The sequence below is a fragment of the Thamnophis sirtalis genome, unplaced genomic scaffold, assembly GCF_051295495.1.
Source record: "Thamnophis sirtalis isolate CommonGarterSnake01/CBP01778 unplaced genomic scaffold, rThaSir2_p1.2 scaffold_4, whole genome shotgun sequence".
In the NCBI taxonomy this organism is placed as follows: Eukaryota; Metazoa; Chordata; class Lepidosauria; order Squamata; family Natricidae; genus Thamnophis; species Thamnophis sirtalis.
In genome coordinates this window covers 96336186-96408274 of record NW_028261384.1, presented here as the reverse complement: position 1 = coordinate 96408274, position 72089 = coordinate 96336186, and the positions used below count along the sequence as shown (strand labels likewise).

The following is a 72089-nucleotide window of genomic DNA, read 5'->3' as shown; positions in this document are numbered from 1 at the left end:
CTGAACCGGGAGGCTCTCACAACAGTCACTCGTGCCCTTGTGACCTCTAGGCTGTAGTACTGCATTGTGCTCTACATGGGGCTGCCCTTGAAGAGTATCCGGCGACTTCAGCTAGTTCAGACAGCGCCCGCGCGAGCGATCGTGGGTGCACCTCGTTTCACCCACATAACACCTATCCTCCGCGAGCTGCACTGGCTACCTGTCGATCTCCGGGTACACTTCAAGGTGCTACTTGTCACCTACAAATAGCAATAGCAATAGCAGTAGACTTATATACCGCTTCATAGGCCTTTCAGGCCACTCTAAGCGGTTTACAGAGAGTCAGCATATTGCCCCCAACAATCTGGGTCCTCATTTTACCCACCTCGGAAGGATGGAAGGCTGAGTCAACCCTGAGCCGGTGAGATTTGAACCGCTGACCTGCTGATCTAGCAGTAGCCTGCAGTGCTGCATTTAACCACTGCGCCACCTTGGCTCTTTTACAAAGCCCTTCATGGTAGTGGATCTGGGTACTTGAGAGACCGCCTACTGCCAATTACCTCCTCTCGACCAATCAGATCCCATAGATTAGGCCTCCTCCGAGTTCCATCAGCCGGTCAGTGTCGACTGGCAACCACGCGGAGGAGAGCCTTCTCGGTGGCAGCTCCGACCCTATGGAACGATCTCCCCATGGAGATTCATACCCTCTCCACCCTCCAGACCTTCCGTGCCGCCCTCAAAACCTGGCTGTCCTGACAGGCCTGGTACTAAAGACTTCAACCCACCCAAATTGTATGAATGTTGTGTTTTTAACGATGTACTGTCCTATGTGTTTAATTTGTATGTCCTCCCTTCCTTTTGAACTGTAAGCCGCCCTGAGTCCCCCCAGGGAAAAGGGCAGCATATAAATAAAACTACCTACCTACCTACCTACCTCTTCCATCGTCATCAAGTATAATTCATATTAACTCTAGTATTTTAACTCAAATTTTTATACATATTACCATGATCATACCTCCACTTTTATTTGACTATGTTTGTTTAAACGTCCTTCATCATAAAATATACCAAAATTTAATACATAACCACATACTGGCATTTTATTTATTTATTTATAAAATCCTCCATTAACACTAAATCCTTGACTTCCAGGGAGGGACCTTGCCATCGGCGGCGGCTTAATTGAGCTGCCCCCAGATTTCTGGTTCGTTATCTATTTAATATCCAGTAGATATCTCTTTCTTCAGGCAAGAAAAAAGCAGAGAGTGACCCAGTCAGTAAGAGCCTTCTTTGAAGTTTGCAGTTTTTTTTTTTTGGCTGCGAACGGAGGGGGAGAGACAACCAAGGCTGAGTCATTTAACTCCGGCCAGAAAACCTCAGCTGTTTTTTACAGCACAAGGCAAGGAGACCCCCCCCTCTTAGGACAATTTTTGAAACTACGTTATTGGAAATTAATACAAGCAGAGCCCGAATTTGAGAACTTTATTTGCTTTTCCTATCAAAATACTAGCTTCAACATTATAAAAAATGCCTTTGTGTAATTGCTCCCAAAATGGCGATCTTATAGCTTTCGCATTTGTATATCTCTAACTTCCTGGCACAGAATCAAAGGAATAACTTCTCACAAATTAATTAGCTCCACTCCCTTGAAGATTTCTTCTTATCAATCTCTAAAAGTTTTCAAAGACTCTTTTGCTAATATAGAGACATTCCAAACAGAGTTTTTTTTTTCTTTGTTGAACCGTTTTGATGTAATGCTAATCTTTTGAAACCTACTGTAAACTCTGCAAAAAGGGAGGAATTTTTCTTTTTTTCTTGTAAGCTGCACAGCGGGCTAGAAAAATTGGATTAAGTGCTTAAAGCAAAACATAATGGCATCAAAACCAAATCCTGCGAAATTACCGCCGAGAGCTATGTCCCCCATACCTGGCACAAAGTTGCAGCCTCCGCCCTCTGTGCCCCCTAGTGGAGATGTACCAACGAAAGAATTCTTTTTGGAAATGTTTAGAGAATCTAGAGAACAGAATTTAGAAACTTTCAGAGCATTCAGAGATGAAATAAGGAATGAGATAAAAGTCTTATATGATAACTTTGATACTAAGATTATTAAAATGAATGAGGATATGATGGGAATTGTAAATGTACTGACAGAATATGTTTCCGGAATGGAAGATAACTTAGAGGTTCTTAATGAAGCTAAAACTAACTTGACATCTAAAACTGAAGTTGTGGAACAAAAAGTTGAAAACGCTGAAAAACAAATTATCATGATACAGTATAAGCAGATGGAGCTTGCATTAAGAGTCAGGGGGCTGCGCAAAGAGAAGCAGGAGAACTTAAAGAAGATGTTTTCAGAGGCTTTTGACTGTCTGGTGGGAAGACCGGGATCCAATTTTGATTGGCAGATTGACAAAATTTATCGTGTTAATTCGTGGGCGGCAAAACAGAAGCAACTCCCCCGAGATGTGGTAATATACTTTGTTACAAGAGAGTTCAGAAACATGATATTACAAGAGTCCTATAATACCAGACTTCAAATCGGCGGACAGGACTTGATTGTCTTGAAGGAAATACCACCTCAAATGCTAAGAGCCAGGAGAGATTATGCTTTTTTGGTGGAAGAGCTCAGAAAGCGTCAGATACAGTATAGATGGGATGTCCCATTTGGTATCATAGTTACAATTGATAAGCAAAGATATCGTCTCAATTCTGTATGGAAAGCTCGAGATTTCTATCATAAGATTCTGAAGGTGGGACACCCTGAATCATCTGGATATGGAGAAAGACCACGAGAAGGACAAGGCAAACAGCAAACCACACAACTACCAGATAAAATGTACCATCTCCCCCTTCCGGAAGGGCAAGGGGTCAGGGAACAAAGACCCAACCGTGCGACTACTAGACAAATGGAAAAACAAGCCACAACACAACAATCGCAACAATCACCGGCCATCGATCAAGGAGTTACAGCGACAAGCTCAGAAGCCGTGGGAGGAGCCAGACCAAAGGTGAGACAAGCCATGCGGGAGGCTCTAAAAAAGCTTCAGGCAACCAAAAATGACAACTAAGATTTTGACATGGAATGTTAATGGACTGAACTCTCCACAGAAGAGAAAGAAAATATTTCATTATCTCAAACAGTTTAAGAATGATATAATTTGCTTGCAAGAAACTCATATCAAAACAACTGATCAAAAATACTTGTTTAACCCCAAACTTGGTCAACATTTTGTGACCTCTGCCACTGAAAAGAAAAATGGCATAGTTATATACTTAAGAAAAGACATTAAAGCCGAGCTGATTGAAGCAGATCCCTTTGGAAGATATATTGCACTAGATATAATCTTAGAAGGGAAAAAGACATTACTTTTGGGAATTTATGCTCCTAATCAAACAGCAAGATGGATTTTATAGAAATCTTCATGCCAAATTAGTACAGCGGGACTTTAAGTCTTGTATACTATTGGGTGACTGGAATGGCGTCATTGACACTAAAAGAGATAAGAAGACATCTCACCCGAACACCAAAATCCGAGCTAAGTTACCCAAATCCTTTTTTGATATGATGGACGATTTCGAATTGCGAAATGTTTGGCACGAAAGGAATGCAGAGGAATATGACTACACCTTTTTTTCTGATAGACATCAATCTCTTTCAAGGATTGATTTCATCCTAATTACTAATGATTTACTTTCTAGGGTGAAGAAGACAAAGATTGCGGCGAGGGTTCTTTCGGATCATAACCCAGTTTGGATGGAACTGGGAAGGGTAGTGGAGGCAAGAAGGTCTTGGAGGTTGAATGAAAATTTATTTAGATATGAAAAGTATATTAATGATTGTAAAAAGTTGTTATCTGAATACTTTGTTCTTAACATGAATAAGGGTACATCTATGGAATATGTATGGGATGCAAGCAAAGTGTATATGAGAGGAGTATTGATGAATATAAACAAAATACATAGACACAAACAAGGGCAAAAACGAAAAGAATTGGAAGAGGAAATTAAAGGGAAAGAGTTGGAACTAACATTAAATCCAGGTGATATAAAGGCTAAGGAAGCAATCTCCATATTAAAATCCCAATTCGATATGCTGATTTCTGACCAGGTAGCCACCAGTTTATTATATGCAAAACACAATACTTTCTGCAATGCAAATAAACCCGGCAGGTGGTTGGCTTACCAGATTAGGAAAAAAAGAAAAAATTGAAACGTACCCAAATTGCGTTATAGAGGGAAGGAGGTGTTTCAACAGGAGGAGATTCAAAAGGCATTTCGAGAATTTTATACAGAACTGTACAAGGAGGACAAAATTAGGGGTTTAGACATAGATAAATATTTAGATAAAGAGAAAATCCCCCTAGTTAGAGAAGAATACAGGCAAAAGTTGAACCAACCAATAACCTCTGGGGAAATCCTGCAGGTAATCAAACAACTAAAGTTAGGGAAAGCACCAGGTACAGATGGTTTAACAGCGGTTTATTATAAAAACTTACAGTTAGAAATGGTAGAACCTCTTAGAGAATTATTTAATAAAATTCAATCGGAAGGTAAAGTGCCCCCATCATGGAAGACAGCGTTTATATCGTTGATACCCAAAGAAGATCAAGATACTACCCAGCCAAAAAATTATAGACCTATCTCATTACTTAATGTAGATTATAAAATTTTTACTAAAGTATTAGCAAATAGGTTAATGGTGGTTATTCAACAATTGATACATACCGACCAAACAGGCTTTATACAGGGGAGGCAGATGAAGAGCAATGTTAGATTAATCATTAATGCTTTAGAATACTTGGGAAAGAATAATCAAATCCCTGCTGCACTCATATTTTTGGATGCTGAGAAGGCCTTTGATCGAGTTAATTGGCAATTCCTGTTGAAGATATTGCAAAAAATGCAGATAGGAGATAGTCTTTTACGTTCAATTGTTGCAATATATCAGCAGCAAACAGCCCAAATCATAGTCAATGGAAGTTTAACAGACTCCTTTCAAATTGGAAAAGGTACAAGACAGGGCTGTCCTTTGTCCCCATTATTGTTTATTATAACTTTGGAAGTATTGTTGAATAAAATACGGGGCCTGGATGGTTTAAAAGGGATCAAGATTAGACAGCAAGAATATAGAGTCCGCGCCTTCGGGGATGATCTGGTCATAATATTGGAACAACCGCAGGAATCCAGTACGATCTTAATGAATACAATTAATCAATATGGTCAAGTCTCTGGCTTTAAAATAAATTTAGGAAAAACTAAAATATTAGCCATAAATATGGATACTAAACAAAAGGAAGAATTAGGAGCGATGCTAGGATGTGAGGTAGTTAAGAAAGTCAAATACCTTGGAGTTAATATTCTAACTTCAAATGGGAAATTATACAAGCATAATTATGAACCACTTTGGCATAGTATACAGACGGAGATGAAAAGGTGGGAGAAATCGCATCTATCCTTGCTGGGTAGGATAGCGACAGTAAAAATGAACATCTTACCAAAATTTTTATTTCTTTTTCAAATGTTACCAATACTTAAAAGAGATGCGAATCTTTTAGAATGGCAGAAGGGTATCAACAAATTTGTATGGGCAGGAAAGAAGCCGAGGGTAAAGATGAAAATAATGCAAGATGTACGTGAAAGAGGAGGATTGAAATTACCCAATTTAAAATTATATTATGATGCAGTGGCATTATCTGCAATCAGTGACTGGACCCATTTAACCAATGATAGAATATTGAATATCGAGGGACATGATTTGGTATATGGTTGGCATGCTTATTTGTTATTCAACAAAAAATTAGATAAGAATTTTAAAAATCATATTTTAAGAAATGCTTTATTGCGGGTCTGGAAAAAATATCAATACAGACTAAACGATAAGCTGCCCATGTGGGCAATTCCTAGACATACAATTCAAAATATGAATATAGAACAAAAACACGATAGAACCACTTACAGACAACTTCTCACTTCAGAAGGGGGGGTGTTACAATTAAAATCTTTAGAGACACTTAAAGAGGAGAAGGTAGTTCAGACATGGTTTCAGTATGGCCAATTACAGGCTAGGTGGAAAATAGACCAAAAAACTGGCTTTGAAACAGTTGAGGATAATTTGTTTAAACAAATAAGAGATCAAAGCTTAATGCATATAAAGAGGATATATAATGTATTAATACAGATGGATTCCGAAACGGAACTGATTAAAGACTGTATGATAAAATGGGCACAGAATATTGAGGAACCAATAATGTTGGACACATGGGAAAGAATATGGGTAAGAAATGTGAAATTTATACAAGCACAAAACTTGAGAAAAAAATTTTATAAGATGTTTTATAGATGGCATCTAGATCCCAAAAAGCTCGCTTCTATGTATCCGAATGTTGGAGATGTGGTTCCCTTGATGCTACATATTTTCATATATGGTGGACATGTCGAAAAGTTAAGGCATTTTGGATAAAACTGTGGTGGATTATGCAAAATATTTTCAAAAGAAGGATAAAATTCACCCCTCAGTTATTTTTACTAGGTATATGTACTGATTTTACAGCGGTAGAGACTAATTTGGTTCTGTACCTAATAACTGCAGCAAGACTGTTGGTGGCGCAATACTGGAAGAAGGAAGACGTACCTACAACTCAAGAATGGACTTTGAAAGTTATAAACTTAGCCGAGATGGCAAAAATCTCAGCATATCTTAAAGACCATTCAAACGAGAGATATAAACGAGACTGGAAAAAATGGATTGACTATACACAAAGCAAATATGAAACTAAGAAATTCCAGATAGCATATGCTTAAGATTAGTAATAACTTAAACTGTTTAAAGCTTGGGTAACAGTAAGAAGCTGAGTTCAACGCAGAGATCCTTTCGATCCTTTTCTTCTGCTTTGTTTTTAAGATACCTTAGACTGTGTTTGTTAAAAAGCTATACCGTGTACGGGCTCTGGGAAGTCGGGGGGAGGGAAGGGAGGTGGGGTTTTAGGGGAAGGGGGGAGGGGGGAAATATAATATGTCTTAGATCTCAAAGCACATGATTGCACTTGTATACTGTGGCTTTTTAATGTTAGTGTAAAAATAGGACAAGCTGAATATATTGATAGACAATAGAAATACACCGAAGGGAGGAGTAGAGTGAAAGAAGAAAGAGGGGTAGCGAGGGTGGGAGAGAGGATTGGAGGTAGGAGGAGAAGGAAGGGAGGGAATGTATTGGGAGAGAGGAGCAATAGAGGGGGAGGGGAAGTAGGTAGTAGAGGGGAATGTTGGAAGGAAGAATGTAAGTTGGAGGGGGTGAAAGAGGGTGTATGGTAGGTCAAGGTGGCATATTGGGTTTGTATTTTGGGGGGTATGGTCTATGAAAGCGAGGGCTGTGTTCATTATTCAATGTTATATGCCCCGGTCAGTATACATGTGATTGTATGAAATGAAATGGAAATGGAAATAAACGTTTTTTATAAACACTAAATCCTTATATCCTATTCTAGCTAAACATCCATAATATTTAATAACAAAGTTTTCTAATCCTCCTTTCCAAATCCCTGTTTACAATTTACATCCAGTTTCCTTATATTATACATACATACATATATATATATATATACTCCTGGAGACTACTCCTGGAAACACCAAACCTGAAGTAGTCTGAAGCAGCCTGAAGATGACGAATGAGACTTCGTCGAAATGTCGCCAAGACATCTCCAATTCTACGCGGGAGAAAACCCGAACAACTAGAGACCTACATACTAACACCCGCGAAAACCTCAGAAAACATACATACATATACATATACATATACATATACATATACATATACATATACATACACATACACATACACATACACATACACATACACATACACATACACATACACATACACATACACATACACATACACATACACATACACATACACATACACATACACATACACATACACATACACATACACATACACATACACATACACATACACATACACATACACATACACATACACATACACATACACATACACATACACATACACATACACATACACATACACATACACATACACATACACATACACATACACATACACATACACATACACATACACATACACATACACATACACATACATATATATATATATATATATATATATATATATATATATATATATATATATATATAAAAGATTTTTTTACAACCCCTGGTAAGCCCCAATTATGGGAGGAAGCTAACTGCTTCCATCATCTGTCCTTCGGCTCGTCACAAGAGTCCATCACGACAGAAACCCAATATTTTTACTGTTGCCTTTGTTATATTTGTGGTTTTTTTAATTTTATTTTATTTTATCAGCTTTTTATCACCTTTATTTATTTATCAGCACAAATTTAAAAAAAACCACATATATGTATGTATGTATGTATGTATGTATGTATGTATGTATATAATCATTAGCCTTTCTTTATTTGACTATATCCTATATCATAACATTTCCCCCATAACATTTCCCCCTCAAAACAACTGTGTTTAATTTGGTTCTTTTTGATTGTTATTATTATTATTAACCTTTATATATAATCCAAAAGGATTTCTAGTCTTCCCTTCATGAGTATCATTCAATATTCATATCCAATTATTGCTTATCATAACACTACACATTGTATACATTACTATCATTATCAATTTTTTATTTAGCTGTACCTATTGTCACTAAATTTAACTAGGTTTAGCTAGTTTTAAATTATACTCTTCCATCTATCAACCTGTGTCTTTCCAGTAACAAAACAATCTCATATCTTCTGCCATTTGTGGAACCAGACCTCCAAATATCCTCTTAATCAAATCTGTATGGACTCCTCTTAGCAACTCCTTGCTTGTAAGATCTCTCATGTACTCTTGATGCCCACTTTCTGTTTCCTTGTTCAGCTTGTCTTTGATTGTCTGCAGTGTTATCAAATATTTTGCAGATAGGATTTTATAGTCCATAGATCTTTAATTTTTTCTTCTTCTTCTATATCTGCCCTTTAAAATAAATTTCCTTTCCATTTAATTCCTCTTTCAATATTCCATTCTTTCTTTTTTCAGAAATAAACCAATTGCCATGAATATCAACAAGTTTAATCTCTTTATATTCATCTTCCATTTCAGTTTTTTGAGTTTCAATCACCTCATTTTGCATTTGAAAAACATCCTGGTTTTTCATCATATTTTATTGTTAAATGCTCCAAGTATTCCAATTGTCTCCCAATTTTTTCCTCTGTATTTAATAATTTTTGCAGTTTTGAAAATATTCCTGGCAAGTTCAAAACCTCTGCATTGTCTGAAGGTGCCATATTCATGCACAGTTACTTTCACTTAGAAGGTCAACAAGATTAAAACATACATTCACAGAGACCGCTGTTTTTGGCAAAGAATACTGCCTTCAGCTCTCTGTGAATGAAAACAAACTTCAAAGGGACAACTGTGGGCTCTTATCAGATTGTAACCAAGCAACCAAACAGTAAGACCTTGCAATGCCGAAGTCAAAGCAATCCTTGAGAGGAAAAAAAAGGAATGTTCTGTCTTTGAATACACAAAAACTCCGATCAGCCTCCGGGGTGGTGATTTTTCTTTTTCTTTTTCTTTTGTATCTCTTTTGTATATCAAATTAGACAAGGAATCCAATCTTTAAACGAGTTAAAAAAAATACCCACAACAATAAAAGAGGAAAAAATTAATCTGTAGCTTACAGAAAGTCCAAAGAAAGGTTAGAAGAAGAAAACTTCATCCATCCATTTGAAAACGGTTTACTTAGATTCAATCTATGTAAATAACATTTTAAAAGTAAGATAACCATTATCCAAAACCATTCCAAAATTCAAATTTGCCGCTAAGTTCTTCTATTCTTTAATTTAAATTGGTTTTTAAGTTTTATAGGCAGTCCCTTTTTTTAGAACAATAAAAATTCCTCACCAGCTGGAAACACTTTCTTTTTCCACATCATTTCATTTTGGAGCTGTCCCGACTTTGTCAGCATTTTAACTGGATTTTTTATCACCAGCTAGAAGATCTTTTCTTGCTTCTTTCGGAGATTTTGCGACATCCCTGAGAACAGCAAGGCATAATCTTCCTATTCACCATCTCTTTGGGATGGTTTAGGTCCGTTGGGACCTCCCAGTGATAAAAGTGTCAACTGCGATCTCAGAGCATTGAGATCGCACATCATCTCATCATGGCTTTGGCCCCTCCTCTCCTGTCATCGATTCTTTATGTCCAGTCTGCTCAGAGGCCCATTAATGGAGTGAATAGACAGGGCTACAGATTCCCAGACTATGCTGTTCTGACCAAGGCTTCCCAAAAGAACAAAGCTGACACTTGTTATAAGTGTGAAACATGGTCATAAGTCACTTTTTGAAGTGCCGATGTAATTTTGAATGGTCACTAAATGAATCATTGTAAGTTGAGAACTACCTGTATGCTCTCTCTTCTCCCTCTCTCTATCTATGTACCTCTATCTCTGTCCTTATTACCTTTATAATTATAGCTGATAGTTGAAGCTTCTTTTCTCTGTTGACAATTTTTAGCAGTACTTTTAAATATTGCTGTCCAGAAGAAAAATGGAATGCAGATTTTTCACCTTCTTGACAAACTTTGAAAGAATGACTTGTTCAGCAGGTTTTCCTTGTCATGGGGAAGGACAGTATGTAGAAGTAAGAACAATCTCATTATCTGTCAAGGGACACCATTCCATATCTTTTGGATCGGGCATTTCATGGGCATGTGCAAAGCCTGGGAGGGAAGTTTCACTTCAACTGTGTTCCAAGCAGAGTCCACTTGTAAAGCAATGCAGTCTTCACTTTGAAGGCATGGATCAAAGCTGTTGTCCTGCTTTCCTTCGTGACTTTTTGTGGAAGCCCAGTAACCAGAAGACCCTTCTGTGCATGATTATTGTGCTTCTATTGAACTGTATAGAGGACCACAAAAGTAGAGTCACCTCAAAAGTCATTTGATGAACTCTCTGCCAATGTAGGAAACCTGATATAACAATCTTCCTGATGACTGGCTATCTAACCTTTGTTTAAAATGCCAATGAAAGGAATCGATCATTTACTAAGACATTCATTCATTCATTCATTCATTCATTCATTCATTCATTCATTCATTCATTCATTCATTCACAAAATGCATATGGCTAACTATCTTATATACAGTAATCTTAAGAAGCTTATAACAAAATCAGTAAAAACAGTAACAAAATCATGTGATACATGTATGGAACCGCACACTTCCCATAGCACCCATCAGTTTTATATCCATTGGCCCCATCCAATTCACTGCTTGGAGGAAGATCTTTATCACCTTCCAGAAATATAAAAGGGTCGGAGTCTTCTGAATCTCATCTCTTGTTTCTAAGGCATGGGATAATTACAGAGAAGGCCTTTTGAAGCAGTGGTGGGATTCAAAAATTTTTTACTGCCAGTTCTGTGGGCGTGGCTTGGGGGGGCATGGTGTGGCTTGGTGGGCACAGGAGGGGAAGAATACTGTAAAATCTCCATTCCCACCCCGCTCCATGGGACGGTTACTGCAAAATCCCCATTCCCTCCTGATCAGCTGGGACTTGGAAAGCAGAGAATAGATGGGGGCATGGCCAGTCAGAAGTGGTATTTACTAGTTCTCTGAACTTCTCAAAATTTCTGCTATTGATTCTTCAGAACTGGTCAGAACCTGCTGAATACCATTTCTACTTTGAGTTGTGGTTATTTATTTATAACTTTGGTATATAGTCAGAGGTGGTATTCTGATCTGGAGGAAATGGGGATTTTGCAGTGACCTTCCCCGGGAGTGGGGAGGGAATTATTTTACAGTATCATTCCCTGGAATGGGGAGGAAATTATTTTACAGTATCCTTTCCTGGAGTGGGGAAGGAATGGAGATTTTACAGTATCCTTCTCCTGCCATGCCCACCAAGCCAAGGCGCGCTCAGCAAGCCACGCTCACAGAACCGGTAGTAAAAAAAATTAAATCCCATTATTGTATATTGTCCATCGTAAAACCAAATTCTGGGTTGCTTACAACCCAATATGTACAGCTTTAAAAAAAAAGCGAGAAAGCCAAAACAAACAAATAATAATAATAGGAGAACTTGGCACTGCAGCCACAAATTCATGGTATAACTCCTTTCATTCTCATCCTGCTCGGAATTCATTCTTTCCCAGATCCCAGGGAAGAGCTAGGAAGATTGAAAGGGCGAGGTCTTCCAGGACAGGATATTTCTCAGGGCAAGACTGCAATGGAAAAGGCACATTCCTATGTATCTGCAAAGTGGCAAAATTTAAGGAAAGAGATTTGCAGTAGGATGGATAGATAACATCAGGATAATCTGTTGCTGTTGCCCTGTAGGGCTTTAAATGTGAAAATGAACACTTTGAATTGCATCCAGAAGAAAGCTGGGAGCCAATGCAGCTTGCATAATAATAGCAATATGGCATAGACAAACCAAGGGTTACCAAGAAGTGCATGAACCACCACATTCTGAATTAGTTTTAACTTCCAGGTGGCTGTAAGAGTATTCCTCTCAATCCAGGTATAGGCACAATTGTTCGAATTTGGAATATTTTCAAAATCCTTTTAATATACTAAGTCCTTCTTAGAAATCAGACCATTCATTCTATGGTCCAAAAATTATATTGAAGTGAATGAAATGTGAATCAGGTTGTACTTTACAATTTGAAGGACATTTCGAGAAATTTTCTTATGAAACAAGATCCTGCTTAAAGCATTCAAATAAAACTATAATAGAAGTATCTTCTCTATTCCAAAATTTTCCATATTGATGATAGAAACTTTAAGTGTGTTACATGGCAATTGTAACTATTTCATGTATTTGTCTCACTTCCATGTTGATCCTTACAAATGTCTAAAAATGCTAATTAGGCAAGGAAAATAATATGATTTTGTTTGCATCAGAATTATATAAGAATTCATAAAGGTAAAGATAAAGGTTTCCCTCACTGTGCTAGTCGTTCCTGACTCTAGCAGGCGGTGCTAATCTCCATTTCAAAGCCAAAGAGCCAGCGCTGCCAAAGACGTTTCCATGGTCATGTGGTTGGCATGATTAAATGCTAAAGGCGCACGGAACGCTGTTACCTTCCCACTAAAGGTGGCTCCTATTTTTCTACTTTCATTTTTACATGCTTTTGAACTGCTAGGTTGGCAGAAGCTGGGACGAGTAATGGGAGCTCACTCCGTTAGGGATTCAAACTGCTGAACTGCCAACCTTTCTGATCAACAAGTTCAGCATCTTGGTCACTGAAATTCCGTGTCCCTTAAGAATTCTTAACGGTGGCCATAATTGGAGAAGTTCAGGGAAGTCTTCTGTTTGTCAAAATTTTCAAGAAGACATCCCAGTTGCTCATCAGTCATCAAAATAGAGTAAGTTTAGAAATATTAGACAGATTTAAATGAAATAAGACAAACACAAATTTAAATGGGAGAGAGAGAAAATGTGTTAGAAGAAAGTGTCACAGGGTTTCTTTGGAAAAGAAGAATTATATACTGCTGGCTAAAATAAAGTGAAGATAATTATAAATAGGAGAAAAAAAGAGCACAATTAGCTCTTACAAAATAAGAGTTACCTAACAAAAAATACTGGGTTTCTTAGTGTTCTCTGAGCTTTTTTTCTTGTAGATGTTTCATTCCCATCAATGTACTGATGTTATTATTCAATTTGATAATGAAAGAAAACAACCAATTTCAGAGAGCACCAAAGTCCCCTCAGTTCAGCCTTGAGCCAATTCAACTCAACTAGTTCAACTTTTGAATCTTCTCCTCTATCAGAAAAATATTGGACTGCAAGGTGATATTTTCACTCATTTTTTTCATAATAATTGGAGCAGTCCTTGACTGTTCCCAAAATAAACAGAACAATCCCAAATTCCACCTAGAAACATGTTTTCCTGATATGATATGAAAGAGAGAGGAGCAAGTAAAAAATAGATATACCAATTAACTTACAGTAATTTGCACTGTCAGTAAAATTTTCTGACTTCCATGTCTTAAACAACTATTAGAAAAATTCACCTTCCAGCCTAAATAATGCTTCTAAAGTAAAGATAGGTACAAAAAAAATAGCTTTTTAAATTGAATTCTGTCACAAAACAAATTCCTAGACTCAACTTTGTGTAATTTTAACTATGCACCTTTTGTGTAGGTCTGGGAAGTGCCAAAATAAATCTGCAGGCTTGAAGTCTGCTCATCCTTGAACACACTATATCACATTATTTCAGCATTCTATTACTATACTTTGGGGTGAGTTAATTATACTTTTGGCAAAAAAGTGCATTGTTTTAAATGAAAACATAGGTGCTATGCTGTAATAATTTCTTCACTGTCTAATCTGCCACCATTCTTGTCTTCTAAATCAACAGCTTTGCATTGATTTATCTATTGATTTATATATGTTAGTTACAGCCACCCATTTCAGTAGACTCTGGACATTTTACAAAACAAAAACAAAAAAATGAAGACATTTGAAAGTATAAAACACATGACAAATCTGGTCCAAAGCAATCCTACCCAGTTTTCCCCAAAATAAGACCTCCCCAGAGGTCCCTCCCCCCTCTTTTTTTGTCTGTCTGTCTGTCTCTTTCTCTCTCTCTCTCTCTCTCTCTCTCTCTCTCTCTCTCTGTCCCTGGGGGGGGGGGAGATGAACCCCTGAACTGGTGCTGGATGGTGGGAATCTGATGTCCAGAGGTTGACGAGCTCTGTGCTGAAGACCAGCTGACAGTGGTCTCCACCCAGTATCAATTACTATTGGGACTATCTTTTCTTTCTTTTGTTGCAGTTACTTTACTGCTATTTGCAGGTTACTGTATTTTGTGATTTGCTTCAGCTTTTTTCTCTTCCATTCTGCTGTCTCCAGGTATTGAAATTTCCAATGTCCATTGGCATTCTTAGCAATAATTGTTAACTGTGGGGTGTTATGTCAAAGCAGCTTGTCTATTTCAATTCTCAAGTCACAGAGCACTTCAGCTTTTTTATTTTTTATTACTTTGTCTATTTTGTTATCCCATCAGTTCTTGCTTGCAGGCAAGTGGTATTTCTTACCAGATCTTCCAAAACACCACTGTTGCTGCTTGGTCATGCTGCTGTTTCTAGTCAGTCTGTGCATCCTTCTCAAAGCAGTTAGTGTATTTTTCAGAATAAAAGACACACCTTCCCTCCACCCACCCAAACAGAGGGTGAAAATCTGGGTGTGTCTTTTACATTGAATACAGCATTTTTGGCCTACCGAAACCCCACCACCTTTGCAAAAATGGCTGTGCATAGGCTTTGGGAGGCTTCCAGAGTGCTCCTGGGGGCTGGTAAGGGCAAAAATGAGTAGAAAATGGGACATTTTTCCAGTTTTTTGCAAATATGATTCTGGCTGCTGTTAACACATTTACAATCAGATATTTTAAAAAATCTTGGTGCGCCTTATACTCTGGTGCATCTTATACTCCGAAAAATATGGTAGCTGTTTTCTTCAGCTTCTTTGCAGAAACAGCATTTGCCGTCCATTGCTGTCTTCAATGGATGAAGGACATGATCAGGTTGATCTTGTGAGAAATAGGACACTGAGTAAGTCTTCAGTCTGATCCAGTACAGTTTCACTTAGAAAGTGCAAGTATTACGTTTTGAGAACAGGGTCTATTTATTCTACCCTTTCCTTAGACACCTGTGCTCTAAACTGGTGTTCTTCAAATCTGAAGAAATATAATTCCCAGTTGCTTTCTTACTTTAGGGTAGTGAAATATTGGCTTTATCTAGCTGATTCTTTGGAAGACTTTTCTAATGAAATAATTCTGTTATTTGATAAAGAAATAGATTACTAGTAAAATAAAATTGGTGTAACCTGCTGGACAGGTATATCCTGGTCAATCTATTAAGTTTTATGCTACACCTTCCCCTAAGGCAATGTGTTGATTCATCCCATGATAAAGCAAGATATTTATGAGGTCAAATTAAGAACAAGATCATGCTGAAGTCAGCATGGAACTGATGGAAATTTCAAAGTTTTCATGGACTACTAGATTGTCCCATCCTTGTTTTAAAATGAACTGCTAATTTTTGGATTTGCTCATTTAAAAAGGGAATATGGGAAGAAGGAATCTATAAAACATAATTTTGAAGAGTGAGAAATTTAGAAGTTAGTTGGTAACTGCTGTAAAGAAGATTAGAAACTGCTTTTCAGCTTCATTTCTTTCTTTCTTATCTGTACCATTTGTAGCATTTCATCTTTTGCCTTTTTCTATGTTCTCTATATCTTTTATTTAACTTTTAGTTATGTCAAATCTTTTAATAAAAATACACTAAAAAGAGAGGAAAGAAGAAGGGAGGAAGAGAGGGAGTGCAAGTGGGAGAGAAATTGGAGAGGGGGAAGAGGTGAAAAGGGAGAGGGGAGGGGAGAGGAAGGGAAGGGAAGAAAGGAGAAGTCCATTCCAGATAGGAAATAAAGAGGAATGTATATTTTGGAGTATTAAAACTGCAAACGTACAGTCATGTGTATCCTGTACATATGCTTAAATAAATCATATATTCTAAATATGCCATTAGCCTTCAGTAGCCTCCATAAGAAACAGGATTAAACAGGATTCCAAAAGGCTTGTGCAGAAACTTTTAGTTCTGCCTGTAACCAGTAATTAAAAAAACAGCCCTTGAAGCTTAAATTCCTCAAAGACAGGTCTTTTGACAATATAAGTAGCCCTCAAGTTATAACTATTTGTTTAGTGCAGTGTTTCTCAACCTTGGCAACTTGAAGATGTCCAGACTTCAACTCCCAGAATTCCCCAGCCAGCGAATTCTGGGAGTTGAAGTCCAGACATCTTCAAGTTGCCAAGGTTGAGAAACACTGGTCTAGTGACTGTTTGACGTTACAGCAGCACTGAAGAAAGTAACTTACAACCAGTCCTCACACAACCATTATACCAGGGGTATCAAACTAGATTTCATTGAGGGCTGCCTCAGGGTTGTGTTTGACTTTGGGGGTCGTGGGGACAGTGGCCAGGGTGGGCATGGGTCATCATTTATGTCAGGGGCATCTATGAATGGCCAAGTGCTCTGCCAGCAAAATCAGGCTCCCAAACTCTGTTTTCACCTGTGACAGCCTCCTGCAACCCTCTGCCAGCAAAAATAGTGCTCGGGATGGCCACTTGCAGCCTTCTAGAGCTTTGTTTTCTCTGGCAGAGGCACCATGGGCTGGTCCTTCGCTGTTTCCGTGGCCAGATCTAAGCACCCCGCAGGCTGGATCTGTCCCCGGGGCCTTGAGTTTGACACCCCTACATCATAGTATTCCCCATGGTCACATGATCAAAATTCGGGCCCTTGGCAACTGGCATATATTGCATTTCCGGTGGCCATGTGACTGCCATTCGCAACCTTCTCACTTGGCTCCCAACAAGAAGAGTTGATGGAGAAAGCTGGATTTGCTTCAAGATTAACTTCATAACTGCAGTGATTCACTATGGCAAAAAAAGGTCACAGAATTGGATATGACTCACTTAACAATTTCTTGCTTAGCAATGGAAATTCTGGTTCCAACTGTGGTCATAAGTCAAGGACAATCTCAGGGGTGGGTTCCAGCTTCTTCTACTGCCGGTTTGCTCAGGGACGCACTTTGGCCCATGCTTGATGTGTGCTATGCACGCATGCACAGTAGTAAAAAAAATGCTTCTACACATGCGCAGAAACAAAAAAACAAGACGGTGCCTCCTATGGCGCCGCCGATAGAACTGGTTCAGGGGCGTGGCCAGCTGAGTTACTACCTACTGGGCCAAACCAGGCCAAACTAGTAGGAACCCACCTCAGGACTTCTTGGAGTCCACAACTGTCATGATGCACATTTGTCCCTTTCATTACTGCAATTTTGGGAATTATTCTGAGCTTATTAATGAACAGTTTCATATTTTATATTCCTATTGATTTAAAAACAATGTGGTGTTTCAGTGCCCTTTTGCATGTGGGTCTCATCTGCTGGGAGGGAAGGAGCTTAACTTGACAACAAGTCATCTTAGTGGCCTCCTCACCCTTTGGAACTCATACCTCCTGAGAAAAAGCACACCTCTAACCTCTAGGCTACCAAGAAAGTTTTGAGAACTTTCCTTTTTACATGCAGAGCGTCTGCTGGTAGAGCTGCCTTGGTTAGGTTAGATCAGTGTTTCTCAACTTGACAACTTTAAGCTGTGTGGATTTGAACTCCCAGAACTCCCAGCATGATGACTGGGTATTTCTGGAAATAGAAGTCCACCCAGCTTAAAGTTGCCAAGATTGAGGAACAGTAGGTTAGATCTGCTGTTTGGTATTCTGATTTATTATTAGCCTCACTTTAAATCGCTTCAAATAAATCACTTTTGAGTAGCTTAATGGAAAAGGGACCTAGGAAGAAATGGCTGCTGAGTCATCACAGGCTTTGGGAGCAGGACATGTATAGTTTCTAGGAAAGCATTTGCATGTATATATCTTACTGGAAAATAAATTCAAATTCACTCGACCAGATATTTTAAAGTATTCTGGCAGTAGAGTGATTACCCATTTTTTCTTTTGTACAATGCAAGGGGAACAATGCCCATGGTTTGTGTGTGTGTGTGTGTGTGTGTGTGTGTGTGTGTGTGTTTTGAAAAATGTAGATTAACAATACATATGCTGGAAAACCTTTATTATAAGACACAACCTTCCCTACACTAATAATCCTTATTTAGGGACCACAATATGGACTGACAACTTGGTCATTAAGTGAAGTAGTAGCTAAGTTAAACCATGACTAGGGTTATGATCTTACTTCAGCTTTCTTTCGTGTTATAGACAAGCAAAGGTTGTTAATACAAGGATTGTCACAAAGTTTTTTTTTTAATCACACCTCCAGCAATCACTAAACAAGGCTAAACAAGAACTCACTGAATAAGTTCATTCAAAAGTGTTAGACTACAAGCCCCATCGTTCAGAGCCATTCACAGCAGTACATTCTTTTACCCATGAGCATTGGGAGATACTGCATTCAAATCATAGGATGATATATCTTTAAAAACACAGCAGGCCAGAAGGTTTGCAGTGAGCAAGGCATTTTGTCCATCTTGTGGCTTTTGGTGTATGGGGAATCCCATTTTTAAGATGCCAAATCCAAAATGGATGTTGACTACTGAACAGCTTCACCCTAGAGTCCTACTTTTTCTCTACACCAACGTATTGTACCAACAAACATGACAAAAATCTTTGGCTTGAATTCCCCGGTTAAGGTGCAACACAGGAGAAACCACACAGATTGGCTATGCATGAAAGTGCTCATCCATGTGAGAAAATACCCTCAAGAATTTCCTGTTTTCCATGCAGAAAAGTAGCACTTGTATGCTATTATTTCCCTCTCCAACTAAAATATTCTTTTGAGACATTAAGGATTTATGCTTTCCAGAATTTATACATATGATTATAGTCAGCTTTTTACCTTCTTCTTTCAAAGAAATCTGTTTTGATAGCAGTTGGGAGCAAGTGAGATATTCTGAGTATATGTTCACAGCCCTTTAATAAGAAGATGAATCTTGCAGGGATGGGGTGGGGGCCTGAATTCTTGTCTCGGTTTCACTGCAATATCTTACCTGCTTCAACTGCTGGATTTCTGCTCCAAGTTGTTTCCCTTCCCCCACCCCTTTTACAAAAGAACCAGTGTGTGTGTCAGGGCAGGTATGTGTGCTCAGGGTTTTAGCTGAGGCTTAAGTAAATGATCACCTAGCATTTATCAATGTCTTGCTTTTGAGCAGAAAGCCACCTACTGTGAATCACAACTTTTGTTCTAAAAAGAAAGAGGGGGGGACACATTGTTAGACAAGGGGAGGGGACGAAAATATTTCTAAGCAAATATTTGGAAAAGAAACAGCCCATTTCTTTCTGACTGACCAATGAGAAGAATCTGTATGCTGGCAAAGGGTTTGGTCCATTCCAGAGGGCTCACATATCAGCAGGTTGGATGGACAACTCCCACAACAGTGCAGAATAAAAGAGACAGGGAGAGGGGAGAACTGCTCACATTGTCTCCAGAGCACAAAGTGTATCACCTGGTTGCCAAGAGCTGGTCTGAGAAATCCCTTCATCATGAACACCTACAGCTTTAGGCAATCCTCTTCTACCATTGGTGGTGGAGGTTTTGGTGGTTCTTCCTCCTTCAGAGCTCCAAGCATCCATGGGGGATCTGGTGGCTATGGCATCTCTGTCTCTTCTAATAGATTATCATCTCCTGCATTTGGAGGAGGGCTAAGTAGTGGCTATGGTGGTGGAAGTCTTAGCTATGGGAGTGGTGGCTGCTTTGGTGGAGCTGGTGGGGCTGGAGGGAACCTCAGTGTCAGTGATGGCCTCCTTTCGGGAAATGAAAAGATGACTATGCAGAATTTGAATGATCGCCTGGCAAACTACCTGGACAAAGTGCGTGCCCTTGAGGAGGCAAATACTGATCTAGAGGTTAAAATTCGAGAGTGGTACCTGAAGCAGGGACCGACTGCGACCCGTGATTACAGCCCATATTACAAGACCATTGAAGACCTCCGGGAAAAGGTAGGACTTCAGACTTGGAGAAATTGAATCCTGAGGGATTTATTCATGTTTCAGCCTCTTGTGAAAGGTTTTTCAATTGTGATATGTGGGCTCTAGCAATAACAATCTTTGGACAGCCAGTGACTAGTATTGCAGATCGTGCTATACTATACAAAGGTTTCTTTGTCACTGGATTAATATATTATGCAATTTTTGCTTTGTATATCATGGATTATGGCTTTACACATTGTGCAACTCTGTCAGTTGTAGGTGATACATAAGGAACTATGATTTAGCACAAAGTGTAAACTTAGTCCATTCTATGTTTGAAAATGTCCTCATATTTCTGAAATTGCCCTAATGGCAAAGGGTTATGGCACTGCAGAGAAAACTAAATTGCAACTTCCAACATACCCCACCATTGACTATGCTGATTGGGAATTAGAAACCAGCAACTAACAGCCACCAATTCCACTTAAGTTCATCTCCTGCACTTTTTCTGGCTTGCAGTGTGAACATGGTGGGATAGACAATCATTTGAACATTTAGCTGCTCTGCATTTGCTTAAAAACACAAAATTGTTATTACAAAGGGGGAAGTCTTGTATGGCATGATGGCATTAATATGATAAACCCGAATTCCAGTATCTCTCTCAAAAGAGCTGATCAATTTATATTAATAAATCCCTAACATTCACTGTTCCCATTTGTGAAGAAAATGTAACAGCAACTTAGCTTGAATCATTGGACATGGTTGGCAAAAACGTTTTGCTCACTGTTCATTGCAAAGCATCAACATAAGCCAGGAAGCGTTCAAGTTCCTCTACTTCATTTAATTATACGGTTAATCCTTGATTTACAAACACAAATGGGATTAGAATTTTAGTCACAAATCAGTGCAAGTCAAGTCCACACTCGACCAGAGCTAATTTTATGTCCATTTTTAGAGTGGTTGCAAAGCAAATCTAGCTTCCTCAATTAATGCTTTTTAAAAAGCTGGCCAATCACAATCAAATGAGCACAAGATGCTGCAATCAGTTGTGAATGTGAGCTGGTTGCCAAGCACCAGAATTGTGGTCATGTGACCATGGAAGTGGTGCAATGCTCATAAGTGCATATATAATACATAAAGCACTTTTTTCCAAAGCTGTTGTAACTTTAAACCATGGTTAAATGAACAGTTTGAGATCAAGGATCGCCTGTATTTAAGAATTACTGTCCATTTTGCCAAACTGTAAACAAAGAGTGCTGTGTGTGCACAGCATAATTCTGGCATGGTTCACTTTAAAGAAACTGAATAAAGGTAATGGAACTATGTATATTAGATAGGAATCAAAATCAGATTTTTATAGTTTAGCTGTGTCTGTGTCAGTCAGATGTCATTCGGAGCAATCTTTGATCAATTAATTTATCAAATAATGCTTAGTAATTAATTAAACAATATGCCTGAGGCAGATATATCTCATGTAGCTGCAAGATCTTTCATTTACAAATTTAAATCCATGTTCTGTTGAGAATTAAGGTATCTCTTGATTCTTGAGTTAGCACCTCTTTTCTGTTATTAGCACCACTCTCGTGTCAGCGAAATGCTGGACTATTGCATTTTCTAAACTGTTCATATTAGCATATTAATTTATTTTTCTCACTATTGCTGCAGATAAAATCACCATTATATACTCTTTAATTACTGTAATGCTAGTATGCTGAGAAGATGGACTGAAATGCATTCCTCAGCAAACCTGTTGATATTTGCATGTCAGCTTGTGTACATTGGATTTCACCAAATCAATGAGTTATAAATTAGTCATAATTTACATCATTCCCATTAATTTAATTAGCTCTATTTTAAAAGTGTTTCAATTTGGACACTGTGCATCCTAGTTTATTTTTTATATGTCTCCAGCCATGGATCATCTCATATGCTGCTCCATTTCAAAATTTGCTATCAGTTCAAGGCTACACCAAAATTTAAGCATATGACATCTCTCAATAGCAACTTGTCCAATAGACCCTCAAATTCCATCCTTCCTCCCCTCTCCACCATACATAGTGCTAACTTGTGATAGTTTGCTGTCTCCAGGAAATAGAAATTCCATAAGGTTTTTTTTACAGAGGATATACCATAATTGTATTTGAAGGGGCTAAGAAAGTATCCTGTTTGAAAGATTGTCTAAGGACAATGCTTTATTTGAAGGATATTGCTTATACAGGTTCATTTTAACGTTAAAAGAAAATCTATGAAGAGGAAAAAAGAGGATAATGACTGTGATCATCTATTCTAGACAATGGGAAGCAGGGGTATCCAGAGGAGGAAGTAAAAAAAAATCAAGATGATTCTTTTGATCACATGAGGACCTCTTAATTTTTGTTGTCTCTCCTTTAGGATGTCCTGGCAAGTAGTGCATCTGATCTTAATCTTCTCCATTTCAGCAAGATATCTCCTATGTCTATTTAAATTATGCAAATTATTATTAAATGGGTATCTCTATTTATTCAATGTGCTTGTTTGCTATGTATTAGTTTTTCCTGTTCTGCAATGAAGCCTCCATCTGTGAAGACAGAGTGCAAACATTCTCCTTTGGAACCTTTTGAGATAAAGATCTCTGAAGCTCCTTCCTTCATTGCCCTAATATTCCTAAAGGCCACCTATATATCTTGAATTGGAATCTGAGTAGAGGCCTTCCATTCAACAATTCAATTAACCCATAAAGCTTTGGCTTTCTTTCTGCTATTTGTTAAAGAGGAAAAACAAGAAACCAGTAATTAAGTAAACCCTTTTCTATACAATCATACACTTTTCAATACATACATACAATCAAAGTTTATTTTGTGACAGCAGAATCACTAAATCTCCAGTTTGTTTTGACAGGAAATACATACACACCCTAAAAGTACAGAGAGTAAAAGAAAAACAAACATTTATTATGAAAAAATCAATACAGCATAGCAGTTAATGATTACCAACTTCCAAGGTGGCTGTTAGTTTTAAAGAATTGGAGAGGTTGAAGCTGAGCTACAAAGGAAGTTAGCATGTAAAGTGCAGAGCCAAGCCAAAATTTCTTTGTGATAGGGAAAATTGGACAGAATCTCAAATGTGAATGTTGAACATTGATTATGGTACAGTAGTTAAGGTGCTGGAGTAGAGATTCTGTTCCAACGTGACTGTCAGGCCCCAAGAACTAAGAAAAACATGTGGAATTATTTCTGAACATTTTCATTGTTCCCTACTTATAAACAGAAATCTTGCCAAACTAAAGCAACTATTCCCATTACTATAGATATACTCTGAGAATTGCTAGGGAAGAGCATTCTTCACTGTCTTTCTCCTAATCAAACTATCTAAGCTTCTCTCAGCCCCTTTGTCATCTGGAGGGCAATTCCTCTTTCCTGGAATCCAGACTACATTCCATCACAGCAACCTTCAGTCAGTCACACTCTATCAGCAAAAACAATAAAATGGAGATCCCTGTGTAAACTGCCTTGGAGTCTTGGGGAAATGGTGGGATTAGAAACTCAAGAAATGTATTAAAAAAAACATATATCTGAAAGAGCACTACATCTTTGGTTGGATGGTTTTCTTAATCCTATACCTGTTGGTACTTGAAGTTAACCAACATGAGATGGGCTTTAAGATGTAGCCAGTAATTTCAGAGTAGAAGCTCTTTTATAACTTTTATTTGTTTTAATGTTTGTTGTGCTGAATTTACATTGCAGCTTTTGTAAAAGTCTCATTGCAAGGAGAAAGTGATAAACATATCTTTATGCCAACAGAGAGTGTACATTGAATTTTTCAGGTGAATCAATTGGTTATCTGCATAGTTCAATCAAAGTAGTAAATAGCTGGTTTATAGAACTGGTAGAGCTCATATCAGTCTAACGGATAATGTAAACTGTATATCATGATTATATTATGGCAAAAAGAGCCAAATTTGGTCAAGAAATACAGGAATTTAGGAATTCCTATAAATAAAAGACATAAAGGAATTTAAAGAATTTTAGTTCCATTGTTTTAGTCAACAGTTAATTGAATCTTTTGAGGGACAATATTCTTTCGGGTAAACAACTGAAAATACAACATGGATGTCTAGTGGGCCAATTTAGAGAAGAAGTCAGTTTACTCCAAGAAGCCTAAAGACACACATACGCACCCCATCAACTGCCTGTGCATGGAACCCAAAGTAGTTTTTTAAAAAAGAGATATTCTATGACCAAAAGAAACTCACTCGAATTATGTGTTACTTCTTGTCTTGCAGATCCTGGAAGCAACAATTGAAAATAACAAAATGATCCTGCAGATTGATAATGCCAGGTTGGCTGCTGATGACTTTAAAACCAAGTAAGTAAATCTTTCATGGGCCAATAGCAATAGAATTTTATTACAGTCATAGACCAGAGACCAGAACAAATAAAAACACGCAAAAATGTACAATTAAAAAATCTAGAATAAAATGATAAATAAAAGTTAAAATCTATGATAAAATCCAGTCTATCAATTATAAATGGGGTAACTATACTGAAATCCCAATCCATAAACTGTGTGACCTGTAGTCAGTTTATTATTAAAAGGGAAAGGAATAAGCAGTGCAAGGGATTTGCCACATTTGTTGTATAAAATAGCTATGGTGGGTTTGACACATGTTTCCAATGAATCTCCAGTGTTGCTGAGCAGAATCTACTTTCATGGGCCAGAAAATGTGGGTAAATGTATATTTGCGATTTGCAAATTATGGAAGGGAATAGAAGGAATCTAAAAAGGATCTATTCATGAGTGATCTCTTACTTAGCATTGTTACCTATTACAAAAGAAGTGGTCACATAAATAGCATAATATCAGTCTTCTGTATCCAGATATCTTTTATTCCTTCTTTGTCAAACAGCCTAACATTCTATAGTAGGAAATGAATTGACAAAATTAAACAGAATCCATGACATTTTAAACTATGCCTAAGAAAAGTGAGGTATTTCTTTCTTTAACCAGGTTTGAGTCTGAGCAGGCCCTGCGCATGAGTGTGGAAGCTGATATTAATGGCTTACGCCGTGTGTTGGATGAGCTGACCCTGGCTAGAACTGACCTGGAGATGCAAATTGAAAGCTTGAAAGAAGAACTGGCTTATCTGAAGAAGAACCACGAGGAGGTAAAAACAGAGCCAAGTGTTCCCTGGGCTGTAAATGATTAAAATAAAACCAAAGAGCAGATTGAAGTTATATGTAACTAACTTAAATTCTATGAACATCACTCAGTCTTCTTAAGGTACCACTAGAAAGCATTACACGATCTCAATTCTATGTCCAAAAGTTAACTGCAACAGGGGCTGAATCTTCAGCATTATCAATAAGATAACGTGCTACACTAAATCTAAGGTCAGCAGAAAGTCTTAGCTGTCTCTGTCAATAGTAGAAGCAATAGAACTTAGACTTATACCACTTGACAGTTCTTTTATAGCTCTCTCTAAGCAGTTTACAGAGCCAGCATGTTGCTCCCCACAATCTGGGTCCTTGTTTTACCGACTTTAGATGGATAGAAAGCTGAGTCAATGAGACTCAAACTGCTGAACAGATGGCAGTTAGCCTGCAATTCTGCATTTTAACCGCTGCACCACCACAGCTGTACCTTTCTAGCATCTTGTATCTTGTATAACGATTGAGTGGCCCCTATAGGATTCAATCAACTGTTCAAAATAAAATCATCCAGTAGGTTTATATATACAGAATGCAGGGGTGGGTTGCGGCAGGCACTACTGCCGCTTCACTCATGTGCGTGCTTCGCGTGCATGCACAGTGCAATTAAAATTGAAAAAGAATATGGGGAACCAGTTCAGGGGCGTGGCAGGCCTGGGTTGCTGCCAATTCCAGCGACCCAGGCTGCCAAACCACTACCGTTTGGGCCGAACTGGTAGGAATCCACCACTGATGGAATAGCTTATTAGGAGATGATAACTTCAATTTCTCAGCTATTAAAGAGATAGAGAATCACTTCTGCAGCATGAATTTGGCTGCACCGCATTAAATGACTCAGTCATAAAGTTGTACAGTTCTGGGGTTCATATATTTCTTTGAAATTAGGTCTGAAAGATCAATTCTTTCAAAGTTTTTAATTTTTTTTAAAAACTCAAATCACGTCTGAATTAATCCTACCTGACCTGCAGATAGCTCACCTATATTTATAAATGTGGAAACAAAGTTTGTGCTGCTATGCAAATCGACCCTCAATTAATGTTTGGATTTTCCCACCCCCCTCTCTCTCATTTAAAGGAAATGAGTGGTTTCTCTGGCCAAGCGGGTGGCCAAGTGAGTGTGGAAATTGATTCTGCCCCAGGCATTGACCTCACCAAGATCCTGGCAGACATGAGAGACCAATATGAGCTGCTGGCTGACAAGAACCGAAGGGATGCAGAGGCATGGTTTACAAGCAAGGTGAGCTAGGAAAATGGAAAGATAATAAAATGGGACAGGGCACGGGAATCCTTCAAGATAACAATTCGGGAAGAAACAACCAAGCTGGTATGGTTCTCCAAATTATGATCTGACTTATAAATGTCATCTTCCCTTTAAAATATATATATATAGACTGAAGAACTGAGCAAAGAGGTTGCCGTCAACACTGAACAGCTGCAGACCAGCAAGACGGAAATTACTGACTTGAGACGGACTCTCCAAGGTTTGGAGATAGAACTGCAATCTCAGCTTAGCATGGTACGTGGATCAGTGGGGGTGAATGAAGTCCAATGCCCGAATCCTGAAATAAGTAACTTAATTTGATCCCTTGAGCAATGTGTGTGTGTGTTTGTGTATACACATATGGAGTGCAAAGAAATATCAACTAAACATTCAAAGTTTCAATTCCTGTCAACTCCAACAGCTAAACCAGGGTCCAGGAGATAGTATCAATGACCTAGCAAACAAGTGAAGAAACAGCTAGTTATTATGAGATATGAAATAGCTAGTAAATAATTAAATGTTCAAATCAATCTCACCAAAACTTCTGAAAACTGCTGTGTTAGGTTTCAGCATTGGTTTTTTATTTACCAACTCTATTGGTCTTCTGTTGCGCAGTGCAAGTTAATCAAATATAACCATTACCCCTTTACACCTAATTTCTCTTCCTTAAGCTTAGCTTGCTCCAGTTTTCAAAACAATGTTTGAGATTTCTTTCAAACTGAGCCACAGATTTTTTCCCCCCAGAAAGCACTGAATTTTTCTTCTTACCAATGCTGCCTTCTTCCTCTCAGAAATCTGCCCTGGAAGGCACCTTAGGAGACACAGAAGCTCGCTATGGTAACCAACTGTGCCAAATCCAAAGCATGATCAGCAACATAGAAGCCCAACTGGTTGATGTCCGCAGTGATATGGAGAGACAGAACAACGACTATAAGATGTTGATGGACATCAAAAGCCGTCTTGAGCAAGAGATTGACACTTATCGCAAGCTCTTGGATGGCCAGGACTTCAAGTAAGTTGCTTCTAAATACAAACATGTTACTATTGGAAGCATCTTCATTTTAGAATTGTTGTACCATGTCTATATATACCGTATATGCTGTTTTCCTGTATAGTCTATATCAGTGGTTCCCAAACTTGGCAACTTTAAGACTTGTGGACTTCAACTCCCAGAATTCTCCAGCCAGCAGCTGGCTGGAGAATTCTGGGAGTTGAAGTCCACAAGTCTTAAAGTTGTCAAGTTTGGGAACCACTGGTCTATATAGTTAGCTGCCTTGTGCCTTGAGCAAAATGAATTGCTGACCCCTATTTTGCCACGTGACCCGTCAAAACCGCGGTCCACAAAAGCGCGCTCGACGAAAGCGCGCATTTGACGTCATCATAGAACGTCGAAAAAAATTAAAAATTGAAATAAAAATAAAATTAAAGCAAGCCGATTCACATAAAGGTAAGGGTTAGGGTTAGGGTTAGGTTAAGGGTTAGGGTTAGGTTTAGAGCATTAGGGTTACGTTTAGCGTTAGGTTAAGGGTTAGGTTTAGGGTTAGATTTAGGCTTAGGTTAAGGGTTAGGTTTAGGTTTAGGGTTAGGGTTAGGTTTGGGGGGGTTAGGGTAAGGTTTTCGCTTTATTTTTACATTTATCGATCACAGCGCAATGTTTTCGTCGCGCTGTGATGACATCAAATGTGCGCTTTCGTCGAGCGCGATTTTGTCCTCCGCGGTTTTGTGGTGGAACCATTTTGCCAAAATAATGAAGCTGGAAAATAGAGCTGTTCTTATTATTTGCAAACAAATTAAGGAAAGGGGTCTGTAGATACCCTGGCTTTGATTCTCTTCCCATCAAACGTCACCACGCATAGGAAAACAATGACCAAGCACTCTCTTTACTAGAGGGTGAAGCAGAATAGGGTCAGTTTATAACATTTTTCTCAGTTTGGGCAACTTTAAGCTGTGTGGACTTCAACTCTCAGAGTCATGAGAACCATTGCTTTGAAATGAGGGTGTAACTCTAGTCAAGTTGTTTAATTTACATGTTGCAGTCAATAGGGATGAGAGTGGGGCAAGATTAATTATATGGGAAGAATACTTCTGATTCTCCTAACAGCCTTTTCTTTGTGTTTGCTTCCTGTCACTCAGACTAATTCTCAATAGGGTTTATTTGTTTATTTGTTCATTTTCAAAAAGCTTTAAGTTGTTTAAGTCTTTAGTACTTACATTGATAAAGATTACAAATTCTCTTTAACTTGCTTTTCAAAAACGGCCCCATTCAGCTGAGTTATTGTTTGTTCATTTGTTTGTTGTGATTTTGAGTGTAAGTATTCTTTCTTTTTCTTTTTTTCTCTCTACAGCTTTTCAGGTAATGCCTCAGGAATGCATGGTAAGGTTTTGTTATTTTGAGGGAGGGAAAGTATGGAAAACAGTTTTTAATATAGATTGTCAGATATGTGCTGGATGGTACATGATAGCCATTTTGCTAAAGGTAAGCAAATTCAGATCTAGCCTATGCCTAGGAAGAAGACTGTTACTTGTGAATTCTCCTTCAGACAATGTTGAGTTCCTTGCTAGAAGAAAATCAGGAGTGATTGATTATCTTACAAAATATACTGTTTGTCATCTCTTGCTCTTTAAATCCTGAAATTGTAAATCATTTGAGATTGAATTTTCACTAGAATGTGACAGAGTTATGGGGGAATTTCCTTAGACTAACTAACTAGTAGTTGTTATTTGTCAATATTTCAATCTCCCTTGACTTACTCCTAATCCACATTTCACCTTACATGCCATCACCCACTTCTTTTTCATTGTCAATGATATCTGCCTGATATATTTGATAATGCCTAAAATATTATATACATCCTTCAAACAGAGGGTACAGCTATGGCCTCAAAGTATAAGTGGGCAATTTGTTGCCCTCCAAATGTTTTGGATTTCACTTTCTATCAGTTTAAGCCTGATGGTTAATATCAAGGGACAATGGAAGTTGTGGTCTATCAAGATACTTATCATTTCCTATACTGTCACTATCATTTTAACTTTCAAGGGAATGTCTGCCAGAAAAGATGGTCTAGATTCTAGAAAGATATTTTTCAAACTTGCCAACTTTAAAACTTGTAGACTTTAATTCCCAGAATTTTCAATCTAGTGTCTGGGAAATTTTGACATACATCTGAAAGTTGCCAAGTTTGAAAAAACATGATTCTAGAAACTAGGCATTCACAAGATATATTAATTCATATTCCAATCTGTGGTCAGTTCCAATGCTATTTCTGTCTTTTGTACTGAAAAGCAATACTCATAAATGCAATAAAAAAATAAAATGCAGTAAAAGCACAAGTTCCATTAAGAGTCCATGCAGGTTGGCCAGAGATAAGTGACAGATATCTTGCAGTCCCCTCATTACAGTGGCGTAAAGGCAAAGTTATTTATAGAAAGGCTATCATGAGATGTTGCATGTTCACTGATCATTCCAGGACATGCCTCAGAACAGAAGCAGCTTCTGAGAGATGCCTCAGTAAACAATGTTCTTTCCTTCAAGTACAATGCCTTTATTAACATATAATTTGAACCTCATAAATCTTCATTTCTTCCTTGTTTTGCTATAGATAAACCAGCTACTGGTAAGAAGCCTTGAAGAACGCCCTCTACGTTATGCAAATAATACACAGATTTCAATGGGTAGCTACCATCATCAAGAGATGGAAATTTAGTGTTTCACACAGCTGTAGTTCCTTAAGCACTTATACATGGTGGCTGGAGATCATGTAACAATTTGACTTAGTTGTTCCTGCTTTTGCTTTTCCTTGTGGGGTTTCTGTCTAATAAAGTTCTTTTGGGTCTTGCAAATTCTAAATGGTGATTTATTTCTAGCAATAAACCTGGTTTTTAAATACAACAAGCACTGATGGGCACTTTAAAAAGCAGCTGAAATTTTCACTACCAGAAACATCTGTTTATATCATAAATGTATACATCTTTAAAACTCTTCATTTGTATTCAGCCTGAAGAGTGGGTTGCAGGGGGGAGAGTGTAGCTGGATGGATTTTTCATGCACCATGTAAAACTTTCGTAACCCAATCTCATTCAGTTTTTGTATTATGATCTTCATCGATCTTAGCCGACATGATTCGTGTTATTAGAGATGAGCATTTTAAATAGAAAACACTCTATATTCCCATACAAACCTACACACATAAATGCACACCAGACTATTCACTTCTGTGCATATAACTTTGGGGGAGTGGGAAATCAATATTCAGTGTTCATCTACTGAATCAACTCACCCTTTCTGAATCATAAAGGGAATTCAATGGCAGGCACTATTAGTCCTGCAAGGTAGTCCAAACAAGAGGCAGAAACAGGAATACAAGTTCTACTTTTATTGTAAGATTGCATTAACAGAATATTGCAAGACAGAAAGTAGTTGGTGTTCTCAAAAGCAGTATTCTGACACTGCTCCCCAAACACAACAAGCCCTCTGTAGTTGAAGCAATAATTCCTTCATTAGGAGTACCAGCAGCCCTGGCAAAAAAGTTTCTCTTTCATCTCAGGCTAACATGTCTGTCCGGCAAGGGAAATGGTCAGTTGTCTGCCACATCTATTCATCTCTGCCCCCTGCCTTTTATCCCCAGAGCTAGGGTGAAGAGCAACAGTGGCTCTTTTGTCCCAAGGATTGGCCCACGGATTTCCACTGTTCTCCTCTGCCTTTTGCACATCCATATGTCAGGCACTGGACCCAGCTGTTCCTCCTCTTCCTCACCAGACACCTCTAGACCTGGGAACTGTTGACTCTCCATCTGAGGGCTGATAGGCAGCCCAGGATCCACCTCTGTCTCTCTCTCTCTGCCAGCTCCATTCCCTTTCTCCCATGGAGCTCTTGGGTTGCCTTGATGCTGACCCTGATTCTCACGCCTCCTCCTCCTCTGATTCAGCTGCTGGAGGGTCTGGTGGCCAACAGGCCACATAGGGCCCCCTTTTAAAAATGCTGCACCATCGCCTCTCCCAGAAGCTGAGACATCTTTTATATGCTGGTTCTTTAGTCTGCTGCTCTCCCAAGGTCATTCCCATATACACCATTACATACACACAAGAGGAGAGTATAATATATCTTCTTGTCACACCTGCCAAGCATGGCCCAAGAATAGTTGATGGCATGATGTTGCAGACTATGAGATACCTGGGGCCTGGACTGACCTCTGCAATCTACTGAGATTATTATATCATGCTTGATCTGGATACTTTCCATCTCTATATAGGCACAGTATTATCAGCACGTCTACCGTCAAGTGCTAGAGATTATTCTTATGTAAAAAAAAAAACAACAACAACTGAGGGTTTCTCTGCAGCAGTGCAAGATTGTGTCCTATTCTAATATTGATGAAATAAATTGCCAGCTCAGACAGCTTCTGGCCATGACATGAAGTCATGCGAACACTATGTATTATTTGTTCTAACCAGCAAAAACATCTTAAGAAGAAAATGCATTTACCAGCATCAATGAAAAATTTAAGGTATATCTACACCCAATCTAAGTCGATGTGGAGAAACTCTGGTTTAGGCAAAATTACTGGTACCTAAATTCTATCAGATGTTTTTCCAATCTTTCTTTTTTCAATGCCTGAGTGGAAACTCATCCTAAAATGCCCAACAAGCTGTTACATCATGAAGCTACCCTTTGAACATTCTAAAACCACTGATTTAACTTAATTAAATCTCCAACTAATTTTAAAATATTGTCATGTTTATTTTAACCTTAGGCAAATATTGCATTAGCAGGATACATAATGGTGCCTAGCAGTATTTCTTCCTCAAGTGTAATGGCTTTTACACAATTTATAACTATTGGGTGGATTGGAGAGAAGTTTATTTGCTGTTCTAGTGAATGCATGTGAGTTTTCTAGTATACAGGTGAAACTCAAAAAATTAGAATATCATGCAAAAGTTCATTTATTTCAGAAATGCAACTTAAAAGGTGAAACTAATATTATCATTAATAATAATAATAATAATAATAATAATAATAATAATAATAATAACAACTCCGCCATTGCCGGTCCCAAGCCCAGATGAGAAAGGAGGAAGGTTGGGGTCAGGTTGGCATCTGGTCCCGTAAAAAAAAACCCGCCAACCCATACAATATGGTGAAAAAAACAAATAAGAATTCCATACCGCATCGGTCGTCGCGCGGGTTAACAAGGGCCACGGTGGATGTTGGGGTCCCTGGACATCCGTCGACAAGTGGGCTACAAGTGGACCAGCCAACAAAACGACAAAAATATAGTGCAGATGAAAACCGTGCCATAATGGCCTGTTACTACAACTCAGAGCCAGAAAAAAGAGGCTATTTAAAGAGAATGTATGAATTATGGAAACAACAATATCCACATTCAAATGTTAGTGAACAACGACTAGCAGATCAAAGGCGATTTATTATACGGAATAAAGTGTTTAGTGAAGTTGAACATGAGGAAATTCAGGCAAATTGCAAAACCCCAAAAACAATATCACAAGCGGAAATAACTGATATTCAAGACACAACTAAAGACATTATAGTAGAACTCCCAGAAGAAGCTCTCGGGGAGGAAATAACATCACCACCACTAGAACCAGTTATCACTGAACCAACTGATGAACTAACTCAAAAACAAAAAGAATTGAAGGATAAGATCATGGAGCATTTTCTGCTTAATGAGGAAAGGCAACGTTTACCATCACCAGTGGTAATTGGCACACTGGGTGCTATTCCAAAAGCACTGGAATTACATTTAAAACAGTTAAAAATTGACAAAATCACCATCAGTCAAATGCAAAAAGCCGCACTGCTTGGATCTGCACGCATATTACGAAAATACGTTACGACGTCCTAGGCCCCTGGGTGGGGCCCGACTAGTAACCAATGCCAAATCCGGCGAAACAACTGGCCGCTGTGATACAATTGTATAATAATAATAATAATAATAATAAATGAGATAGACTCATTACATGCAAAGCAAGATAGTTCAAGCCGTGATTTGTCATAATTATGATGATTATGGCTTATAGCTCATGAAAACCCCAAATCCACAGAAAATTTGAATATTGGGAAAAGGTGCAATATTGTGTCCCACTCTAATGAGCTAATTAAGCCATAACACCTGTATTATGCGCCAGTATTTTGTCGGTTTGTATACGGAAATCCCACAAGATCTTGACCATCTGATTTTCGGTGACTTTTTCAGGCTGATGATCCCACCAGTTTGTTGCTGTTTTAATATTATAATTTTTGCACAAATTCCAATGGATCATTTGTGCTACTGAATTGTGCCGCAATTTATAATCAGTCTGCACGATTTTTTTACAGCGTATAATAATAATATTAATAATAATAAATGAGATAGACTCATTACATGCAAAGCAAGATAGTTCAAGCCATGATTTGTCATAATTGTGATGATTATGGCTTATAGCTCATGAAAACCCCAAATCCACAAACTCAGAAAATTTGAATATTGGGAAAAGGTGCAATATTGTGTCCCACTCTAATGAGCTAATTAAGCCATAACACCTGCAAAGGGTTCCTTAGCCTTTAAATGGTCTCTCAGTCTGGTTCAGTAGGAATCACAATCATGGGAAAGACTGCTGACCTGACAGTTGTGCAGAAAACCATCAATGACACCCTCCATAAGGAGGGAAAACCTCAAACGGTAATTGCAAAAGAAGTTGGATGTTCCCAAAGTACTATATCAAAGCACATTAATAGAAAGTTATGTGGAAGGGAAAAGTGTGGAAGAAAAAGGTGCACAAGCAGCAGGGATGACCGCAGCCTGGAGAGGATTGTCAGGAAAAGGCCATTCAAAAGTGTTGGGGATTTTCACAAGGAGTGGACTGAGGCTGGAGTCAGTGCATCAAGAGCCACCACACACAGACGGATCCTGGACATGGGCTTCAAATGTCGCATTCCTCTTGTCAAGCTGCTCCTGAACAACAAACAATGTCAGAAGCGTCTTACCTGGGCTAAAGAAAAACAGACCTGGTCTGTTGCTCAGTGGTCCAAAGTCCTCTTTTCTGATGAGAGTAACTTTTGCATCTCATTTGGAAACCAAGGACCCAGAGTATGGAGGAAGAATGGAGAGGCACACACTGCAAGATGCTTGAATTCCACTGTGAAGTTTCCACAGTCTATGTTGATTTGGGGAGCCGTGTCATCTGCTGGTGTTGGTCCACTGTACTTCATTAAGTCTAGGATCAACACAGTCATCTACCAAGAGATTTTGGAGCACTTCATGCTTCCTTCCGCAGACGAGCTTTATGGGGATGCTGACTTCATTTTCCGCAGGATTTGGCACCTGCCCACACTTCCAAAAGCACCAAAACATGGTTCAATGACTGTGGGATTACAAACTCGCCTGATCTGAACCCCATAGACAATCTATGGGGCATTGCCAAAAGAAATATGAGAGATATGAGACCAAACAATGCAGAAGACCTGAAGGCCGCTATTAAAGCATCCTGGTCTTCCATAACACTTCAGCAATCCCACAGGCCGATAGCTTCCATGCCACGCCGCATTGAGGCAGTAATTGCTGCAAAGGGGCCCAAACCAAGTACTGAGTACATACGCATGCTTATACTTTTCAGAGGTCCGATAGTGTTCTATGTACAATCCTTGTTTTATTGATTGCATGTAATATTCTAATTTTCTGAGATTGTGGATTTGGGGTTTTCATGAGCTGTAAGCCATAATCATCATAATTATGACAAATCATGGCTTGAATTATCTTGCTTTGCATGTAATGTGTCTATCTCATATATTAGTTTCACCTTTTAAATTGCATTACTGAAATAATACTTGCACGATATTTTAATTTTTTGAGTTTCACCTTTATATTAAGTTCGGGAAATGTGAAAGTTTGAAATTGTTTCCATGCTTTCATTAGAGTGTGTTCAGGAATGTAGTTCAAGGGATAATTTGGGGTATATGGGAAGTCAGGATGACTTATAAATGAGGCCTGTGGGATGAAAGAAATAATCTGAAAAGCATATATCATAATTTATTAAAGAAAATCACCTCTAGCTTCATTTACATTTAGGCTAGTTGAATTGAATTGAAAGGCCTAGTTCTAGCAAAATCCACAGGACTTCAGAGGATCATAGTTCCAATGTGCCTAATTTAGATATGATAATAGCTATTTTTGCTATTTAGGCATTATCTCTCTCAAATAAAATCTAATCAAAATAACAATTCAAATAAGATCCAACCATACCAACAACTTAGGATAGGATTTGCATGAGGGTGAAGTAATCAACTTGCTCCTGATTTCAGCCTTTAGCACAACTTAAGCACTTAGCATCTTCAATCTTATGTACTTTATTAAAATTTCCTGATTGATGGCTTGATTTATTTCTGGAATCTATACTCACCTTCACTTCTTTTTAAAAATATTTATTCCAAAATTCAAGAAGGCTTACATCATTAACAAATCAGCTATAAACCACAACAATAGGCATGTTAATACAGACATCCTTAAATAATAAAACTTTATCTCAAAATCAATATTTGTGAATATTTACTGCAATAATATAACAGGATATTACAAAAATACATTTACATATTATTGTCTTTGCATGTGTTTTTACCATCTTCCATAACATTGGGGGAGCAGGAGTCAAACCTTAGGGAATGTATTCTAGAGTCAGAGAGCCATACAGGTATCAGCCATTTAAGGTCAGAAAAAAGCATCACAAAAACTATTGGAACATTATTTTAAATAAAGAATCTTGAAAGCCTGACAGAGATTCTCTGCTTCTCTTTGATGCAAGTGGAATCAAGAAGAGTAGTCTTGAGTTTCTTGAGTATTCTTTCCTCTCTTTCTGGGCTAAGCTTGCACTAATGTAACAGTTGCTGACTATCTTCTTCAAAGCTATCTGTATTTCTCCACAAAAAATCTTTTTTATATGCTCTTCCCCACTTCGTAGCAGCAGTAGTAAAAAGTAAATTAAAGGTTCCCTTTGCATATATGTGCTAGTCATTCCTGACTCTAGGGGGCGGTGCTCATCACCTTTTCAAAGCCAAAGAGCCAGCGCTGTCCAAAGACGTCTCCATGGTCATGTGGCCGGCATGACTAAATGCCAAAAGCGCACGGAACGCTCTTACCTTCCCACCAAAGGTGGTTCCTATTTTTCTATTTGCATTTTTATGTGCTTTTGAACTGCTACATTAGAGAAGCTGAGACAAGTAACAGGTGCTCACTCCGTTACATGACACTAGGGATTCGAACCGCTGAACTGCCAACTTTTCTGATTGACAAGCTCAGTGTCTTAGCCACTGAACCACCACCTTCCTTTTACTAGCAGCAGTAGTAGAGATCTTCAAATGTGTCCTTCCTACTAATTGAATAACAGGACAGTTTCATAGTGAGAGAGACTGCTAATCAGGGCCAAAGCAATTTAGGACTTTAAAGGTGAAGACAAACAATTATTAAACTGCATCTAACAGGCAATAGTAGCCAGTGCATATATTTTAGTATAAACATCATATAATTTTTATGCATGCATGGTGGGCAGCATGGCTGCTACATTTTGCAAAAAATGCAATTTCTGAATACTTTCCATGGGTAGTCACACATCAAGAATGTTATAGCAGCCATGATGATGATGTGGTGGATTGTTTTCATTGAAAACAATTTTCAGATGTCAAATCTTAATCTTTCAAGGCTTAATATGCTTTTAAAGATAGGTTCAAACTGCACAATACTCTTAAAAAGGTAAAAGGAATATTTAGTAATAGACAGGCCATTAAGAAGTTTGCAAAAGCAACCAAAGTTATGTAAAAGATGTATATATCAGTTTAACATTGCAGCATATTGAATTCATGAAATCTAGTTACCAAGCAATGATGTCACCTGGGAGCAAGCAGTGAATAATCAAAGAAGCTTTTGACTACCCTATGAGGCAAGCAAATTAATATGATATATTACACTAAATTAGATCAGAAATGTGCTGCAAGACTGTGAGAAGCTATAACCTGGATATGTACCGAACTAATAGGAATGTTTTCCATAGTCTGTGAACTCAGTATAAATGTTTCAAATCCTAAAAATTGCAAACGTCAAGCAATTATGCTTTTGCTACTATTATTGAATCATCTACCTCAAGGATGTCAAACTTGCGGGGCCATTGCGGCATCACATGACATATCAGGACTTTTTTTCTGCTTCGCTAAACTGGGTGGGGCCAGTATGTGATGCATCTGGCTGGCGGAACCATGAGTTTGACACCCCTGCTCTACATATTAGCTGGTCAGTTAATTGTGCTGAGTATCGATTTATATAAGATGCTAAGCAAAAGCTAACAAACCACATTATAACTTAGCATTGCATGCTAACTAGCTTTGAAGATCACAGTCAGTTTTCACAATTGTATATATGCCATCAATCTACTATTGTATTAGTAAGTGGCTAATTCAAGAGTGATATAGAACATTGCTACCTCATTTCCCTTACGAGGGATTTAAATTTCATGTGCTTATTGCATCACAATGGATATTCTTGGGGATGTCAAAAAAGTCAAAGTGGCAGCATCAACCAAGTGGTGGTTGACTTATGTTTACTTGACATCAACCTACAGTACTTCCTAACTTCTGTACATGCTCAAGTGTATAATAACATTCAACAATGTTTGATCTGTGTGACCTGTTTTACCGCAGTAGCACTAGTCTGCAGAATTTTTCAACAGGTAAACATAGAGGGTTGAGTTTTTGTTTGTTTTTTTGTTTGGTGTTCTTTGCTTTTGCTTACCTTCCAAAATAGAAGTCACTATTTAGGAAGAACAAAAAAAGGAAACAGTAAGAAAGTTACCTGGGTGAAGTTATGAGCAAGTAAATGGAATTGGAAGGAAAGAAAGGAACAAATGGAGTTGGGGAAAGCAGCAGGATGCTGGACATAAATGTTCCACCAAATTTGTGGGCACGGAAATTTGAATTTTTGCAGAAGAAAGCAATTTCTCACAGATAAGACTCCCCCTTACTCATGACCATAGCAAAAGAATTGTAAAATAAAATCCAGCGATAGGAATCTTTTTTATTGCCTTCTTTTGGGAGCCCATGAAACCAAGAGACTATAAAACACTGGAAAGAAAAGTGACTAACCAAAATCTCCCTATTAGCTCTAGGTTGCTCAATGATCTAATGAATGCAAGAACACCACTCTGTGAAAATGACTCTCAAATTCTCTTCTTTATTAAGAACTTCAAAAGAAAATTGTCTGCTATCAAACCTAAGGAAAGTTGATAGAGTAAAAATGCAGGAGAGAAATTTAAAGGATCCAGCTATAGCTATGTGAAATGAGACTTAGTAAAGAGTGAATAGAATGAAATAAACAGCTTCTGGAAGAGGCACTTATAAGCTTGTGCTAATGTTAGAAATATAAATCAGTGTGCCAACTATGAAGGCAAACAGAGATGCTAGTTTGAAAAGACCAAGAAACCTATGTAAGACATAAACCTCATCTTTAAAAGAGTATTTTAAGTTAAATTATTATCCTTGTTGGAGAATCTGCCATCAAAGAATTCTAAAGAGATTCAGCTTTTATCCTTTCAATCAAGCTTAAGCTTGTGCTCAGTAAAAGGAGAATATCAATATCCTGATTCAACATCTCGGCAATGTTGAACCAATTCAACAATTTTTTTTCTTAGTTCTCTGCTGAAACCTCTTTTTTGGAAGATATATTTTTCCACGGCAAACAAATCCAGATTTATAGCAAATCATTTAAAAAATCGGTTCAACATGCCTGCATGTACACTAAACTAATGTATGTTAAAGTCCACATGCAACAATGATCTTGTATGTTTGATTACGAGTGTCTATTCCAATTTCATCCTACAACAGAATAATCCAAGTCACTGTTTACTTTTTTTAAAAAGATCTGGTGAATCATGATTGTATCATAAGGTTGAGCTATGATTGTGACAGTTTCTTTGACTGCAGAAAATGAGAATGATATTCTCATCCTGCCAGAAAAAGGTGATTAGTTCTAGCCCATTATTATTACTACAAAAGATGCAGCGAGTTCGATTAAACAAAAGGATGGATAAAAGCATGAAAACAATTGAAGAGTGTACTTTCAGAATAGAAGGTATAATTGGATGAGCTGCCCAGAGGTGGCTGGTGGATACTGGGGATTGGGAGCAGTGAAACGGTAGCAGATGAAAATCAAAGAAGAGGCTTTCTCTTGAACAAGTTTGGGTTTTTAAGGAAGGGGAGGGGTTGGCAATAGAATTAGGGGGACACACACGCACACACAGATGGAGGGAGGAGGGAAGGGGAGGGGGAGAGGAGGAGGGGGGAGACAGAGATCAAACTCAACAAGGGGTTTTGACTCATTGATATAAAACCTGCTTCTCAAAAATTAAATTGCAAGGTTTCTAGATTGGTATGAATTTGAGTTATAGTAAACACTTGTTTGAACATTTTAACAAAGTGGACTTTAAAAAGGCCCCCAGAAATATATTTTCCATTAAGTTTTGTTCCAGAAAGATGCTTAGTATGAACTGCTTCTCCTAACTGTCTCAACGAAAGCCAAGGGATCTTTTGGAGTCTTAACTGTGTTATTTTGGAGAGAAGAGAGGATGTGAATGTGATCAAATTTGAGATATTCAAATTTAATTGTCCCCATCCTTAAAGTTCAATCATTCATTCAATTTGTATGGCTGCCTACCTAGAAGTATTGTTACCCCTGCCATAAAACAATGCAACAATGCACACCCAAGAAAATATTGTTATTAGTGTGCATAGATCAATATTATAAACCAAGGCAAAATCCTTCAGAGAGAGTAGAGTCCCACTCTGTGGAATTTTCCTAAAACTTATCTACAAAAGCTATGAAACTCTGATCTGAATATTAAGTAAACCAAGCTGAAAATCTGTGAATGAAAATTAAATTGGATCTATCAGAATTGTTATGGGACTATAATAGTTTCAGACTTCTTCAATATTTCCAGTAGAAACCTGGATGCCTCAGCACATCTCCATCCATACTTCCAAAACACTATGTCATGTACTGTATATTGTGAATGTATATACCCAGGTAAAGGCAAAGGTTCCCCTTGCACATATGTGCTGGTCATTCCCAACTGTAGGGGGTAGTGTTCATCTCCGTTTCAAAGCTGAAGAGCCAGCGCTGTCCAAAGACGTCTCCCTGGTCACATGGCCGTCATGACTAAACATTGAAGACACATGGAACGCTGTTACCTTCCCACTAAAGGTGGTTCCTATTTTTTCTACTTGCATTTTTACATGCTTTCAAACTGCTAGGTTGGCAAAAGCTGGGATAAGTAATGAGAGCTCACTCCATTACGCGGCGCTAGGGATTCGAATTGCCAAACTGCCAGCCTTTCTGATCAACAAGCTCAGCGTCTTAGCCACTAAGCCACCGCTACCCCTGTATATATCTCCAGGCAACATACCAGAAAGGAGACACCTACATTAGAACCCATAACAGTTCAAAATGCATTTTCTTGTTTAAACATTGCTTTCAAGAAGGATCCATATTAAGAAAAATGCTCACATATTCTTTGTCAATGCACCTTTAGAAAAGGGCAGGACTATGTGGACAAGAATAATATTATATTTTGTCCTCTTAAACAAAATAACCAACAAGACCTGAGGCTCATAGCTGAGAAATCAGGCAAAATTGACAGAATTGCCCATCCCTACCGTGAGAGCTTTTCCTTGATTAATCATTTCATATGTCCCAGGGCTGTCCCTTGGCACTAAAAAACAATCTGAGGGCTGAGTGTCAGAACAAGCCAAATCCTGCTTTTCCTCTCTTCTCCAAACCTCATAAAACTCCATCAATGAAAAGAAGAATTTAGGCCAGTTTTGCAAGGTCAAAAGTTGATCTATGTCAAAATTATGAATGAAACCAAGAACGTTGTTTACATGGCTGATCAAAGTTAGGAAATAAAATTATTTTAAAACAATGTCAGCAAAACCTGGACAATCACCTAGCAACAGTGAAATCATGCTGTAGCATATCTACTTACCTGAAATATGTCACAATGTACTGTGAAATAAAATCTAGACAGTGTTAAAAAAAGATATGGGGAGAATGGAGACAGGGATTACATCTACTGTAAAGGTAACAATACAGTGAACAGTGACAAACAACAGAAACCCTGGAAAAAAACTAAGCATTCTGTATAGAAGTCAAAAAGAGTGTGGCAACTTTATTAGTGCTTACTAAAAATACTGTACTTCTTACACATGCAAAAGAGAGAACAGTTCAATGTCATTTAATTAGCCCTAGATTTTCTTATCTCCAATCCTTTCACCCTTTCCTTTTCAGTAGCTAGCAATGTAAAAAAAAACTGTCACATATTTATTTTCAAACAAAATAACACATACAGTATTCCTAAAAATAAATCTATCACAGAGCAAAGTGGTACCTCCTCAGCTCCAGATTTTTCTCTCACAAAAATACATATGCTTGAGGAACGTTCATATTAAATATGCATATTGGAGAAAACTATATAAAAGTTTCATTTGATTACATGTATATTGCTACTACTACTACTAAAAGAAGGAGGAGGAGGAGAAGAAGAAAAAGAAGAAGAATGAATGAAAGAAAGAGGAAGAGGAGGAGGAAAATTCAACAACAGTAACAACAGCAAATGTTGCTTATGCAATGAGAAAGATGAAACAGTGGATCACTTGAACTGTTAAGTTTTTACCAGGCCCTGACTGTGAATCAAATAGAAGTTTAAATCAATAATAATAATAACAATAATAATAATAGTAATAATAATAATAGTAATAACAGAAGCTGAAAAAAATTCTCATTTATTATATATGGATGGTTTGAAACTCTATGGAAAGTCAGAAATAGAAATCCAATCACTGACAAACACAGTCCGAGTATTCAGCACCGATATTTCAATGCAGTTTGGCATGGAAAAATGAGCCACTGTATCCATAAAAAGGGGCAAAATCACACTACGTGTGAGGGAATTGAAATGCCCAATGGCCAACTAATTAAATGCAGCGGAAATGAAGCCTACAAATACTTAGGCATTCTGCAGTTGGATAACATCAATCATGGAGAAATGAAAACTATTGTCAGGAGAGAGTACACGAACAGAGTTAGGAAAATTTTGAAATATAAATTGAATGGTGGAAATAAAATCAAGGCCATAAATACCTGTGCAATACTAATTATAAGATACACAGCTGGTATAGTTAACTGGACACAAGCTGATTTGGACATTTTGGACCGAAAAACCAGGAAACTAATAACAATGCACTACAGTTTACATCCACGTGGTGATACTGATAGACTATATCTGCCCCAAAAATCAGGTGGCAGAGGATTACTACAAGTGAAGCAGATAGTTGAAGAAGAAAAACATGCACTGGCTGATTATTTAAAAGAAAGTCAAGAACATCTATTAATCAAAGTAAAGAACAAAAATCTACTGAAGGCCCAACAGACGAAACAAGAATTCAGAAAAGATGTGATAAAATCAAGAATGGGGAGTTGGCAGAACAAAGCATTGCATGGCCAATTTCTGGAAAAAATAAAAGATAAAGTGGACAGTGAAAAAACTTGGTTATGGTTAACAGCAGGTACATTAAAGAAAGAAACAGAGTCACTAATCCTGGCTGTGCAAGAACAAACTATCCGCACAAATGCATTAAGGCCAAAATAGAAAAATCCTCTGATGATGCCAAATGCAGATTTTGCAAAGAAGCTGATGAAACTGTTGATCACATACTTAGCTGCTGTAAAAAAATTCTGCAGACTGATTATAAATTGCGGCACAATTCAATAGCACAAATGATCCATTGGAATTTATGCAAAAATTATCATATTAAAACAGCAACAAACTGGTGGGAACATCAGCTTGAAAAAGTCACCGAAAATCAGATGGTCAAGATCTTGTGGGATTTTCACATACAAACGGACAAAATACTGGCGCATAATACACCAGACATCACACTGGTTGAGAAAAACAAGGTTACAATCATAGACATTGCAATACCAGGTGATAGCAGGATCGATGAGAAGGAATATGAAAAAATCGCAAAATACCAGGACTTAAAAATCGAAATTCAACGATTACGGCAGAAACCATCAATGGTAATTCCAGTGGTAATCGGCACACTGGATGCTATTCCAAAAGCACTGGAATTACATTTAAAACAGTTAAAAATTGACAAAATCACAATCAGTCAAATGCAAAAGGCCGCACTGCTTGGATCTGCATGCAGATTGTAATTGGAGCCCTTGGAGCAATACCCAAAGGGCTACCAGGCTATTTGGAAATTTTAAATTTATCAGACTTGAACATTCTGATTCTATAAAAAAGCACCCTACTTGGAACAGCTTATATCCTCTGATGTTACCTTAACAGTTCCTAGTCCTTGGTTAAGACTCGAGCTGTTGAGCTACCAACCAGCTCCAAAGGCTGTGAATCTCACCAAAGATTAACCACTTGATGATGATGATGATGATGATGATGATGATGATGATGATGATGATGATCGGCCAGCTGTTAACCATTCTTCAAAATACAACAAGTGAAGAATGGTTAACAGCCAGCCGAACATACTTGATAATGAAAGATCCAGAAAAAGGCACAGAACCAAGCAACTCTCACCCAATTACTTGTCTGCCAACAACGTTCAAACTTTTTACAAGGATACTGGCAAATTCAGTATTCAATCATCTGATGGAAAACAGTTTGTATCCAGTAGAACAAAAAGGAAATTATAAAAAAATCAAGAAGAACAAAAGATCAGCTGCTCATAGACAAAATGGTACTAAAAAAATGCAAAACGAAGAAAAACACATTTAAATATGGCATGGATTGATTACAAGAAGGCATTTGACTCATTACCCCATAGCTGGATTAACACCTGTCTGGAAAACTTTGAATCAGTAAAAATATCTGTACATTTTTGAAAGCAAATATGCAAAAGTGGAAAACAGTTCTAACAACAAATGGGGAGAACATTGGTGAAGTCAACATCAGATGAGGAATCTTCCAAGGGGATTCACTTCACCACTACTGTTCAACATTGCATTAATTCCACTGACAATAATCCTACGAAACACAAAAATGGGATACAAAATCTCAATCCCACATGGCAAGATAAACCTTCTACTATACGTGGATGACTTAAAAATGTATGCAGAAAGCCCCACTGAACTTAAATCAATACTCAACACAATTGAACTGTTCAGTAGTGACATCAAAATGAATTTTGGACTTGAAAAATGTGCTATATTATCCATGTAGTGAGGAAAAATGAAACAAACAGAAGGAATAGAACTGGGAAATGGAAATATAGTGAAAGCATTAGCAAAGGATGATGGTTACAAGTACCTAGGCATATTGGAAGCAGATAACATCTTGAATGGAAAAGTCAAAGAGTCAACACAAAAGGAATACATCAGGAGGGTCTGCAAAATATTAAAATCAAAGTTGAATGCTGGAAACATAATTCAAGCCATTAATACATGGGCAGTTCCAGTGATACGCTACTCAGCTGGAATCATCAACTGGACTCTGGCTGAACTGGAAAACTTGGACCGGAAAACATGCAAACTTTTGAATATGTACCATGCTTTACATCCATGAAGTGACATTGACAGGCTGTACCTGCCAAGAAAAATAGAGGGCAGGGGGCTATTGCAAACCCATCAAACTGTAGAAGAAGAAAAATGAAGTTTGAATGATTATGTGAACAAAGTACAGAAAAATTACTGCAGGCTGTGAAAACAACAGAAATTACTGCAGCATAAAAACAACAGAAACAAAGGCAGAATATAAGGAAAAACAGCTGGATGACAGATTAAATAGATGGAAAACCAAAGCTTTGCATAGACAGCACTTGAAAAACATTGAAAGAAAATGTGATGACAACTTGACATGGACATGGCTTAGGATGGGAACTATCAAGAAAGAAACAGAAGGTTTAATACAGGCTGCTCAAGAACAAGCACTACAAACTAATGCCATGAAAGCGAAGATACAAAAATCCACTGAGAACCCAAAGAAGCAAGAAGAGGAAGCCTAAGTGGAAAATTCGGTTGGTTAGGACTCAAGCTGTTGAGCTACCAACCAGCCCCAAAGGCTGAGAATCTCACCAAAGATTAACCACATAATAATAATTTAATCATTTCTTCCCAAAATAATCAATAATGCACAAAGCAATAGCAATAACATTTTATATACTGCCCTATAGGGCTTTACAGCCCTCTCTAAGCAGTTTACAAAGTCAGCATATTGCCCCCAACAATCTGAGTCCTCATTTTACCCATCTCAGAAGGATGGAAGGCTGAGTCAATCTTGAGCCTAGTGAGATTTGAACTGCCAAATTGCAGGCAGCAGAGATAGCCTACAGAACTGCACTCTAACCACTCCACGACTGAGGTTCATGTGAGGGAAGATAACCTATACAAATGATGGATTTTTTTTTGTTTGTTTCAAGTAACTCACAGACAGCATCCTAGACCAAATTCAGAATGGTTTGCATAGACCTATTAGTGACTAACTTTGAAGTCTTGCCTCTCCTCTGCAAGACATAGATCCCACATGGTAGTTTGCTTAACTCCCTACTCAGTTGAAAGCAACTGCTCTATTAGACCATGGACTGCCTCTCCTACCCTGAACTAGCATCCTAGGAGCAAAATTATTCTTAGCAAATTCAGTCCAACCTGTGATAAAGAGGAAAATGGGATATTGGAAGTAAATATCCATGACTTAAAGTTTAGTGGCCATTCTTTTCAAGGCTGGGAGAAAAATTCATCTGCCTTTTCTGATGTAATAACTTTCAGTTAGGTTACAAATGTCATTATTTTGAATGATTATAATTTTATAACCTCGTTTTCACTTTTGGAGTACTTTTATTTTTAAAAAATCACAGTTCCAAGAATAATAGAATCTATCATTCAACATATTTTGAAACATCAGACTGGGAAGACTGAACTGTAAGTATTGGACATTTTGAATGGAACAATAAATATTGTTTCCAATTTCAATCTGCACACGGTTTGAACTATTCTGGTGCTCCAAGGATCAAAGGTCTTAGAAACATTGATAGAATGCTGAAAGAAGTTTCTTATAATTCGTATTAGTAGTATTCATTCAAATAGAGGTGGGGATTCTTTTATAATAGTCATTTTTCAAACCAGCCAGGCAATCAACAAATCAAATTTTCACCACCCAACAAAAGTTACACAACAGAATATGAGACACTGATGTCATAATTAAGAGACTGAGTAATTCTGAACTGATTAAAATGAAAGCAAAATATATTTAGGTATAGATTAAATTTCTGGTGTCACAATCTATTAGCTGTCAGACATAGAGAAGCTGAACATAAAATTAAGCAATGAAATCTGAAAACAATGTATTGGGGCTAAGTTATGAGTTGTGTCATTCTGACAATATTGTAATACACAAAGAGGCAAAGAGATATTAAATTCTGATCCCCTGCACAACCTAAACTGTATATTACATTACAGACCAAGAATAATTTTCGTTTAATGGTAATTTTCATCATTTTTAATGAATGCTTATTCTTCAATTATTCTTCAACAAACCACAGCTTAATTCAGTTCTACTATTAAGTAGAACCAGGAGCAGTCCATGCCTTTATGGTGTTCACCCATTCCTTTCTATTGGAAGACAGATTGTGCTATATCTTATTTCCTGTCTTGAATCCCTCAAACTAACTTCATGTAGAGCTGAAATAAGGTTAAACTGACTGCTACCTGCTCCTCCAGTGGAAAAATCTTCCAAAGAATAGAAACTGCCACTGAGAAAACATTTTGCTTTATTTATGCCCCGTGCAGCTCTCAAAGAGGTGGAGATTCAACAGCAGGTCAGCTCTTGAAGAAAGTTAAGTTGCATTGTAAATTATCCATTTTCATCAATTTGATGCAAAGTGGACAGCTACTGTATATGTCAAAAAGGCATTGATGGAGTTGCCCATTTAATCTTCTGCAGCAAAAACAACAGCGTGTTTTCTCATTCCTTCAGGGCTAAGAACATTCATTATTGCTGCTATTGTTTTGTTTTTAAAGAAATCAAAGAGGAAGAGAAAAGAGAATCCGGTTTTAAATTGAAGTGTATACTTGTTAATGGATATGTTTTAAGGCATTCCCGGGAAGCAATGCTATACTTTATATACAAGATACTTTGGTCTGCTGCCCAAATGCTGACATCTGATGGGATTTTGAGTATTTCTGGTTTTCCCATCTTCTAAAGGTGCTTAAACTTTGAACCAAGTAAGATTATTCTTTCAATAGAAGACTGCCTTCTGAATGTAGCACTAATGATCAGTTTAGGATGAAGTTAAATATTGACACGATTCTGTCAATTGTCAATCACGATTGTCAATCATGAAAAAAATAGTGTACTGCAAAATGGTAAATTGTCCAGAGTAATAGTTTAACTTTACACACATAAATGTGTTTGTAAGCTGTCCAGAGTCACTTCATGGTGAGATGGGCGGCATGTAAATTTAATAAATAAAATAAATATGCACAGACAGACACACAGACACAAACACACACATACTTTCTGGAATTATTGAACCAAAGGAATTTCTGTCTCCTCAAGGAATGCCCCGTCTTCAAAGGGAGCAAGAACTATCATGGAGAATTCACTTTTAACTTTTTGTTAGATAGAAACATCATAAACTATTCTCTTTAGTCATGCCTGCTAACTGGACAAAATATCACCTTGGCTAGATATGATGGCTTTGAAAAATGAAAATTGTAGTCCCGCATATCCACAGACCAATGGTGAGTTCCAGCTCCCATTGCAACCAGTAAGCTGCAATGGGGCTGGGCGTCCACCACGTGCACGCACACAGCACACACATGCGTACCCACCGCCCGTGATGCTCCAGCTGCTTGGCAGAGCATTGCGCTGGGGCCGTATGCCCCATGTGTGTGCGCAAATGCCCTGGTCGGCTCAAATAGAGGTAAGGAGAGCAGGTGGGCCCACTGAAGCACCGTACCCAGCAGGCAAGGTATGCCCATATCAAGGCGTAGTGGTCATATCCCACCACTGCCACAGACCTGTGTTATGAAAGATGGACTCAGCCTCAATTTTTAAGCATAATAATTTCAAAATTTGTGTTTATGATATTACAAACAAATATGGAAAGCACAGGATTTGCTTCCTGGTATTCAAGATTCTTTACTTTTCTCTATGCATTTTACATAATCACCTTATGAAAGACAATTTTTCCATCTCATTGACCCACAATCTAGTCATATGTCATATTTATCCTTATTTCATACATTTTCTCAGTTCCAATGCAATCTGACTAACACATAGACCGGTTCATCTGTCAAGTATTTTTTTTTAATAAGTTATTTGATTTTGTGACTTTTGTTCTTTTTTTTGCCACAGCTAATGTTAAAATCTCATGGGGAAATATTTTGTTGCCTGGTGCAGATATTATCAATTGGGGCAGTATCCTTGTGATTATGGTGTGGATATATAAATTTACAGCAGTAATTCTTAACATCAATTGATTATCCTAATCCATTTGGTGGAACAGGAGAGAAGCAAGAGACAACAAAATAAAAAAAATAAAATAAAGTAAAACATTAAAAAAAAATAAACATAATATGATACAGGCAAAATCTTTTTGGTGGATAATCTTTTTGCTTGGTGTATTTTGAAAACACAAAGTGTAGTTTGTAAATGATAGTTTATGGCTCAGTATGTTGATATATCCAAGCAACTGTATTTTTTTCATTAAATAATGGATGCGTGAATCCAGACACAATAGTCTTAGCTGGTTTCAAAATAGGCCAAACAACAGAATTACCATTAATGAAGAATTGGCTAGCAATAAAATGGAGTTTAGGATTAACCATTAATCACACCCAATAAACCTCTTGGAATTTTTTTTCATAATTATCCACGGCTTGTCTAAACTTGCTTCTTCCAGTTCCAAATCTGTAGTGATACATAGATCTGGCAAGATGCTTGCAAATATCAATCATTCCCCTGGCACATCTGCTGATATTCCATGGCTGAAAGCCAATCTCCATTTGAAGCATGTTTTTTTCCAACCTGACAATGCAATACTGTAACTTCTTTCTGAGGCTACAGGGACGACTTTTCCCATCACACAGAGAAGCTGTTGGATCCAAACCAGTTCCTAAGAAAGAAAGTCTGAGCTTAAGTTCCCAGTTTTAGGACCCAGCACTTCCATCTTTTCTTTCGGCTGCCAGGAACACATATGTGCAATTCAATCTTCACTCCTGTTATTAAGAAACACTGCTTGGCCAGCATATACAGCTCTTGATTAAGAGGAAAACTCCCTAAATTTTGTCACACTCTCTATCTATGCAAAGTGCAATTGCAAGTAGATTCATAAGAAAGATAATTTATTGTCACAAGAGAAAACATTTACAAACATCCCTGCCCAATACTAACATTAATATCAGAGTTTAATTTATAAATAATTAAAATGGGACAATGGTAAAGGAGACTAAGATAATTCAGAATCATAAAGTTTCAAAGTTCTTGATAAAAAATTTTTTAAAGAGGAAGGAAAATTACTCAGCACATGCTCAAAGAAAAGTTTAAAGAAAATTTCTCAAAGGCAAGCATTCAGCCAAGTGATCTGCATATTTCATTCACTATTGTTTTTAGGTCAGCCTGCCTAGGATTGAAGCCGTGTACTTTTTTACACATCCAAAGAACACTTTATTCCAATCAGTGCAAGAATTGATCTCACAAAGCTTTCTCAAGATCACTTTTGCACGGGCCCTTTATTCTTTCTATCAACAGAGTCCATGTACATGAACCTCTCAAGTTGAATATGGGAATAACTATAAAGTATGGATTTTGGATTAAGGAGGAATGCTAGTTTATCCTTGTGGGAAAATGCAAGAATTTTGACAGCATAGGATCTTCAAGAAAGGCCATCCAGACTTCAAAATACAATACAAATAGGAGCATCCCCATTAACACACTGCAGGGCATTTTCTGTGCATGCCTACATACATATCAATTCTTCTTCGTTGTTTTGCATCAAAGATATAATAAAGAAACTTCACAATGCTTTTTACAGCAGCTCCACATTTTACATTTTTATATAGTATATATAAGGATATAGCAAAACCCCTGTGATGTGTTACTCTCTGTGTTTGTATGTGCATGAGGTTTCATGATGCTTGTTTGTGGGGGTATAAAGGAGATTAGGAATGACAGACCTAGACAGCCTCCTTAACACCTTGTTCTTAAATGAATAATAAATGAAATGAAAGGCAGATAAGTGTAGTGATGGGAGAAAAATAGCAAGGACAAATTTTACAAAGTATTTGTGGAGAACATGACACAGAGCTAGAGCATGTGTAGAGAGTCTTGGTAGAGGGGCTGTTAGCCATTGTTCAGCTGTGCCAACAATCCATGATGGCAAAAAACACCTTTTTTTTCCTAGATTCCATGAATACTTTCATTTCAGTCTAGGATCTGGGCAAGGATCTTCCTTCACTTATCCATTGAGGAAATATTTAATATGTTATTAGCAAGGAGAATGTAGAAGAAAAAATCAAAAGGCATGAGAAACCTAAATGGATCGCACATTCTTGTATTTTACTCTCTACACTCCCTTTAGTTTTTAAAATATGACTGCTTTGCACACACATCCGCTATTCTTTTAATGTCAACTCCAATGTATCATTCTCATATGCTTTGGAGAGAAAAGATAGAGAGGACATGAAAGGAACAAGAAGGTAGGAGGGTCAGTGATGGACTGTCAGCCTGACCATTTTCAGTGCAGTTTCTTTGCTCAGGACGTCCCTAGAGAGCTGTGCCTGGCAGTCCTGAGTAGAAAGAACAATAAGTGAACCCTGTGGGAAGGAATGGCAAGGATGGACACGTTCAATTAACCAATTTCTAAATATTTTGCTTGGAAAAGAGAGAACTGCATGAAATAGGATCCTCTGAGAAAGGAACCTCGCTTTTTATTTTGAACACTGCACTTCAATCATTTACCCATGGCTTTTTAGCTAATGAAGAACAGAGTTGAGAAGCCTCTATTCCCCCACTCTGTTCAAATGTTTAAAGAAATGTAACCACCATGAAAGTGCCCCAGCATCCAGAGAAAAATAAGCCAGGCTCTCCTGGATGAAATATTTCATTTTGCTGGCTACAGAAGTACACATACATACAGCCCATCTGAGTTGGAACTGTTACATTTCAAAGCAAGAAGATTACTCCACTAAGCCTCTCCCATCAGGGTGTGTCTTGGCAGACTATGCATTGGGTAATGCAACAGAGCACACCCTCTGAGGACTATAAATGGAGCCTGGCAACACTGGAGATGCTAGCTTCTTCACGCTAGACCAAGCCGAGTAACAGTCTTGCCTCTGAACTTTTTTCCACGATGTCATACTATTATCAAAGCTCCTCTTCTTCTCATGGTGGTGGTGGCGGTGGTGGTGGTGGTTCTTGCCGTGTTGCTGCTGTCCGCCATGGACCATCCAGTATCCATGGGGGAGCTGGTGGCCGTCTATCTGCCTCTTCAGCTAGGTATGTCTCATCTGGTTCAGGATATGGAGGCGGTTATGGATATGGAAGTGGCTTAGGAGGTGGTATTGGATATGGCTCCGGTGGTGGTCTTGCCTACGGAGGTTGCTTTGGTGGTGGATCTGGTGGAGGCTATGGTGGTGGTCTTGACTTTGCAATTTGTGGTGGTGGTGGTGGTGGTGGTGTTGGTGGTGGTGATGGAGGCCTTCTGACTGGAAATGAGAAGATCACCATGCAAAATCTCAATGACCGCTTGGCAAATTACCTGGATAAGGTGCGAGCCCTAGAGGAGGCTAACACTGAGTTAGAGATCAAGATCCGAGACTGGCATCTAAAGCAGGCACCCACTAGCCCAACCAAGGACTACAGCCATTATTACAAGATAATTTCGGAACTCCGTGACAAGGTAGGATCCTGAACAAGGAATTTAATTGAGGTTAACAGATCAAGTTTGAAAGTTTCCTCCTCCTCCTCCTCTTCCTCTTCCTCCTCCTCCTCCTCCTCCTCCTCCTCCTCTTCTGTACTTTTATCCCTTATTTTAAAGTGCATTATTCTCATATTTTGAATTATAACACTTAATGATTTCAGATTGTGATTTTTTTAAAAAAATTGATCAATCAAAGATCTTTGCATGCATATATATCATTCATCTTCAATCACTATTTCTATGACATGTTCTTTCCATTTAGAAAAGAGAGAACTGGGCAATATTGGGTATAATAAATCCACTAGAAATAAACATGAATATCCCTATTTTTTTACTGACTTCTTTAGAATCAAAATGCTAAGAATTTGTGAAGAATTCTGGGAGTTGAAGTCCAGATAGCTTAAACACTGATCTAAAGGATAGAAACCTCTGATCTTTTTCATATCACTTTGTTATAGTAGGGTAGCTGAAGCATGAAATGTTGATATGTAATTCACATAATTCATATTTGTCTTTAAAATGTTATTTCATTCTGCTCCATTATATATTACATTTTAACGTAGAAACCAAACATTTATCTTCTAGATCCAAGAAATTTTTTTATAGGACCAAGACCATTATAGATATCTAGCATAAATATGTAATAAACTATATGTAAAAAAATCAATGTAAAATATTTATAAGAGATGACTTTTACCAGCCAGGAAGGACATATTTAGATAATATATTTATATTAACTAAGCTGCAGTAGCAGGTAATTATAGCATAATACATCTCAAGGTTACCTAAAAGATTGCTTGTTCTTACCAAGAGGAGAATCCTATCCAATATGTATATTTGGAATTGATGCTGAGGAATATTCCAGTCAGTTCCTCAGTATAGATTATCCCAAACATGCTTTTCTATTTTTTATTTTATTTTAGTATATAGGATTGACTTGTTTATGTAAATATATTGGTACAGTAAAATGAACTTTTTAAGAACTAAATCTTAGCTGTATGTCAATAAAAAGTTGGCAGATAGTTGTTATAAAAGACTTCATATAGTAATGATGATGGGAGCAAAGAAAATATAGCTTCTACTGGCTGATTGAATATGATTTCTGGGCAATTCCATAATGCATTGCAAAACCAAATTACATCATCCTAAAACTTTCAGTTATCCATGAAGGCTGACTGGTATTCCTTGGAATAGTTCAGATCATGAAACTGGCTGCATAATAACAGATTCTTGCAAGTCTGCTGATGTTTTATCTGCCCTCTGCCTTATAACCCAGGGAATCATGGTTTAACACTTTTTTCAACACTTTTTGCTGTCTTAACAGCTTCTGAGCATCCTGTCCAAAGTCATCTAGTGGCCTCTTACACTAGACAATTAAAGGAGAAAGTGTATACAAATTGCTCTCCACATGTTTTAATGACTAAACCAAAGTATTTTCAAGGACTAAAAATTCTTCCTATATTCATGTTTCTCTCCCCCCCCCCCCCTTTGTCTTCTCTCTTCTTTGGTAGATTCATGACCATACAATTGATAATTCTAGGATTATTTTGGAGATTGATAATGCTAGACTGGCTGCTGATGACTTCAGACTGAAGTGAGTTTTTTGCTGTTTGTTTTTCTATTCCCCCAAGACTCTTTCTAAGCTGAAGAAAGGAAGAAAAAGATAATGTAAATTTTCAGATAAAAGTGAACCATACCCCCATTAAAACTATATACAAGTCTATGACTCTATTAGTTAGTTTTATCCAGGGCTGGAATAGATACTAGCCTTGAGCAAACAATGATGGATAAGCAGAAAAGGAGAGAAAAGGCTTGCTCATTGTCAGTTGTGTGAAAAAAGTACAGCAAGAACAGCAAAGAAAAATGGCAAGATGGGAATGGCTAGTTAAGCATGGAGGGGCCCTTGAAAAGAATATTGGCCCTCAAACCTAAGATATGTAGCAATTAATGAGTCTGGATGAGCTTAAAGATAAACAGAATAAAAGTAAGATAGCTTCTCATCCACTGTCAAAAATAAGGGGGAAAGAGTACAGATAGAAATGCTAATCTGCATATAGCGTGCATATGCTGAGTTATATTTATGATGCAAATTTAATAACTTAAATGGTAGTTGAAGCTATTTCATCTTAATGGGTCAAATGGGAGGTGATTTGTATGTCTGCTAAGCATGTTATCCAAGTTTTAACTGCTGAACAATCTTCAAAATGGAGTCACACTGACTAGGTCCTCAAATATAATACTGTATTTTGTAAAGTAGGTATGTGACTCCTTAAAGGAAAAAAGTGAAGGAATGGAGAAAAAAATTGAAAAAATGCTTGAAAGGTTGTATGTTTCAATACATAGAGATAGCAAAACTTATGAAAGACTATTTAATTACAAGGTGTTTTGTTCCTATTTGGAATTCTTGAACCTTTTTCCTGGTGTGTTCTCAGATATGAGAATGAGCTGCATCTCCGCCAGGGTGTTGAGAGTGACATCAATGGTCTGCGCAGAGTCCTGGATGAACTAACTCTGTTTAAATCTGATATGGAAATGCAAATTGAAGAGAAGAAGGAAGATCTGGCCTACCTGAAGAAGAACCATGATGAGGTGAGTAATGTGGAAAGGAAAATGGAGAAGACCAAGGCAGACACATTGAGAAGACAATATAAAATTATCCATCACCATCCATCGGTGGACTCTAATTGCTTTATGACTTCTATATAAAAAAAGTTTAGACCAAAATATAGGATAGGAATTAAAGCAGAAATGAAATCTGATTGATATTTTCAAATTATTGATTTAACACAGTCAGTAAAATAACAATTTTGGGAGAATCCTGGGATGACACTCTAGAGGTTGCACTGAGCTAAAGATTAGTCATCTTTATATAAATAAAGGTTATGCCATTTCCAAATGGTACCAGGTTCCATCTGGTAAGATGGTAACTAGGTGGATTGCTGGAAGAGGCTGTTGGAAACTAGCATCTACATAAATGTACAGCCTGCCTGTTGTTTCTCTCCACAAAAAAATCTCTTCCCTGAGAAAAACCGAGGGGCAGGAAATTGAATATTGTTTCTTTCTATAAAACTAGAACTAGGAAACCAGCTCTTGGTGGCTACTAGAAATACTAGTTGGTTTTTAAGCCTAACAAAAGTGTGTAGAACAACAATCAAGGGGGTTTGTTGCTGTTGCTCATCAAAAAATTACTCTAAGCATTAAAGCCTTCAGCAACACAACTGCTGTTTGCAGATAACAAGAAAGAGGTACTCTTTGGAGAGAAAACTAATTGTCTGCCTTTTTTCCCCCCTTCCAAAGTTAATGAAAGAATTCAGTACTCAGCTAACTGGAAAAGTCAATGTTGAGATGGATGCGGCACCTGGAGTTGATCTCACCAAAATTTTGGCTGACATGAGAGAACAATATGAACAAATGGCTGAGAAGAATCGCAGAGATGCTGAGGCCTGGTTCTTTACCAAGGTACACTGTCTTTCCAGATATTGTTTGTTTTTTCACATTATGGGATTTTCATTAAAAAGGTTCTTCATGCTACTAATAAAAAATACAGAGCATTATTCCCTCTCCTTTTTTCCTGCAATTTTTTTTAAAAAGTAGAAGTAATGAGGAAATTCAGGATATCCCTTTTTACATAGGATTCCAGATATTTTGTTGGATTACAGCTTCAATGTAACATGTAAGGAATGAACGTATTTTTATATCCCTGTACAAACATGTTTCAGAATGTACTGCAAGTCTGTGAATATTCCTAATTATGTACATTTGATCTACTAGGAATTAATTAGACATTTACTAACCAAAGTCTTGCAACATTACTCAGCATATTTTATTTGTTTTTAATTCTTCCTACACCTAGACCGAAGAACTGAATCGTGAAGTTGCTACCCACACTGAACAACTACAGACAAGCAAGAGTGAGATTTCAGAAATAAGACGTACCATACAGAGTTTGGAGATTGAGCTGCAATCACAGCTTAGCATGGTATGCTGTTTTGCTCAAATTTTAAATGAGAATAAATCAGATTAAGAAGTATTTTTGTAGCTTGTAGCTTTTCATTTCCAAACAATAAGTTAAAAAAATTATTGTTTGGAACTAAAACAATAAACAATTGTTTGAAACAATAAACAATTGTTTGAAACAATAAACAATTGTTTGAAACAATAAACAATTGTTTGAAACAATAAACAATTGTTTGAAATTCACAATTCTTTGAATTTTACAATGCAAAATTTAAAATGGTGTATATAAAAAACACTTATATTCCTGAAATAATGTAACAATGTTAGGATAAATATGCTAAAAATGCATACACATCTCAAGTCAGTACAGAAATGGGATGATCCTAATGGAAAAACAGGAAATTGAAAGAAATTTGGTAGGTTTAAAAAAATTGAGGGACAGTGAAATTGCAAGATTTATCATCTTGTAAAGATATCTGTCCATTAAAAAAAACCACTAGTGTTTAAAGGATTCCTGGTTAGATGGAAATAATTGCAACAATGCAAGATACAGTAGTACTATCCATCCCCATTTCAGATTCCTACTGGTATCAACAGTATTATTCAACCTTAGAGCTGGGATCCAGCTGCTTTGTGATGGAGATCAGATTTTGCAATTCAGTGTTGGTTCAGATTGCTAGATCTTCTTATGTTTCTTTCTTATTAGAAAGCTGGCTTGGAAAGCAATTTAGCAGAGACAGAAGCACGGTATTGTGCTCAGCTAGCACAAATCCAGAACCTGATCAGCAATGTAGAAGAACAGCTGGCTGAGTTAAGATCTGACATGGAGCGCCAGAATCATGAATACAGGATGCTCATGGATATCAAAACACGTCTGGAACAAGAGATTGCCACTTACCGAAACCTGTTGGAGGGTCAAGACTCAAAGTATGTAATTTATTCACAATGAAAACAACTTAGTAATGTAAAAATATTTCTTGAATTTAGTGAAGTTTTCAATAGCTCAACTTGGTTGACTAGAGAGACTATTATCTTAGTCTGCCGCTAATAATGCACTTGAGAGAAATGCCTTCTTGAATTCCTTTCCTAGACAATTATTTATCCAAATAAAATTGAAAATGTAATGTGTAACCCTATATAAAACTATAAAAGATAAAGCAACTATTGAAAGCAGACATTTTTTTCCAGAATATTAGTTAATACCAGTAAATTATACCTTATTCACATAAAATTTACATAACTTGGAGAATAGATTCTTTTTCAAAGAGTTTAGAACTTGCTTGCAAACAGCTGAAAGACTGCCATTGTTGGCATATATAAAAGATAAAATAATCAATCAATCAAAAAATCTTTAACATAGGTAAAAGAAAGTGCCAGCTTGCCTTTCTGAACCTAGGGAGGGCTGGGGTTTAGAAAAACTTTTTTATTTTCTAAAAGTTCTAGTGTGTAGGTTTCATCTTTATTCTGCAACAATAACAAATGCACATTTATATAGTATGAATTCAGAATCCCAATGCCCTCTTGAACTGGATTTTGCTATCCCTTTTTTTTAGCTGCTTCACATGTTCCTTGGATACAAATAGCTGTGAAAAAACAAATTTTAAAAATTCACATATAAATATCTATCTGGCTTGGGGTATCTATTTTGTTATTTAGAGCTTGTTTTTGTGTGGTAAAAGTTAGTTTTTGAGAGATTTCCACTTCAGTTGACACTGTATACCACTGGTCCCCTTTCAATAAGTTTCATTCAGTTCTGGATTTAATTCAAAATAATCATGATAAACAGTGCTGAGGACTGCAGTATGAAGAATCTGCTTCAGTTAATAAACTTTTAAAATATAGATACAGTATATTAATAGAATAACAAGCTAGTTTGGTGTTTGGTTGAAGGCTAGAAACAGTGGGACCATGAGTTCTAGTTTGGTGTTAAGCACAAAGCCACCTGTGGAATCTTGGACCAATCCATTTATCTCATCCCTAGGAAGAAGGCAAGGGCAAATCAATTCTGAAAATATTACCCAGAAACAGTCCAGGCAATCACCAGGAGTCAACACAAACTTATTGACAATCTAAAAGGAATCTGACAAACTGACAAACTAAAAAGAAACCCTATCCATTTACCATGCTGTTTAGAATGTCAGAAAGATTAGCAGGTTACAAGGTTAACAATCTCAACAACCCTTCACAGCTTATTCCTAAAGCCAGAAGTTCCTAGGTGAATAGAGCTCTTAACTCAAGGCCAGTTTGAGGCCAACTGTTCTAGACAAAGCCCAATAATAGTGCTCTTCAGCCTTTCTGTTGTTTAACTGACAAGACATTAAGACTCAATAAAACTACAACTAAAAACTAGTTCAGTTTTACATTAAATGTGGCTGTCAAAATATTACTGGCATAATAGCTGTGGGGAGGAGAAATCTATGCTGTCCCCTTTTCCTTGGTTAGTGCCCTAAGTACATACTTATTTTGTTTAGTGACTAATCCAGGCCTGCCTTTGTCCTATTCCATCACAACTAAGTATCCTGTTTCTTCTTTTTTCCTTTACAGACTCCCAGGTTGGTCTCCAAAAGATGGTAAGAAAAACTTAAGTTAAAGTCAGAAATGTTTGGGTGATAGAAAGATTCAAAGGAGTGCTTCACATTGACTATAGTCTGGGTGAAACTTTCCTTGGAAGTTGCATTGGAACTACTTGGCATCTTCGCAGGAGCCTATTCTAATTACTTAGGTTCTTGAATGAAGGGTTCACAACAATGCAAAATGTCTTAAAGTAAAATTGTGCTGCTTCCTTGCTGATGTATTGTGAAACACTCAGGGCTCTCACTGAAGTCATAAAAATGTGTCAAGATTTAGAGTACACTCTTTGACAATCTTACATCTCATTAATTCCAAGTAGTTTTTCGTACTTAGAAGACAAGTAAAAATGATCCATAGATTACTATGACTTCATTCATACAACATTGTAAAATAAATCAGGCAGAGTTAGCAGTTGCATTTGCACAAAATGGTTGGTATTCATCTTGGTTAAAGGAATAAGCACAATTCAGGGTACCCACACACAAACACAGGATTATACCATTGGACTATTAACTATCAGTAGGAAATTGTTCTTTCTGAACTGAAACACCTTGTTTTGGGAACGGGAAACATCTCAAAGACAGAATGGGAATGGCCATGGGCAACTTTCATTGCGGTATGCGCGAGATAGAGGCCTTCTACTATTTATTAACATTGGCTTTCTGTCTTTACAACAGCATCCTATGGAGGAGGAGGTACAATCACCTACAGTAGTGGTGGCAGCGGTGGTGGTGGTGTCGTCAGTGGCGGCAGCTACAGCAGTGGTGGCAGCGGCGTCACCAGCAAAGTGCGTTCTGGAAACTTCTGAATCTCCTGAAAAGTGCACTCACCTATTGGATGGCTTCCTTCCTTTAAGACCAAGCAATTTCAGCACCGCGACAAAAATCTCTTTTTGCAGAAGTATGCCTCGGCTTGGCTACTTTCTTCACAGTGATCCCTTTCCAGCTTTGCCTGACTCATCTTAGTCAATTCTCATACTGTATTGCTCATCATAATAAAAATCCTCTTTGGGCTTGATTTTGCAAATACAAATGGCTTGGCCTCTTTCTTGTTTGCTCCACAGGTATTTACCACTCTTTGAAGTTTGACATAGGCATCTTTGTTGAATAGAAAACTGTCCCTGGGGGGGGGGGGGGGACAGCAAACAAGCAAGCAAACAAACAAAAAAGTACATGGGAAGAACTTCCCTTTAGGGAAGTTATGATCTTCAAAAATTTGCTTCATTGCTTCAGTTTTCATATTCAAGTTTTCTTTAATTTTGATTAAAAGATATCTGAAGAAATATTCACCAGATCCAATGGAGAAGGTGAATGTTGTGCTTTCTTTTCCTAGAATATACAAAGAGCTAAGAAAGCTATTGCAGCTTTGTTTAACTCCCTATATCCCTAGTGCATTCTGGAGCCACTATGTGATTACACATTACATAGCCATTTGCTCATTCAGGAAACTCTAAAGAAATTTTAGAAGTGTTTCTGTAAGAAGTCTGCTAGAAAGGCACTATGGTTTTTAAAGGTAAACAAATTTGTTAAAAGATATCCAGTCCACAACAAGCATTTTAAAAAGTAATATTAATTCCCACCTCTATGATTTTGTTACTGTTGAATACTAATCAATACTATTGTTGATTAGTATTCATCCCACCATTGGTTTTTGGGGGGTGGGTGTTGGGAGGCAACATTCCAAAAGCTGCTTCAAGAGACATTTGAGGCAAGACTCATTTGCTCCATATGTCCATTCTATTCTATTCATTTTTTGAAGTCAGGTTCTGAACCCAGAAAAATTCAAAGCAATAACTGTGTGAAACTCTAAAATATTTCCAACCCTTAATCTGGTTTTCTCTGCTTTTTCCTCTTATAGCTGGGATATTTTTCATAGGTGGGTCCTTTAAAAGGGGTAAATGGGAAGTGGAGATCCTCAAATAAAAGAATACCAAAAGTCAACGATCATTGGTATGAATATTCTGATATCTATTTATCCATCCTTCCAGCCACCCATCCATCCTAGGTTGCATAATAACATCATATTATAAAGATAACCAAAACCCATTGCTATTCATTTTCAAATCTGGCATTCTCTTGATATTTCAGTCCATAATTTTTACAATCCCCCCGCTAGAGTATTCAACTTGAAGCCTTCTACAAATAAATGGAACAGTCAAGAAGCAGAAAATTTACAAATCAGGTCTTACAGTCATCATAATTTGCTGAGGGTGGAATTCTTCCTGTACAGGGATGGGCAAACATTTTTGGCTGAGAAACATTTTAATATTTTTTTTTGAGGCGGAAGAAGGCATGTCTGGAATGCAATGACATTTTCAGACTGACAGGGCCTCAACTTTTCAGCATATCTGAAACATGAAGGGACATTAGGAACATGGTTTTAGTTAAAAGTTGTCTAATCCTGTCCTATGAAGTTCAGTGATTTTCCATTGTAGGCTTTTCCCACCGAAGAAAATTATGAAATTTAATGTACATGTCAAAATAAAAGTTTTCTATATGTTGCAGAGTCATATTCAATATTGTGGGTACAAGAGGTATACACATGTCCTAAACCAATATGCAATACTGCATAACTATATACATTTTACCTTTTTAACATTTTACCCAGTTCCAATTATCTTTTGCTTGAAATCTATTCTTCTAGAAACTGAAATTCAGCTTATCATCCAGATGGAATAGCTTCAGTGAAGGATCAGTAAGACAAAAGTAAAGTTAGATGACCTGAAAATAAAATGTAAAACAAGGCCACATGTCCAGGACTTAGAGCATAGAACATAGAATAACAGAGTTGGAAGGAACCTTAGAGTCAGTGGTGGGATTCAAATAATGAAACAACCGGTTCTCTGCCCTAATGACCAGCTGCATAGGTGTGGCTCAGTGGTCATGTGATTTGCTGGGTGTGGCCAACTCAATGACACTCACATCACTGGGCGCTTTGCCTTAGCTGTTGCAATGTAATCACGGTTAACCGAAGAGGCAGTTTCTGTCAGCAGGGCAAATAAAGATTAGGCTAGAAACAACACCAGAATCTTCCCTTCCTGCCTTCCTTACAGGATTAGCCCTGTAAAGTGGAAAAAAATAAAAACAAATTTCTTCCAACAACCAGTTCTCCAAATTGCATAGCTAGTTAACAACCGGTTCTCCTGAATAGGTATGAACTGGCTGACTCCCACCACTGCTTGGAGTTCAATCCATTATTCAAGCAAGAGACCAGATACTATTACAGACAAATGGCTGTCCAATCTCTTTTTTGAAAGCATTCGGTGATGTCAAGAGTCAACTAGAATCAGAGACTCCAACATACCAATTACTTTTGGAGGGAGAAAATCAGAAAAATGAATAATAGAAAATGGTGAAAAGTAATTTTGCAGAATTGCATTCACAGCATTTAGAATAGGGATGTAAGAAAAGCTAGGAACTACTTAATGATTGTTAAAAGATAGGATGGTTGTAAGGACTACTTACAACCTGGTTTTGATGGTACAGTGCCCCCCCCTCCATGGTCACATGATTACATTTGGATATTTGGCAATTGGCATACCTCTATGGCACTTTGTAGCTCCTGGGGTCCTTTGACCATAATTTGCAATGTTTTATGCCAGTCTCTAGTGTTTATTTTCAGTTTTTGGCTCCCTGGGAAAACTGGATTCATTTAATGACTGTGGCTTTCACTTAACAACTGCAACAAGAAAGATTGAAAAATTGGGTCTGGTCATATAATCTCTTGCCCTATGACCACAATGACTACAAGGACTTATGACTGTAATTATGAGCTCAATTATTGTGGTAAGTTGAGAACTACCTGTTTTTATAACAATTGCATTCTAAAATAGCACTACCTAGGAGTTTTGAAACCATGTTTTTAAACACCTGATGCAAATGCATAAGTCATAGCCTATGTGTGATTATATTACTATGTATGTGCCATGTGCAAATTCCTTGTGTGTCCAATCACACTTGGCCAATAAAGAATTCCATCATCTGCCTGTCTGCCTGCCTGCCTGCCTGCCTGCCTGCCTGCCTGCCTGCCTGCCTGCCTGCTGCCTGCCTGTCTATCTACCTATCATTGTCTCCTTGTTTTGTGGCTGGCTCAAGAATCACATTTACTGCCTGTGAAGAATGCAAACTTATACATAACCCCAAGTGTCAGTGGTGAACTTAATAGATTCCTTATTCTTATTCCTCCCTCAACCTGCTCTAAACTCTTAATGCAGGGCAGTTGGAAGAAGCCTCGGGCAGAAGACATCTAATTCACCCCACTTCCTTATGGATCGGGAAAGAGAAATTCTTTACCAATCCATGACAAAACTGAACTGAAACCAAGTAAGAAACCAGCACTTCAATTTTCTTTCTGCCTTTCCCCCCTGTAATATCATTGTTTGTATCTCCTAGAAAGGGCAGTGCCATGCCTCTTGTAGGTTATGAGCATGCTCTAAATCAGGGATGTCAAACTCAAGGCTTGGAAGCTGGATCTGGCCTGTGGGATGCTTAGATCTGGCCCACGGGACCTCCCTCGAAACAATGGTGCCTCTGCCAGAAAAAATGAAACTCACAAGGGCTGCATGCTCCGTTTTCACTGGCAGAGGGTTGCAGAAAGCTGTCCCTGCTGAAAACAGAGCCCAGGAGCCCGTTTTCACTTGTAGAACTTTCAGGCCCCCACAGGCTCCCCCGACATGAGTGACATCAAGCTGGCCATGCCCGGCTTGTGGTCAAGCACAATCCTGATGTGGCCCTCAATGAACTTGAGTTTGACAACCCTGCTCTAAATTATTATATATGCTATCCATGATAAGATACATGTAGCTTACTGTAGAGGAAATCGCAGCCACTTCGTGGTAGCACTTTCACAAGCACAAGCATCTTAAATTTGTGAAAATGAAAAACCAAACCAAATCAAACTGCAATCGGCAGATTACTTTGCAAGTAACCAAGCTGTGTTGTTGAAATATTCAAAGCACTGTACACTCACCTGCATATCTAGTTTCTGATCTTTCTCTATCAGCACAAAACAGCCTGGGGCAAGTTGAGAAATAGCTAGAGGACTATACAATGCTACCACTTCCTGCAAGAGGTAATAATAGAGTTGTCTAGAGGATTTATGTTTTAGAAAAGCCAATGTTGACTTAGGTAACCACTGTGATGAGAAGCCATTTTGCATGTTTGTCCAAAGTAGATAGAATTTTCCCTAGAACGATACAGTGAAAAAATGATTCCCCCCCCCCTTTTTTTTTTGCTTTCTCTGTCTCTTCTAGTGTGAGGAATTCTAGTGAAGGGCATAGGTTGAAATGCCATTTAAATACAGGTAGTCCTTGAGTTATGACCACAATTGAGCACAAAATTTATGTTGCTAAGTAAAACATTTGTTAAGTGAGTTTGCCCCATTTTCCCACTTTTCTTGCCTTAGTTTAAATGAATCATTACATTTGTTAAGTTTGTTAACGTGGCTCTTAAGTCAACCTGGCTTCTCCATTGACTTTGTTTTCTCAGAAGTCAGCAAATTCAGCTAGTCATTGTGCCCTCAAGTACAGGATGCAGATGGGAATATACAGATAGTCCTCAATTTACAGCAGTTCATTTAGTGACTGTTCAAAGTTGCAATGACGCTGAAAAAGGTAACTTGTGACTGTTTTTCATGACCACAGCAGCATCCCCATGATCATGTGATCAAAATGCACTTGGCAACTGACTCATATTTATGACGGTTGCAGTGCCCTGCAATCAAGTGATCTCCTTTTGCAACCTACTGACAAGGAAAGTCGGTAGAGGAGCCAGATTCGCTTAACAACCGTGTTGCTAACTTAACAATTGCAGTAATTCATTTAACGACTGTGGCAAAAAAGGTTGCAAAAGTTTTCATAACAACTTTCTCACTTAGTAACAGAAATGTTGGACTCATTTGTGGTTATAATTCAAGAGCAACCTGTAACTGTTACAGCCTGATGCATGAGACTTTTGATCGCAATCAATTTCTGATAAAAATCATATTTGCTATATTCTGAATATAAAGTTCTTCTCCTAATCTACCAAATGAGGCTTTGGCTGCTTCCCAGGAGGAAATGGGTAGGAAAAACAATACTTCATTTATTATACATGTTGCAATGCAGTTTTTCCTTGAACACATATGACTGTACCTGATGCTTTTCAGCCTTATTTGATCTGTAAATATCCCATTAAATCTTAAGGCCATGTAAAATGGTTTAAGCAATTGTTCCTTTGCTGCACCTCATTTTATATTGTATTTCATTTAATACCTTTTTCTCTCCACCCTGTGAGAAGGCTGACATGATCTGCATTTTTCATTGCAAACTTGCTGAGTTTGCAGCAATTATTTTGTCACGTCACTGACATGATCACTATTTGAAACATGCAGAAAGAATCAATAATGCATTATTAAATACAGGGAAATGATGCAGAAAGACTCTGTGTGTGTGTGTGTGTGTGTGTGTGTGTGTGTGTGTGTGTGTGTGTGTGTGTGTACAGTCTATGGAGATTCTCAGCCATCCAAGTCATGAAAAATGTGCTTTTTTCAAGAGTCAACTTGGCTTCTTTATTTTTCCTTGAAGATGTTTCACTTCTCATCCAAGAAGCTTCTTCGGTTCTGATTGAATGGTGGGGAATGGAAGGATTAATATTCCTTGCAGTAATCTGATCATTAGCCCTTTTTCTGAGAGTTGATGAGGCCATTTGGAAGTTTATCAGTGCCCTACCTATGAATAGTGCAAATGGATGTGGAACTGCTGAAAAGACTTTGTTGTAAACAGGAGATGGGGTGGTGTGCTATCACCCCCCCTCTGTTGAGAGAGGGATGTCCAGTTTTAATGTAGATGGCCTCTTTGACCCCTCTTTCAAACTATTGGTCCTCTCTGTCCAGAATGTGGACATTGCTGTCTCCAAAAGCAGATGGACTGCTAAGTCTTGTCCTGATGGATTTGTTCTCCTATTTTGTGTCATGGGTTTGTGAAGTGGCTGTCTTGTTTCTCTGATGTACAGATCTGCATATGTCTCACTGCACTGTACTGTGTATATATCACATTGCTCAGTTTGTGTCTGGGTGTTTTATGCTTGGGGTGGACAAGCTTTTGCCTCAGTGTATTCTTGGATTTCAAGTGTGCATATATGTTGTGTTGACTGGAAAGCCTCCTGAGATATTCCTGCAACATATGGAATGACAATTTTGCTTCATTTATTGCTCTTTTCTTTGTTTGTTAGGGAGGAGTTCCTGCTCTCTGTGTGTGTGTACGTATATGTGGGTGTGTATGCTTTCTTTTCTTTATTTGATGAAGGCCCAGTTGGGATAGCCACACGTTCTGAGGGCTTCTTGATGTGTTTTAATTCTCTTTTCTTTCCATCTTTACTGGTAGGCAGGACTTCAACCCAGTGGTGTAGGGTTCTGATCACTCCCACTTTGTACTCCAATGGGTGGTGAGAATCAAAAAGTAAATATTGACCTGTGGGGTGGGGGCTTTCTGTAAACTTCAATGTTAAGGCTTCTGTCTTCCTTAATGTGTACTGCACAGTTCAGGAAGGCCAGACTATTTTCCTTAACTTCTTACCATTTGAAGTTGATGTAGCTGTCCACAGAGTTGATGTGTTTGATGAAGGGTTTCAATTCCTGTGTTTTAACCTTGACCTAAACATCAGCCACACAAACCTATACCAGTGAGTAGGTGGAGTTTAGTGTAGGGCTTTGGTTTCTACCTCTTCCATGTAGCGACTGGCCACCATGGCGGACAGAGATGAATCTATGGCACAGCCTTGATATTATGTATAGAAACTTCATTGTATTTAAAATAGGTAATGGTCAGACAGAGGTCCAGCACGGTACATATGTGATCTGGGCTAAGATTGGTTCTGTTGCCTAAGGTGCTATCTTATAGCAGTTATTTTTTCACTATCGTGACAGCTTCAGTTGTTGGAATGCAAGTGAAGAGTAAAATCACATCTTCAGGAAACCATAGCCTCATCCACATCCAGGTTTAGTTGCCAAACCTTGCTGACCTTGCAAGTCTTGTGAATTGTGGTGGGTAGTATTGCCAACTAGGTGTTTTTTTTTTTGCAATGGTGGTTAGATGTTTCAGTGGTTAGATGTTTGGTTAGGGGTTTTGGAATGATGTGGTAAGTGGCAACACCACCCACCACATCAACAAGTCCTGTTGCCTTGTGTGTGTGTGTTTGACACCGGGTGTCAAACTTGCAGCATGATGTTTTTTCCCTTCACAGACCTGGGGCTGGCATGGCTGTGTGTGACACATCCGTTCCTCAGGCTGCCAATTTCACATCTCTCATACACTGCTGAAATCTGTCAAATGTCTAGATTATTGCCTATGCAGCAACATGATCATTGTTGTCCATTAAGGAAAATAACAGATTGGGAATCACCCCACAAAAATAGAAACGGAATTGGGAAAATGGGAAAAGGCAAAATCAACAAGGATTCCATTCCATTTGGGTTAAAGAAAGGGAAGGGTATTATCCAAGTTAATAGTTGAACCTTTGTTGTTGTTAGTTGTGAAGTCATGTCCGACCCATCGCGACCCCATGGACAACATTCCTCCAGGCCTTCCTGTCCTCAACCATCCTCTGGAGTCCATTTAAGTTCACACCTATTGCTTCGGTGACTCCATCCAGCCACCTCATTCTCTGTCATCCCCTTCTTCTTTTGTCCAGCATTAGGCTTTTAATCCTAGATTCAACTCCAGTGAGTTGAACCTAGAAGGTAGATTAGTAGGTCTACTGATAAGAGGCATTTGTTTTTAACCTTCAAGTCAGTGTTGACTCCTAGTGACTTCCTAGACATGTCTGTGCAGTTTTCTTGAGAATATTTTCTGAAGTGATTTGCCATTGTCTTTTTTCTAGGGCTGAGAGACTGTGAATGGCCCAAGGTCATCCAGCTGAGTTTGTGCCTAAGGAGGGACTACAACTCACGATCCCCCAGTTTTAGTCTTATGCCTTACCCAAAATGGCTCTTGATAGAGGCTTTGGGAGGCTGTCCAAGATATAAATTTGCAGCTGCAACTGCCCTGTTGAAATCCTGTACCTTTTCTCTATGCATCACACAAGCAGACCCACAATTTCACAGCCATGGCTGCATCTTGATTTCCTTCACTACCATTCCTTACAGATATGCACCTACAGTAGCTTCATATCAATGGAGAATTGAAATCTAGAGAGAGAAGAAAGAGAAAAGCAGCCCACTCAACAATTTGTCCTCAAATGAATTTCCTCCCGGAGTGGCAAGAATTCATAAGAAAACTAGGTATCAATTAGTGATTACCACATCAATAGTTCCCCAGTAAATGATGCTTGGAAAATCAAGATGTTGATTTTAAGGCACTGAAATTCTATTATTAGGGGAAACTGATTTTAAAAATCTAATATTATTTAGAAGATAAAGAGCAGATTCTGGGGGGGGGGGAAAGCTAACTTACACCAAAGTATACTTGATGAAAAGCCCAGCTGGATTCTGAGGTTGCTATTTACTGCAGTATACTAGATGAGAAGACTGTAAACATGAATGTGAACCAATGGATGCTGAGTTCAGTTTGTGAACTTGGCTCCTGTTGTGAATCAATAGGGATACTTTTTCTTTGTAATTTATATGAAAATAAGGAGATGTGGACCATAGATCCTCACCCAAGGAAGGCTGCCTTGTATATTTTAGGTTAAAAGATTGCATATTAGTGAACAAAAGCAAACATCTAAACCATTGATTGTACTAACATTATTGATACTATTTGTGATTTGGGACTCTAGGTGTTGTTGAATAACAATTGTGACATGACTGATCATTGATATAATGACTATGGTGGCTGAAGTCAGAGTTCAACAATATCTGTAAACAGTGGTGGGATTTAATTTTGTTACTATCGGTTCTCTGGGCGTGGCTTGGTGGGCGTGGCATGGCTTGGTGGGCATGACTTGGTGGATATGGCAGGGGAAGGATACTGTAAAATATGCATTCACACACCCCCTCCCAGGGGAAGGTAACTGCAAAATCTCCATTTCCTCCTGATCAGCTGGGACTTGGGAGGCAGAGAATAGATGGAGGCGGGATGGGTCAGAGGTGGCATTTACCGGTCCTCCAAACTACTCAAAATTTCCAGTTCTCCAGAACTGGTCAGAACCTGCTGAATACCAACCCTGTCTGTGAACCAAAATGGAGAAGACTGTAACAGAAGTTGGCTGTAATATAAAACTATACTATCTAAGTAAAGCTCTTGAGAACTGAAGTACTTAAAGAAAATCCATATTTAGCATGCAAAAGCTACAGCATTTGCAACTGTTTGCAAAGGATGCATTTTTAAATTCACATGTTTACTGCACAGCAATGTCTAATACAAATACTACCTATTGAAAACTTGGCATTTTCCATTAATACATCACTTGTTTAGAGATTGCAGTTGCAACCCATAAAGGCCCCAACCTGATTGGAAACAACTTCAAATGTCATAAATCAAAGCCGAGGTTTCCCAGGTTGCCAAACAAGCTCTCTGACCCAGAGCAGGCAACTAATGCCCAGTCATTTATCTTCCACCAGTTGGTGGGCAGAATCCAGCATGTGCTCCTGTTTGCTCACTGCATTACAACCCTTGAATGCCAGGGGCTAATCCTTCCCCACTTCCAGGCTCCATCCAATGCTAAGTCCTGGGGTCAATGTGTGCCCTGTGTAGTCTACAACCTATTCTCCCCTTCCTGCAGATCAGTTTGTCTATCTCCCTGAAGTCCATATCTCCCTGGCCCATAAATCATCCCCAACACTGCCAGATATGAAATCTCAAAGTCCAGGAAGAAAATGGAAAGATATCCAGGAATACATTAAGACCCAAATTCAAATAAAAGGGAAAATCAAATAAAAGAAAATGGTGTCTTATTCTGCACTTAGAAAAATTCTGCAAGAAATCTACTAAAGTTAAGTGTTTTGCCTCCAACCCTTTCTCCAAAGTATTCCTCAGGATGCAATCAACCGTCCTTGCCTTGATTCATTCAAGAATTAAAGCACGTCAGAGGATGCTCTGGCTGATTTGTAATAAAAACTTAGCAAAACCTATTTTGTTTCCAAACATTAGATTCTTTATAACCCGATTGGGCCATTTTTTGCAGACCATGTGTCATGCTTATATTTTATTTTATTTATTTATTTGTCAACAAGTACAAAGAGACAAGTATCAGTACAGACATAGATATGGACCCATGAAAAATGGCACAGATAAATGAATACAAGTAAGCAAAACATAACCATAAACACATAAAATGGGTACATATAAATGGGGACAGTAGGACAGGGACAATTGGTACACTGGTGCGCTTATGCACACACACCCCTCTTAGGGACCTCTTAAGAAACATGTAAGGTCCATGATAGACAGTTTAAGGTAAAAGGTATGGGAGTTAGAGGAACTAACAACAGGATCAGGTAGAGCGTTCCAGACATTTACTACTCTATTGCTGAAGTATTTTCTGCTATCAAGATTAGAATGGATTACATTTAGTTTGTATCTATTGATAGCCCTTGAGTTATTGCAGTTGAACTTAAAGTAGTTGCTAACAGGTAGGAGGACATCATGGCAGATAATCTTTTTTTTTTTGTTGTTCAAAAGTTTTATTTTCTCTTAAAACAAACATTTCATCATTCCTCAATCAGTAAGACATCGGAGTACAATTTTTGTGTGTGTCAAAATAGTTCTAGTTTACCACCAAATTCTTGTCTAGCCTAATGTATACATGGCAGATAATCTTGTGTACTAAGCTCAGGTCAGAATGTAGATGGCGTAGGCTAAAATTTCAAGCCCGGCGGTATAAGGAATTTTATTGCGAGCAGAGGAGTTGAGTACTCTTGTAAAATACCACTGGACCCTCTCTAATGTACTAATGTCTGAAATACAATGTAGATTCCAGGCTGCTGAGCAATATTCAAGGATAGGTCTGGCAAAGATTCGTATGCCCTAGTTAGCAGTCTAGGGTTACCAGAGAGAAAACGTCATAAAATAAGGTTGACAACGCTGAATGTCTTTTTGGCAATGTTGTTACAGTGAGCTCTGGGGCTTAGATCTTTTGAAATGAGTACTCCTAGGTCTTTGACAGAGTGTGGGTCATCTTTTAAATCATTTCCACCCAACTTGTCTTTGATGTTCTGATCTTTATTGCCAATGTGTAGGACTGAGCATTTGTTAGCAGAGATTAGGAGTTGACAATTGTTTGACCATTCAGATACATAATCTAGGTCATTTTGTAAAGTAGTAGAATTATCTGTGGTGTTAAATAGTTTTACATCATCAGCAAAGAGGATGCAGCTGCTTATAATATGATCACAAAGATCATTTATGTAAAATAGAAAGAGCATTGGTCCTAGAAGGCTGCATTGGGGAACACCACTGTTAATTGTTGCAAGGTTTGATGTAGTGTTTCCAATTTTGACTACTTGTTGCTTATTTGATAGGAATGCTGCTATCCACTTCTGCAAAGATCCAGAAAAGCTGTAAGATCTTAGTTTTAATAGAAGTTTGTCATGTACCACTGAATCAAAGGCTTTGCAGATTGTAGATCAATGTAGATTGCACCTATTGCTTTACTTTGGTCGAGTTTAGAGGTCCAAATATTTTTGCAGTGAATGAGTTGCAGATTACAGGACAAATTTTTCCTGAAACCAAATTGCTTATT

At 38.0% G+C, this 72089-nt stretch overlaps 2 protein-coding genes across 3 annotated transcripts; both read left to right on the top strand.

The window, feature by feature from the left end:
* The first annotated feature begins 19955 nt into the window (after positions 1-19955).
* Positions 19956-30782, top strand: LOC106548841 (keratin, type I cytoskeletal 19). Of its 2 annotated transcripts, XM_014066326.2 has the most exons (7): positions 19956-20526; positions 24758-24840; positions 25483-25639; positions 26757-26918; positions 27072-27197; positions 27734-27954; positions 29288-30782. In XM_014066326.2, exons 1-7 carry the CDS (start codon positions 20071-20073, stop codon positions 29334-29336), a joined length of 1254 nt encoding a protein of 417 aa, XP_013921801.1. In that variant the 5' UTR covers positions 19956-20070; the 3' UTR covers positions 29337-30782. The 2 variants fall into 2 exon arrangements, with proteins under 2 accessions (XP_013921801.1, XP_087569632.1); XM_087713506.1 differs by lacking the exon at positions 29288-30782 and having other exon boundaries at positions 19957-20526; positions 27734-27958.
* Positions 30783-52281: 21499 nt separating this feature from the next.
* On the top strand, positions 52282-60465 carry LOC106548845 (keratin, type I cytoskeletal 19). Its single transcript, XM_014066331.2, has 8 exons — positions 52282-52884; positions 54417-54499; positions 55338-55494; positions 56203-56364; positions 56759-56884; positions 57569-57789; positions 59407-59432; positions 60111-60465. Exons 1-8 carry the CDS (start codon positions 52336-52338, stop codon positions 60239-60241), a joined length of 1455 nt encoding a protein of 484 aa, XP_013921806.2. The 5' UTR covers positions 52282-52335; the 3' UTR covers positions 60242-60465.
* The last annotated feature ends 11624 nt before the right edge of the window (positions 60466-72089 follow it).

What these genes read in the sequence shown, in the direction of transcription:
- LOC106548841 (XM_014066326.2), top strand. Translation starts at nt 20,071, where the DNA reads ATGAACACCTACAGCTTTAGGCAATCCTCTTCTACCATTGGTGGTGGA. An exon ending in TTGAAGACCTCCGGGAAAAG is followed by an intron (nt 20,527 to 24,757) that starts GTAGGACTTCAG and finishes CTTGTCTTGCAG; the next exon opens with ATCCTGGAAGCAACAATTGA. An exon ending in TTGGATGGCCAGGACTTCAA is followed by an intron (nt 27,955 to 29,287) that starts GTAAGTTGCTTC and finishes TTCTCTCTACAG; the next exon opens with CTTTTCAGGTAATGCCTCAG.
- LOC106548845 (XM_014066331.2), top strand. Translation starts at nt 52,336, where the DNA reads ATGTCATACTATTATCAAAGCTCCTCTTCTTCTCATGGTGGTGGTGGC. An exon ending in GCTGATGACTTCAGACTGAA is followed by an intron (nt 54,500 to 55,337) that starts GTGAGTTTTTTG and finishes GTGTGTTCTCAG; the next exon opens with ATATGAGAATGAGCTGCATC. An exon ending in TGAAGAAGAACCATGATGAG is followed by an intron (nt 55,495 to 56,202) that starts GTGAGTAATGTG and finishes CCCCTTCCAAAG; the next exon opens with TTAATGAAAGAATTCAGTAC.